A 60,948-nucleotide genomic window follows, 5' to 3' on the forward strand; every position below is an offset into this window, starting at 1 on the left:
TGCTTCCTTCCTGCTCCTCTGTTGGCAAGCATGAAGAAAGAAGAGGAACAGGACAATTAGAAAATATTTTTCATTGTAAACTGGGTAGTCTGAGCCCTGAATGCTGATTGGCTGACAGCAGTTGTATATCAGACAGTATACCACGGGTATGACTAAACACTTATTTTTACTGCTCTAATTACGTTGGTATCCAGTTTATAATAACAATAAGGCACCTCGGGGGTTTGTGGGATATGGCCATTATACCACGGCTAAGGGCTGTATCCAGGCACTCCGCGTTGTGTTGGGCCTAAGAACATCCCTTAGCCGTGGCATATTGGCCATATGCCACACCCCCTCGTGCCTTATTGCTTAATTGTATCAGTCGGCCACAAGCACATATAGTCTGTGTGGTGATGTACTCACCCATTTTGCAGCAGCCCTGTCAATGGAAGACACACATCCAGGCAGCATATGAGGATGAGCAGGAAGAGGCCTACAGCTCCGGCTATCAATGTCGTCATGCTCAACGGATCTGAAGGAGAGGGGACAGAGGGAGAGAGGGATGAAGAAAGGGGAAAGGGGGATGCCTAGTCAGTTGTACAACTGAATGTATTCAAATGAAATGTGTCTTCTGTGTTTAACCCAACCCCTCTGAATCAGAGAGGTGTGGGGGGGCTGCCTTAATCGACATCCCCGTCATCGGCACCCGGGGAACAGTGGGTTAACTGACTTGCTCAGGTGCAGAACGAAAGATTTTTACCTTGTCAGATCGAGGATTCGATCCAGCAACCTTTCGGTGACTGGCCCAATGCTCCTACACGGCAGAGGGGACGGGAGTCAAGAGAGAACAGAGAGAGGCAGAAAAGTAAAGGATGAGGGATGATTGGAGAAGGATGAAGGATGATTGGAGAAGGATGAAGGATGATTGGAGAAGGATGAAGAATGATTGGATAGAAGAGATGAGGAAGAAAAGAAAGAAAGTGTTCCAATTTCCACAAACCCACAAACATTCTAGAGCACACACAGACACACACACACAGACACACACACACAGACACACACACACAGACACAAACACACAGACACACACACACAGACACAAACACACAGACACACACACACAGACACAAACACACAGACACACACACACACAGACACACACACACAGACACACACACAGACACACACAGAGACACACACCCAGACACAAACACAGACACACACACACAGACACAGACACACACACAGACACACACACAGACACACACACAGACACACTGGATTGTACGTACATTCTATGACCTTCATGTGATGGGCCACAGAGCTTTTGGACGCCCCCACCCGATTGGAGACTTCACAGCGGTATTGGCCTGAGTCGGCCTTGGACACACTCTTAATCTTCTGCTCCAGAGACACACAGAGAGAGGAGAGAGGGGGTGAGGACAGATAGAGAAGAGAGGAAGCGAGGACAGACAGAGTAGTGAGGTGGTGAGGACAGACAGAGTAGTGAGGTGGTGAGGGCAGAGAGAGAAGAGAGGGGGTAAGGACAGAGGGAGGAGAGACGGAGTGAGGACAAAGGGAGGAGAGACGGAGTGATGACAGAGGGAGGAGAGACAGGGTGATGACAGAGGGAGGAGAGACAGGGTGATGACAGAGGGAGGAGAGATAGGGTGATGACAAAGGGAGGAGAGACGGGGTGATGACAGAGGGAGGAGAGACAGGGTGATGAGAGAGGGAGGAGAGACAGGGTGATGACAGAGGGAGGAGAGACGGGGTGATGACAGAGGGAGGAGAGACAGGGGGATGACAGAGGGAGAAGAGACAGGGTGATGACAGAGGGAGGAGAGACAGGGTGATGAGAGAGGGAGGAGAGACAGGGTGATGACAGAGAGAGGAGAGACAGGGTGATGACAAAGGGAGGAGAGACGGGGTGATGACAAAGGGAGGAGAGACGGGGTGATGACAAAGGGAGGAGAGACGGAGTGAAGACAGAGGAAGGAGAGACAGGGTGAGGACAGAGGGAGGAGAGACAGGGTGAGGACAGAGGGAGGAGAGACAGGGTGAGGACAGAGGGAGGAGAGACAGGGTGAGGACAGAGGGAGGAGAGGCAGGGTGAGGACAGAGGGAGGACAGAGGGAGGAGAGACAGGGTGAGAACAGAGGGAAGAGAGACAGGGTGAGGACAGAGGGAGGAGAGACAGGGTGAGGACAGAGAGAGGAGAGACAGAGTGAGGACAGAGAGAGGAGAGACAAAGTGAGGACAGAGGGAGGAGAGACAGGGTGAGGACAGAGGGAGGAGTGGAGGGAGGAGAGACAGGGTGAGGACAGAGGGAAGAGAGACAGGGTGAGGATAGAGGGAGGACAGAGGGAGGAGGGACAGGGTGAGGACAGAGTGAGGACAGAGGGAGGACAGAGAAAGGAGAGACAGGGTGATGACAGAGGGAGGAGAGACGAGTGAGGACAGAGGGAGGAGAGACAGGGTGAGGACAGAGGGAGGAGAGACAGGGTGAGGATAGAGGGAGGACAGAGGGAGGAGGGACAGGGTGGGGACAGAGTGAGGACAGAGGGAGGAGAAACAGGGGGATGACAGAGGGAGGAGAGACAGGGTGATGACAGAGGGAGGAGAGACAGGGTGATGAGAGAGGGAGGAGAGACAGGGTGAGGATAGAGGGAGGACAGAGGGAGGAGGGACAGGGTGAGGACAGAGTGAGGACAGAGGGAGGACAGAGAGAGGAGAGACAGGGTGATGACAGAGGGAGGAGAGACGAGTGAGGACAGAGGGAGGAGAGACAGGGTGAGGACAGAGGGAGGAGAGACAGGGTGAGGATAGAGGGAGGACAGAGGGAGGAGGGACAGGGTGGGGACAGAGTGAGGACAGAGGGAGGAGAGACAGGGGGATAACAGAGGGAGGAGAGACAGGGTGATGACAGAGGGAGGAGAGACAGGGTGAGGACAGAGGGAGGAGAGACAGGGTGATGACATAGAGAGGAGAGACAGGGTGAGGACAGAGGGAGGAGAGACAGGGTGAGGACAGAGGGAGGAGAGACAGGGTGAGGACAGAGGGAGGACAGAGGGAGGAGAGACAGGGTGAGGACAGAGGGAGGAGAGACAGGGTGAGAACAGAGGGAGGAGAGACGGAGTGAGGACAGAGAGAGGAGAGATGAAGTGAGGACAGATGGAGGAGAGACAGGGTGAGGACAGAGGGAGGACAGAGGGAGGAGAGACAGGGTGAGGACAGAGGGAGGAGAGACAGGGTGAGGATAGAGGGAGGACAGAGGGAGGAGGGACAGGGTGAGGACAGAGTGAGGACAGAGGGAGGACAGAGAGAGGAGAGACAGGGTGATGACATAGGGAGGAGAGACAGAGTGAGGACAGAGGGAGGAGAGACAGGGTGAGGACAGAGGGAGGAGAGATAGGGTGAGGATAGAGGGAGGACGGAGGGGGAGGGACAGGGTGGGGACAGAGGGAGGACAGAGGGAGGACAGAGGGAGGAGAGACAGGGTGATGACAGAGGGAGGAGAGATGGAGTGAGGACAGAGGGAGGACAGAGGGAGGAGAGACAGGGTGATGACAGAGGGAGGAGAGACATAGTGAGGACAGAGGGAGGAGAGACAGGGTGATGACAGAGGAAGGAGAGACAGAGGGAGGACAGAGGGAGGAGAGACAGAGTGAGGACAGAGGGAGTGAGGACAGAGGGAGGAGAGACAGGGTGATGACAGAGGAAGGAAAGATGAAGTGAGGACAGAGGGAGTAGAGACGGAGTGATGACAGAGGGAGGAGAGACAGGGTGATGACAGAGGGGAGAGACAGGGTGATGACAGAGTGAGGAGAGACAGGGTGATGACAGAGGGAGGAGAGACAGAGTGATGACAGAGGGAGGAGAGACAGAGTGATGACAGAGGGAGGAGAGACAGGGTGATGACAGAGGGAGGAGAGACAGGGTGATGACAGAGGAAGGAAAGATGAAGTGAGGACAGAGGGAGTAGAGACGGAGTGAGGACAGAGGGAGGAGAGACAGGGTGATGACAGAGGGAGGAGAGACAGAGTGATGACAGAGGGAGGAAAGACAGGGTGATGACAGAGGGAGGAGAGACAGGGTGATGACAGAGGGAGGAGAGACAGAGTGATGACAGAGGGAGGAGAGACAGAGTGATGACAGAGGGAGGAGAGACAGGGTGATGACAGAGGGAGGAGAGACAGGGTGATGACAGAGGGAGGAGAGACAGGGTGATGACAGAGGGAGGGTGTATAGTGTGATGTAACATGCCTTTGATCAGGCATCTGAAGCACCTCCGTTAGGTGTTACTCACCAGTGTTCCCGTGTCAGTGTCCATGCTATAGACGATGTCAGGGGTGTGTGTGGCGCTCAGGGCCTTGTTGTCTTTGTACCAGAGGAAGGTAGACGGGGGCACACTGAGTTTGTCCTTACAGTGGAGCTCTACACTTGTCCCAGACAGCACTGAGCTGGGCACCTCACAGAACGGGGTGTGGGGGGGCACTGGGGAAGGAGGACAGGAATGCCAACACACACACGCATGTACACGCACGCACACACACATGTACACACTGTGAGTAACACGTAACGGAGGTGCTTCAGATGCCTGATCAAAGGCATGTTAATGACCTTACATCACACTATACAGCCTCCCTCTGTCATCACCCTGTCTTTCCTCCCTCTGTCATCACTCTGTCTCTCCTCCCTCTGTCATCACTCTGTCTCTCCTCCCTCTGTCATCACCCTGTCTCTCCTCCCTCTGTCATCACTCCGTCTCTCCTCCCTCTCTCATCACCCTGTCTCTCCTCCCTCTGTCATCACTCTGTCTCTCCTCCCTCTCTCCTCACTCCGTCTCTCCTCTCTCTGTCATCACCCTATCTCTCCTCCCTCTGTCCTCACTCTGTCTCTCCTCCCTCTGTCCTCCCTCTGTCCTCACCCTGTCTCTCCTCCCTCTGTCCTCACTCCGTCTCTCCTCCCTCTGTCATCACCCTGTCTCTCCTCCCTCTGTCATCACCATGTCTCTCCTCCCTCTGTCATCACCCTGTCTCTCCTCCCTCTGTCCTCACCCTGTCTCTCCTCCCTCTCCTCCCTCTGTCATCAACATGTCTCTCTTCCCTTAGTCCTCACTCTGGCTCTCCTCCCTCTGTCATCACCCTGTCTCTCCTCCCGCTGTCCTCACTCCGTCTCACCTCCCTCTGTCATCACCCTATCTCTCCTCCTTCTGTCATCACCCTGTCTCTACTCCCTCTGTCGTCACCCTGTCTCTCCTCCCTCTGTCCTCACTCCGTCTCTACTCCCTCTGTCCTGACTTCATCTTTCCTTCCTCTGTCATCACCCTGTCTCTCCTCCCTCTGTCCTCACTCCGTCTCTCATCCCTCTGTCATCACCCTGTCTCTCCTCCCTCTGTCCTCACTCTGTCTCTCCTCCCTCTGTCCTCCCTCTGTCTCTCCTTCCTCTGTCATCACCCTGTCTCTCCTCCCTCTGTCCTCACTATGTCTCTCCTCCCTCTGTCATCACCCTGTCTCTCCTCCCTCTGTCCTCCCTCTGTCCTCACTCTGTCTCTCCTCCCTCTTTCCTCACTCTGTCTCTCCTCCCTCTGTCCTCACCCTGTCTATTCTCCCTCTGTCCTTACTCCGACTCTCCTCCCTCTGTCGTCACCCCATCTGTCCTCCCTCTGTCGTCACCCCATCTGTCCTCCCTCTGTCCTCACCCATCTCTCCTCACCTCACTCTTCTCTCTGTCCTCACTCCTCCCTCCACTCCTTCCTTACCTCCTCACCCTGTCCTCACCTCCTATTTCTGTCCTCTCTCCTCACCTCCTCTCTGTCCTCACTTCTCACTCCTCTTTGTCCTCACCTCCTCACCCTGTCCTCAACTCCTATCTCTGTCCTCACCTCCTATCTCTGTCCTCACCTCATCTCTCTGTCCTCTATTCTCACCTCCTCTCTGTCCTCACTTCTCTCTCCTCTCTCTCCTCACCTCCTCACCCTGTCCTCACCTCCTATCTCTGTCCTCACCTCCTATCTCTGTCCTCTCTCCTCACCTCCTCTCTGTCCTCACCTCCTCACCCTGTCCTCACCCCTCTCTCCTCTCTGTCCTGACCTCCTATCTCTGTCCTCACCCCTCTCTCCTCTCTGTCCTCACCCCTTTCCTCTCTCGGTGACTGTAATAGTCACTTTAGTAATGTTTACACACTATTTTACTCATTTCATATGTATATACTGTATTTTAGTCAATGCCAGTCCAACATTGCGCCGTCTTATTTCTTAATTCCATTCTTTAACTTTTAGATTTGTGTGTTTTGTTGTGAATTGTTAGATACTACTGCACCGTTGGAGCTAGGAACACATTTAGCATTTAGCTGAACCTTAATAACATTTGCTAAATATGTGTATGTGGCCAATTTGATTTGATTTGACAACACACAAGACAACTGTGTGTCTCAGGTAGTAGAGCATGGTGCTCACAACGCCAGGGTTATGGGTTCCAGTCCAACACGGGAACAGTACCATGATAATACAAGTATGAACATATTTGATTTGATTTGATTTGACAACACACAAGACAACTGTGTGTCTCAGGTAGTAGAGCATGGTGCTCACAACGCCAGGGTTATGGGTTCCAGTCCAACACGGGAACAGTACCATGATAATACAAGTATGAAAGTATTTGATTTGATTTGATTTGACAACACACAAGACAACTGTGTGTCTCAGGTAGTAGAGCATGGTGCTCACAACGCCAGGGTTATGGGTTCCAGTCCAACACGGGAACAGTACCATAATAATACAAGTATGAAAATATGTGCACTCACTACTGCAAGTTGCTCTGAATAAGTGTTAAATTACTCAAATGTAAAGGCACAGGATGGGTGGATGACATTGTTACTAACACACAGACACAGCAGCTCACCCAGTACGTTGAGGGTGACATTGACCTCTCCTAGGTTTGTGTGGTCTGCTGGTGCGCTGACCTCACAGCGATACAACCCAGAGTCCTTCTGGGTAACGGCATGCAGTGTCACTGTTGCGCCCTCGATCTTGGCCCGACCTGCAAAGGATCCTGGAATACCACAAGGACCAAAGGGTTGTAGAGAGAGGAGAAACATGTGAAGAGGGGAAGAGATGGAGGAGAGGTAGGGGAAACGAGGTAGAATGAGGTCTAGTAGTCACCGGTGAATTTTCCATTGAAATAAACAAAGTGGATGTCCTTCCCTTTCTTCTTCCACTCAATACGAGGGTTAGTCTCCTTCTCTGTCTTGAACTGACAGGACAGCACAGCATCTGAGAGAGAAAGAGATGTGCAGAAACAGCTCATCAACTGTCACAATTCATCCCTTCTCCTCCTCTCTTACCTGTGTTCTCGTGGACCTCCATTTTGGCCTCACTGGTGCTCACTGTCAAAGAGAGGGAGGCAGGACCTGAGGGAGAGAGAAAGAGAGAGAGAGAGAGAGAGAGAGAGAGAGAGAGAGAGAGAGGTGATTTACAAGTAAATAGTACGCACAGCAGCACTGAATGTTAACTATTTGTAGTGTCATGACGTTGCCCTCTTTGGGTACAGCAGGCACCATCCCCACCATCTCTCTGTCTCCTATAACCAGGCTGCTGTGGTCAGAGAGGTTGTAAATTCCTGGAGGAGATTATCTCCTCATGGCCACAGTATAGAGAGAGAGAGAGTTTTCATAGAGAGAACAAAGGAATTTCTTCCACCTCTCAGAACTTGAGATCTGAACAACATTTATGTTCTGGAGAAGGTATAAAAGATTGGTGAAGAATCCAGCTACGAACTGGTCCGTTTGGCACAATTTTGTGAAACTCGTGGGAGGCAATACAGCCTCATTACCATAACGCTGTTTATACAATAGCCTCAGATATGAGGCTTAAATCTAATTGTTGTATAAGATGAATGAGTGAGGATGATACTGTTTGTGAAATTGTGTAATGTGATTTTGGACTGTTTAATGAAGGAAACTCCAATTCCCTTTGGAGTTGAACTAAATCAGAGGACCGCCCATGAGCACAGTTATGGTCTTGCGTCCTGGGACAGGCCCTTTTCTGCTCTTCTGAATCAAACCCCCACCCGGGTTTTCTATCGCCAGACCATGTTTCTCTCAATTACGAGAGGACTAAGGTTGAGACCAGCTTACCTCAATAACGAGAGGGCCAAGGTTTGAGAGGAGACCATAACCCTAAGGTTTGAGTAGATGGCTGAATCTTTTTACCATACCACGTGGCTAAACTCTTAGACTATTGATACCGACAGAATAAGAACAAGTCTTTGATATTAATTACTAGTCTGCAGCTAGGAATTCGGTATCATTGAACGCGAAGACCGACAACCGCCGAAACATCTATTCCATAATGACATGAATGAATGTCATTCTGAACTATCCATTCTAACAACGACAGAGAGAGGGCGGACAGACTCCAACAGAAACAAACTTTTCAACAGAGATCCCGACGACACACTGAGCGTAAATATGTTAATTGATTGCAATTATTCCCGAATGAGTGAGCGTTCATGTTCATGTTCCTTCTAACTATCTACTGTTTGTTTATGCATTTTTGTGAATTACTTAGTTAGTAAATACATGATTTAAGACTATTGATGTATAGATGACTCATAGTCATCTATATGAATGGAAAGAGGTAAATAATAATATATGGAATGAGACTAACATGAGGTAAATAATAATTAATTCATTCGAAGACTAAGTGATCAGATATTCAAATATCTGAAAGTTATATTAGGAAAATTATAACTTTATAATCTGAATATTTTCCTTGGTGCCACGACTTCCTAGTTAATTGGTGCGTTGTGGTCAGAAATGCATCGTCTCAAACAAACATCCGGTGAAAGTGCAGAGAGCCACATAAAATGACAGAAATACTCATCATAAATATTGATAAACTATACAAGTGTTTTCATGGAAATATAGAGAAACTTCTCCTTAATGCAACCGTTGTGTCAGATTTCAAAAACGCTTTACGGCGAAAGCACACTTTGCGATTATGTTAGCTAGCCACAGAAAAGCATACAGCCATTTTCCAGCGAAGGAGTGTCACAAAAGTCAGAAATAACATTAACATTAATCACATACCTATGATGATCTTCATCTGGTCTAACTCTCAGGTCTCCATATTAGACAATAAATATATGTTTTGTTCGATAATGTCCCTCTTTATGAGCAAAAACCACCTTTTTGTTTGCGCGTTTTGTCCAGTGCAGAAGGCGCGTGCACTAATTCCAGGACAAAAAGGTTTTTTAAAGTACAATAAAAGTTAGTAGAAACATGCCAAACGATGTTTAAAATCCATCCTCCGGTTGTTTTTGTCATAAATAATCAATAATATTTCAACCGGACAAAAGCTTCGTCAATAGGAAAGGAGAAACAAGAAAGGCACGTTCCCGATCAGGGCACATGACTGATGAATGGAGAATTCCACTGGTCACTGACTGAAAGTGCTGTATCTCCCTCATTTTTCAGAGTAAAAGCCTGAAACAATGCCTAAATACTGGTCACATGTAGAGGAAGGCACAGAGCTTGTGAACTGGGTCCTAAGTCTTTGTATGGTGGATAGGCTTTCAATGGAAAAACAGCCTTTCAAAATAATAGTACATCCTGGTTGGATTTTCCTCGGGTTTTCACCTGCCATATCAGGTCTGTTACACTGACAGACATTATCTTAACAGTTTTGGAAACTTTAGAGTGTTTTCTATCAAAATCTACTAATTATATGCATATCCTATATTCTGGGACTGAGTAGCAGTTTAATTTGGGCATGCTTTTCATCCAAAATTCCGAATGCTGCCCCCTACCCTAGTGAAGTTAATGATGCCAAAGACATGACAGTAGCAATGTTTCTAACTTTCTGAAATGCAAAGTTAAACATTGATTCAGCTGATATTTGTGCTACACGGTGCAGATTGGGCTGAGGGGGGTACTTCAGAAGATATTTGTTTGCGAAAGAGCCGACACAAAGCCAGACACAGGCAAACAGCAAGACACACACACACACATTGGAAACACTCATTCACACACCTACTATACACACTCACTAACACGTGTTCATGCTCACTCCCGGCGTTAACACACAGAGAAAGAGAGAGAGAGAGAGTAGAGGTAGAGTAAACCCTCAGAATGTACAGTATATGACCTGGTGCCTGGTGGTACCAGCAGTGTGTAGGAGTGTGTAGGAGATATAGAGGTGATTGATGACAGCCTGTCAGACTACTGCTAGACCTGATTGACCTTCACACACACACACACACACACACACACACACACACACACACACACACACACACACACACACACACACACACACACACACACACACACACACAGTAGCAATGTTTCTAACTTTCTTAAATGCAAAGTTAAACACACACACACACACACAGTAGCAATGTTTCTAACTTTCTTAAATGCAAAGTTAAACACACACACACACACACACACACACACACACACACACAGTAGCAATGTTTCTAACTTTCTTAAATGCAAAGTTAAACACACACACACACACACACACACACACACACACACAGTAGCAATGTTTCTAACTTTCTTAAATGCAAAGTTAAACACACACACACACACACACACACACACACACACACACACACACACACACAGTAGCAATGTTTCTAACTTTCTTAAATGCAAAGTTAAACACACACACACACACACACACACAGTAGCAATGTTTCTAACTTTCTTAAATGCAAAGTTAAACACACACACACACACACACTAACATATGAATACACACTGCTGAAACAACATGTAAATATCAACACAGACGAACACACATCAACTGGCAGATGATTTGTTTTTACACTCTCTCTCTCGCTGATTGATTCAACTAGAAGCATGGTCATGGTAGTGCTATCGACAACATCAAACAGGGAGATCAGCCTGCCTGCGCTGGGCATCAGAGAGGTTGGCTCTCCAGAGCCCTGAAGCCCCTTAGTGGTCTGGTCTTTCATCAGCCTCTGGATCTCTGGAGCTCTGGGTCTCTGGGCTTGAACAGCATCAGAGGGTTTAATGTAAACCAAAGACCTGTATGATTCCAGAACCAGTCCTCCCAATCCCAACGCACGCCCAGCCCCTAAACACATTTACACACTACACACACACTTCACCAAACCTGACTGTTGAAAGTGTGCTCGGAAACGTACAATACATACATAGCCTGCATACACACACATACACACACACACTCACACACACACACACACACACACACGCACACGCACACACGCACGCACACATACATACATGCGCGCGCACACACACACACACACACACAGCTTGAGAGGCGCTGATGCAGTGCATAATGGGTACACTAGAAAAATGATGTTTAACCTGACGTGCAAACTGCCTCTTAACTTACTGTCATTACACAAATTACATCTATTTTACAATGTAAAAATACAACATCTGAAATCATCACACATCAACACTATGGCATGTATGATGCTATTGAATACTCCTCTCCTGCATTAGTATAAAGGCTATAGTTGGTATGATTGTTCATTCACTCCCTTAAAAATGATATTTTTAGACAAAATATCCGTTAGGGATAATTCAGAAAATAAAAGGCTACTCACTCTGTGACAAGAGGAGTAGAAGGGTGAGAGACAAAATCCCCTTGCTGTCCATAGTTCTTGCACACGACTGAGCAGTGAACTGAAATATCCTGGAAATGCTCTTGAGCGTCTGAGAACACGCTCCACACGAGACTGATGAAATTCCAGAGATTTGAGAAGTTCTTGAAGTTTTCCATGTGCGCGCTCCCGATGGAGACCATCTCATCTAGCGGAGGAACTCAGGCGCGCGCTCACCATGAAACACGCGTCTGTGGTTCGTGGTGGGCAAACGTTTTGCTCTCGTAGAGGATTTTACCGCATATGTATCTCTAATGTGTATTTCGGCCAAAGTATGGTAGGCTGTAAACGGCTATATACGATGTTATTAACTGGACAAATTATAAACCGTCACAACACACCACACAGCAAACACACAACCACCACATAACGTCGCATCAAAATTGTGGGTCTCGATGTGCCATTGTTACTATCATAGCCTACAGTAGCCTACATATTGATGATCAATTTGTAATTTACACCCATTTGTAATAAACATTTATTTTGTATCAATTCGTGACAAGGTGCGATTTTACTATTGTGGAGTTAACTATTTCTAAATTGAGGTTTTGTCATGAAGATGTGTGTTGTGCTCGTTGTAAGATCTACATGTCTGCTTTGGAGCATCTATTTGTGATATTTGGATTTGTATACTTTTTGTTGTTGTAATAACTTATAGTTTGATAAGACTTACTTTGATGTTGTTGGTAAGGTGATTTATAAATTCAGAATGGTTGTTTCCAACAGTTTGAACTGTCTTGTTTAGTTCCATACATGTAAGTACGTGACTGGGGCCAAGCTCCCTGCCATCCAGGACCTTTATACCAGGCGGTGTCAGAGGAAGGCCCTAAAAATGGTCAAAGACTCCAGACACCTGTTGTAGACTGTTCTCTCGGCTATCACACGGGCAAGTGATGCCCACGCACCAAGTCTGGAACCAACATGACCCTTAACAGCTTCTACCCCCAAGCCATAAGACTGTAAATAGTTAGTTAAATAATTAACCAAATAGCTACCCGGACCCCCCCCCCCCCCCACACACACACACACACACACACACACACACACACACACACACACACACACACACACACACACACACACACACACACACACACACACACAGTGTTCCTAAGTTACTGTCTGTGTAGCTGCTGTGTTGAGAGAGTCCTGCTGTTACCTCGACACACACATGCACATTGTTTTTTATTTCATTTAAAATGTATTATAACTAGTCAAGTGAGTTAAGAACAAATTCTTTTTGACAATGACAGCCTACCCTGGCCAAACCCTAATGACGATGGGCCAATTGTGCACCGCCCTATGAGAAGTAGGAGCTACATTCACTATTTCATTTAATATTAACTGTAGATTAGACACATGATGGAGGGGTTGTCAAGAAACCCCATTGCCATTACCCACAACCATTCCTTCTGACTACACACTCACGTCACATGACCACACAGGCACCATTCATCAGTATAGTACTATATTTACTACCATTTTTTGTCAGGCCACGAAAATCAATAAGCAGGGATCAAAGTTCACAAAACAAAACGTGAGTGACAGATTAATGACAGGCTGGCTTTCAATGTGTTGTGTATGGAAATACAAACATTTCCTTATTCCACTGTGTCTGACTGTTGACGTTCTTTAGCCCAGTCTAAACTGAAAAACAATCCTCTGATCTAGACTTGTACCTTCCGGATAGGTTGTAGTAATTAGGTGATGGTTCAACCTAACCTTCCAAAGATCTTAGGGGAGTTTCAGCCGGTGCCGTTACACTTATCGACCTATCCCTTTCCTTAGCTCTAGAAACAGACTTTCAGCATCATTTCTTGTTTTTGATAGCAACTGTTTTAAGACGTTTGAGCTGAACTAAACCAATAAACAATGAAGGGGAGGATCTATTGGATTGTTTTAAGACAGATCCTCAGTCTCCTGTCCTGTGTGGATCAGTTGGTAGAGAATGGCGCTTGCAACGTCATTGGTTTGATTCCCGCTGTGGCCACCCATACCAAAAAGTGTATGCACGCATGACTGTAAATTTCTTTGGATGAAAGTGTCTGCTAAATGGCATATAGTAACAATGTAATCCTGTCCTGTCAAACCTCTCTGTTCTGTAGTGACCACTGAATCAGGAGGTCGCCCCCTAGTGGGACAGGAAGATACTATTCAGTCTGAACAAGAACCATACTTTCGACCCCATGTCCCAAACCAGGAAACAAACTGGTTGAATTAATGTTGTTTCCAAGTTATTCAACCAAAGAATTGAGACTTTGAACTGACGTCTGTGTCCAGTGGGTATTCATGACTTAGATTTGCAGTTCAGAAAGCATGACAGGTTTGGGCAAGTCACATTCAAAACGTCCAAAGGAAATGAACCATTGCAGGATTGTTAAAAAAGGTCCACTTTGCAGTAGCCATTCCTTAACCTAATGTTATACATCTGCCCCTGTGAGAAGTAGGAGCTACATTCACTATTTCATTTTATATTCATTGTAGATTAGACACATTCTGCAAGGCCTCACACACGTGACCAAAACATGCTGTAACAAAGTCTGCCAGCGACTGTTGTTGATTATTGCTATATGGTGATTGCATATTGAGATAGGGATATTGTTTTTCTTCTGTAATGGGAAGTTATCAGAGTGTTGTGCACTTTGGGCCCATGTCTGGCGAACGAGGAAGCATAGGGAGAAAAGTAGAGGGCTGCTAAAGAGATACTGAGGTAGAGGAACAGACGTGGTGATGGACTAACCTGCCCGTGATAGGAGTGGAGGGGGTTTTAGGGGAGGGGGGTCATAAAGAGTGAAGGAACAGCTCTTTCTAGGGTCAGGAGAGCTCATAACAAGCTTATAAAGAGACAGACACCACAAAGCAGACAGTTGGAGCCGTTACCTAGACTACATTCACAGGTGAGACAATAACAGAAAAGCGTTTAATTAATTATTTGTTTTTACTCACAAAGAACAAGGTTGGTGATTTATTAGACAGTTGTGTCTTGAGTATTCAGTGTTCTTATCAGTAATTTCTCTCCCTCTCCAGATGAAGATGAAGACTCTGGTCTTTCTGTTGTTGAGCCTGACAGGTAAGTTGTCTCAGTGAGAGCTCTAGAAAGATTTCTAAGTTCTGTCCCAAAGTTCTCTTGTCTTATTTTCCTAAAGAATGATAGGCTGAAGGGTTGTACATAAAGCCTATCACATGATACGGCACCAAAATATATATTTCAAAGATGTGTTTGACCTACTACATTTGTTCACTGGCGTAGCACACACCCCCACAGCCGCAGCAAGGCAGGGAGGACCACAAGCTTTTTATAATCTATTTTTGGGGAGTTCGGGCCCCCTAGATAGCATATGAACCCGTCATAAGCCATAATGTTTGGGGGGAATGACTGGAAAATTTCCTTAAGGCTAATGGCAAAATGTGCAGAATAGCAAGAAATTATCTCAGGGACTCTTGAAAGTCGGGACAATCCTAAAAATGTTGGTATATGTCATTATTTGAGCTTAAAGTTTACATTTAGGGGAATGTTAATATATATAAATGTTATGTTCTAATTGTATAAAAACATGTCACAATGCTATTGAAATTAGCCCTGGAACATTTCATGGCGCTATAAAACAACATAAAAAGACGTTTGGAGATTTGTATTAATACATATTTGAATAACATACTGTTAGATTTAGACAATTAAGGACTTTCAACACTTGGACAGTAATTGCTCAAATGAAATGTATTTTATAGTGTCTGATGGAGTTGACATATATCCAGTTAGTTGGGTGGTTGTTCCTTTACATGGTGTGATAGCTGATACTTTGGTCTATCAAAATATATATTTAAAATGTTGCTAATATTAAAACAAATATTTGAGATTGTCCCATCTTTCAAGAATCCCTAAGCTCAAAAACAACAATATTTTCTCTCATCCTCATGGCAAAATGTCTAAAATAGCATTAGCTTGGACCTTGCGGGGCCGAGCGAAACTGTGCTACGCCACATAGCTCTTCTATTGCTTGGCCCCTCTGTGCTAGTGCGTATTGTTGTGTGTATTTTGTTTGCAATACCAGTACAGTGTATTTTAGGGGCCAGTCAAGCTAATATTCGTTTTTCAGATGTACAGTGCTTTGGGAAAGTATTCAGAGCCCTTGACTTTTTCCACAGTTTGTTACGTTACAACCTTGTTCTCAAATGGATTCAAATGTTTTATTCCTTCATCATTCTACACCCCATAATGACAAAGCAAAAACAGGATATTTTTTAAAAACTGTATTGTCTATAGATTGCTGAGGATTTGTATTTATTTGATCAATTCTCAATAGAATAAGGCTGTAAAGTAACAAAATGTGGAAAAAGTCAAGGGGTCTGAATACTTTCCGAATGCACTGTACAGTACTTGGGGGGCTGAAATGTGATGGTCTTACTAAAAAAAGAACTTAATAATTAATATTCCACTTTTCAAATATATATATATATATGTATTTAAGTCTAAGACTGGCTGAAGTCAAAGTTAGAGTCACTGTGACTTTGTGATCAAACCTCAATCTCTGTTTATGACTCTGTTGTCTAGGCTCATATCAGCATTACATGTGCCCTTATCATTACCTGATTATCCTTTAGTTTATCTCCATGACATGGTTTTATAAAAAATAAAACATTTAACCCAGCAAGTCAGATAAGAACAAGTTCTTATTTATAATGACGGCCTACCCTGGCCAAACCCTGACAGTGCTGGGCCAACTGTGCGCCGCACCCTATGAGATTCCCGATCACAGCCGGATGTGACACAGCCTGGATTCAAACCAGGGACTGTAGTAGTGATGCCTCTTATGAGATACAGTGCCTTAGACCGCTGCGCCACTTTATGACTCAATACTGATATGCACTACTGTATACCTGGGATCAGAGTTACTCAATTCCTGAATCTCAAATCATTCCATTTTTTTTCTACAAAGTGCATTATTTTTGTCCAGGGCCATTTATAAAACACTGCGCCTATTACACAGGTTAAAATGGGTAATGGTCAATTGAAGCACTTCTGATTTGTCTTTATTTCTCAGTGGCTCTGGGGAGAGCACATGGAGTCATGGATGAAAGGATTGATGAATGGAAACCACCTTTGCACCAGAGAGAGATCTACCCAGTCCTGAGAGACCAGGAGAAACCCGCTGGCTGGAACACTGAGGCGATTGTAAAACAAACCCAGCTTAGTTCTGTGGTGGAGGAGAAACCTAATGAACTGAGCCTTCTAGTGCAGGAGAAACCAGAAGAGCTGAGCCCCCTGGTGCCGGAGAATCTAGTGGAACCCAGCCTGGATTTACAGGTGAATCCAGTAAGACATGAAAAACCAGCTGAATGGATGCCAGTGGTTCAGAAGAAACCAGAAACAGAAGACACTGTGGAGCTGGAGAAGAAAGTAGAGCAAGCCCAGGAGAAACCAGTAGAGAAAGCCCAGGAGAAAGCAGTAGAAAAAGCCCAGGAGAAACCAGTAGAGAAAGCCCAGGAGAAAGCAGTAGAAAAAGCCCAGGAGCAACCAGTAGAGAAAGTCCAGGAGAAACCAGTACAAAAATCCCAGGAGAAACCAGTAGAGAAAGCCCAGGAGAAACCAGAAGAACCGAGCCCTCCGGTGCATGTGAAACGAGAAGAACTGAGTCCTCCAGTGCAGGAAAAAACAGAAGAACTGAGCCCTGTCGAGCAAGAGAAACCACGGTTAGATGTGGCCCCTGTGGTTGAAGAGGAGTTGGTGGAGGTGGGCCCAGCAGCAGAGAAGGAAACTCAGCCTGAGCAGGAGATGGAGGCTGAGATGGAGGAGGATCTACTGAGGATGGAAGATCCCGAGATGGGCAAACCAGAGATGGAAGAAGCAGAGATGGGATTAAATATGGAACAACCAGAGATGGAAGGAAAAGAAATGGAAGAACCAGAAATGGAGGAATCAGAAGTACCAAGGGTAAAAATGGAACTTGAAGTAGAAATGGAGACAGAGGTGGAGATGACGCTTGCAATGGGTGAGGGGCTCACCTACCAAGAGGAGGGCCCCCTTATGGAGGGTGAATATGTCATGGCTGAAGAGCCAATCATGGATTTGGAACCACTGCCAGAGGACAATTTGATTGAACAGTATTGGAGAGGAAGCAGTCCTATGGATGGCAACAAGATGGCTCCAGAAATTATGTATAATTTTGATCTGGAAGAGGAGCCAATGACAGAACTGGAGCCGTTGCTAAGGGAGGGGCCTAGCCTGGAGGAAGACGATGAGTATGTCATGGCGGAACAACCAATCATGGAGCTGGAGCCTGAAATGTGGGATGTGCCTTTTGGAGAGAATCCAATCACGATAGATTACGCCATCAAGGGGGAGGAGCCAGTGAGGGAACTGATGGAAGACATAGAGCCTACGATGGAGAGGGAGTACTTCCTGGCTGAGGAACCAATCATGGAGTTGGAACCTGAAATGAGGGATGGGCTATACACTGGGCATTATCCAATGTCAGACTCAGCTGTGATGGTAGAGGAGCCAATGATGGAGTTGGAGCCTCTAGAAGAGAAGAGACATCTTAGGGAAGAGCGTTTGCTATTGGAGGAGGGGGTTCGAGTAAGAGAGAGACCTCTCATGGAGCAGCCAACGATGGGCAAGGGCCCCATGATGGATGGAGAGGCGCGAATGTGGGTGGAACCAGAGAGGGCGAAGCGGTCTTTAAATAGGGAGGATAGGGAGGTGGGGCTAAAGGAGAACATGGCCCAACTTGAACCTACAGGTGAGAGAGATTTTTATTTGTATTTATTTATTTAACCTTCATTTAACCAGGCAAGTCAGTTAAGAACAAATTCTTATTTTCGATGACGGCCTACCAAAAGGCAAAAGGCCTCCTGTGGGGACAGGGGCTGGGATTAAAAATAAAAATAAAAATAATAAATATAGGACAAAACTCACATCACGACAAGAGAGACAACACAACACTACATCAAGAGAGACCTAAGACAACAACATAGCAAGGCAGCAACACATGACAACACAGCATGGTAGCAGCGCAAAACATGGTACAAACATTATTGGGCACAGTCAACAGCACAAAGGGCAAGAAGGTAGAGACAATACATCATACAAGCAGCCACAACTGTCAGTAAGAGAGTCCATGATTGAGTCTTTGAATGAAGAGATTGAGATAAAACTGTCCAGGTTGAGTGTTTGTTGCAGCTCGTTCCAGTCGCTAGCTGCAGCGAACTGAAAAGACCAGCGACCCAGGGATGTGTGTGCTTTGGGGACCTTTAACAGAATGTGACTGGCAGAACGGGTGTTGAATGTGGAGGATAAGGGCTGCAGTAGATATCTCAGATAGGGGGGAGTGAGGCCTAAGAGGGTTTTATAAATAAGCATCAACAAGTGAGATGGAGGGAGGTCCACATATTCCAACAATCACACACACATCTCACAGGAGGTTTGTGGCACGTTAATTGGGGAGGACGGGCTCGTGATAAAGACTGGAGTGGAATCAGTGGAATGGTATCAAAGACGTGCTTTCCATTCCATTTGCTCCGTTCCAGCCATTATTATGAGCCGTCCTGCCCTCAGCGGCCTCCTGTGACTCACACACACACACACTTACACAAACGTGTTCAATATGGAATGACATTGCAATGCTAATTTCTACCACAGGGAGGAGCTCCTGCAGTGGTGTGGTCCTGGAGGGGAAATGCTACCAGTTCTTCAGAGGCCCAAAGACAGCCTCAGATGCTGAGGTGAGTGGGAACTAATAGCTTATTTTCTTCATGTTTTAATGTTTTCTCTGTTCCTTCTCTGTTTTGTCTCTCAGTGAATCGTTCCACATCTCTAATTCAACAAACATGTAAACATTTAATCCGTATTTTCTCTGCTCCTTTGCAGTTCTACTGCCAGGCTAACGTCCCTCGTGGCCACCTGGCATCCATCACCAGTCAGACCATCCACATTCAGGTCATGGGCCTCATGAAGCAACAGATCGGAGAATACACACGCACCTGGGTTGGAGGACTACGCTACCTGGACGTGAGTGTGTGAATGTGTGTACGTGTGTGTGTGTGTGTGTGTGTGTCACTATCCTGTTTATTTGTTTACACATTTTCTCCTCTTTACACTGTCAGACTGGTCGCTTCATCTGGTTGGACGGTGCCCACTGGCACTATGAGGATTGGCTGCCTGGTGAGCCCAATTACACGGCAGGGGTGGAGAACTGTCTGGAGCTGCTGGCACTTGGTACGTACGACTGAAAGCTAACTAATCGTGCGTGTCATGTATTCTTGAGCGTACATCCATACTGCCATTGAGAGTATGGAAGGATAGCTATGGATAATATAATGACTGATGAATTACACAATTGAATAACACTTTGTTGTTCTGTTATATGGGCTGTTATTGATGTTAGTTTTCTGCTTTTCAGGAAATGGGAAGTTTAATGATATGCCGTGCTGGGATCTGCGAGCATTTGTCTGCTCTCACCCTGTCTAGGAAACAGTAGGATTAAGATGACCCTAGACCAGTGGAGACTGCTGAGGGGAGAACGGCTCATAATAATGGCTGGAATGGATTATAATGGATGGAATGTAATAGTGCCAAACCCATTAAAACCATGATTTTGATACCACTCCATTAACTCTGTTCCAGCCATTATATTGAGCTGTCCTCCACCGCCCTAGACACTGATCTAAAGTCAGATTACATTCTTCACCCCAGTGTGGAACATTTTTTTTTAGGAAACTGATCCTAGAGCTGTACATATTAGTGCATCCTCTATCCAGAGCTCTATGAACACAGCGGTGTCAGATTTTATGACCCTTGCACTTTGAACCTCAAGGGGGTTTCCAGTTTGAGTCACGGGGGATTCAAGTACCTGGCTTCAGTGGTGAAAGAGATTCTTAAACATTTAACTGCATTTACACTGTAAGATATTATTTCTCAATGATAAACAATCTATTTTAGAGCCATAGGAAAGCACTTTTTATATTTGAAGATATAACTATGTTCATATGTTTGTGTAAAAGTTATATAAATGACTGTAATCATTTCTATAAAGGGACATTTTTGCTAGAAACATTCTTGGTCCTGTGTTTCAGTATTACTAACCAGTCTTTGTGTGTGCATGTTTGCTCACTGGTCTCATATTTGAGATGACTCCATTTTTATGGCACCCAGTTATAGCTAAGCTTTAGAGTCATAGCAAAGAGCTATCTGGGGGGCTTTGGCTCAGCACTGTTAACCCAGCAAGAAAACTGCTGTGGGTCTATGACTCATATACAGCCCACATTAGACCCATATATGACTTACATACAGCCCACATTAGACCCATACATTAGACCCATACATTAGACCCATACATTAGAACCATACATTAGACCCATACATTAGACCCATACATTAGAACCATACATTAGACCCATACATTAGACCCATACATTAGAACCATACATTAGACCCATACATTAGACCCATACATTAGACCCATACATTAGGCCCATACATTAGAACCATACATTAGACCCATACATTAGAACCATACATTAAACCCATACATTAGACCCATACATTAGAACCATACATTAGAACCATACATTAGACCCATACATTAGAACCATACATCAGGTCGTTCCACCAATAAGGTGGCTTTTGAGCAGTGGTAGAAAAGGTACCCAAAAGTCAAAACAGAAAATGACTCAAGTAAAAGTGAAAGTCACCCATTAAAATACTACTTGAGTAAAAGTATAAAAGTATTTGGTTTTAAATATACTTCGGTATCAAAAGTAAATGTACTTGCTAAAATGTACATAAGTATCAAAAGTCCACATTTCCAGAAATGTGTCTACAAATGGTATAAAAATGTGTCTTTTATCCGTCCACTGCATCTGCATTGTGACCAGACTTCCTGGTTCCTTACTTTATGCAAATTATTTCAGAGCTATACTTTAAAAATTATATTTATTTTATTTATTGTAAGACACATATTGATGTAATCAGTTAATGGTGCAACCTGTAAATGATTTTAGAGGGTGGAATAATGATGATTTAAGTTGTTTCTTTCTCCAGCTCTGTCTACACTTTGACACTGTGCTAACTAACCTCCAAATGAGCTTCAATGCCATACAACACACCTTCCGTGGCCTCCAACTGCTCTTAAATGCTAGTAAAATCAAATGCATGCTTTTCAACTGTTTGCTGCCCGCACCCGCCCGCCCGACTAGCATCACTACTCTGGATGGTTCTGACCTAGAATATGTGGAACACATACATACAAATACCTAGGTGTCTGGTTAGACTGTAAACTCTCCTTCCAGACTCATATTAAACATCTCCAATCCAAAATCAAATCTAGAATCGGCTTTCTATTACACAACAAACCCTCCTTCACTCATGCCGCCAAACTTACCCTAGTAAAAGTGACTATCCTACCGATCCTCGACTTCGGGGATGTCGTCTACAAAATAGCTTCCAATACTCTACTCAGCAAACTGGGTGCAGTCTATCACAGTGCCATCCGTTTTGTTACCAAAGCCCCTTATACCACCCACCACTTCGACCTGTATGCTCTAGTTGGCTGGCCCTCGCTACATATTCGTCGCCAGACCTACTGGCTCCAGGTCATCTATAAGTCTATGCAAGGTGAAGCTCCGCCTTATCTCAGCTCACTGGTCACGATAACAACACCCACACGTAGCACGCGCTCCAGCAGGTATATCTCACTGATCATCCCCAAAGCCAACACCTCCTTTGGCCACCTTTCCTTCCAGTTCTCTGCTGCCAGTGACTGGAACGAAATGCAAAAATTGCTGATGATAAGGAGACTTATATTTCCCTCACTAACTTTAAACATCAGCTATCTGAGCAGCTAACCGATCGCTGCAGCTGTACATAGTCCATCGGTAAATAGCCCACCCAATCTACCTACCGCAACCCCATATTGTTTTTATTTACTTTTCTGCTCTTTTGCACACCAGTATCTCTATTTGCACATCATCATCTGCTCATTTATCACTCCAGTGTTAATCTACTGAATTGTAATTACTTCGCTACTATGGCCTATTCATTGCCTACCTCCTCACGCCATTTGCACACACTGTATAGACTTTCTTTTTTTCTATTGTGTTATTGACTGTACACTTCTTTATTCCATGTGTTGTTGTATGTTCACACTGCTATGCTTTATCTTGGCCAGGTCGCAGTTGTAAATGAGAACTTGTTCTCAACTAGCCTACCTGGTTAAATAAAGGTGAACTAAAAATAAAAATAAATAGAAAATAGAAACAAATTGTAGGATATAAATAGAATTAAAAAAGATAATCAAATTATTACACCTTTGCTAACAAAAAACACACAAATAAAACTAAATTGCACAAATCATATAACACAAATAGAATAACAGACTTATAAAGGAGATAACCTGATTATTGCATTTCAAACAAGAAACACACACACTAAATTACACAACTAATTGCATTAGTAATTGCATTAGTACTGTACAAAGTTAGAGGTGCACTATTTGATAGATTCCCCTGCTCCCCCTACCTCAGGCTTCCAGTGGTGAGACCTGAGGCCAACCTACAACCCGCCCCCTCTCGTACTTCTGAGCGGGAGACATTCCCAGGCAGTAGCCTGCCCAGCTCACAAACTAGAATCAGGGCGCCCACTCCAATAAAGTTAATTGGAGTGTGAAATGATATCATTCAAGTGACGTACAAATGAGCGATAGAAAACCGATAGCGCAAATGTTGCCATTTGTGACATTGCAAGCCAAAGAACACGATCCCAACCGTGAAGCACGAGGGTGGCATCATCATGTTGTGGAGGTGCTTTGCTGCAGGAGGGACTGGTGCACTTCACAAAATAGATGGCATCAAGGAACAGCAATTGTGTCAGTCGGTATCAGTCAAAGCTTGGTTGCAAATGGGTCTTCCAAATGGACAATGACCCCAAGCATACTTCCAAAGTTGTGGCAAAATGGCATAAGGACAACAAAGTCAATGTATCGGAGTGGCCATCACAAAGCCCTGACCTCAACCCTATAGAACATTTCTGGACAGAACTGAAAAAGCATGTGCGAGCAAGGAGGGCTACAAGCAAGACTCAGTTACGCCAGCTCTGCCAGGAGGAATGGGCTAAAATTCACCCAACTTATTGTGGGAAGCTTGTGGAAGGCTACCTGAAACATTTGACCCAAGTTAAACAATTCAAAGACAATGCTACCAAACACTAATTGAGTGTATGTACACTTCTGACCCACTGGGAATGTGATGAAAGAGATAAAAGCTGAAATAAATAATTCTCTCTACTATTATTCTGACGTTTCACATTCTTAAAATAAAGTGGTGATCCTAACTGACCTAAAACAGGGAATTTGTACTAGGATTAAATGTCAGGAATTGTAAAAAAAAAATAAAAAATAAAAACAATGAGTTTAAGTGTATTTGGTAAATGTGTATGTAAACTTCTGACTTCAACTGTGTGTACCAAATGTCACCATTCGGAATATATATATAGTATATATCTATATATATACTCCGAATAGTGACATTTGCGCCGGTCTCACCAGGTCTCACCAGGTCTCACCACTGGAAGCCCGAGGTAGGGGGAGTGGGGGATTCTATCACATAGTGCACCTCTAACTTTGTACAGTACTAATGCAATCAGTAAGGTCTCAACCTTTAAGTCCTTACTGAAGACTCATCTCTTCAGTGGGTCATATGATTGAGTGTAGTCTGGCCCAGGAGTGGGAAGGTGAACGGAAAGGCTCTGGAGCAACAAACCGCCCTTGCTGTCTCTGCCTGGCTGGTTCCCCTCTTTCCACTGGGATTCTCTGCCTCTAACCCTATTACAGGGGCTGAGTCACTGGCTTACTGGGGCTCTCTCATACCGTCCCTGGAGGGGGTGCGTCACCTGAGTGGGTTGATTCACTGATGTGGTCATCCTGTCTGGGTTGGTGCCCCCCCTTGGGTTGTGCCGTGGCGGAGATCTTTGTGGGCTATACTCAGCCTTGTCTCAGGATGGTAAGTTGGTGGTTGAAGATATCCCTCTAGTGGTGTGGGGGCTGTGCTTTGGAAAAGTGGGTGGGGTTATATCCTTCCTGTTTGGCCCTGTCCGTGGGTGTCCTCGGATGGGGCCACAGTGTCTCCTGACCCCTCCTGTCTCAGCCTCCAGTATTTATTCTGCAGTAGTTTATGTGTCGGGGGGCTAGGGTCAGTTTGTTATATCTGGAGTACTTCTCCTGTCCTATTCGGTGTCCTGTGTGAATTTAAGTGTGCTCTCTCTAATTCTCTCTTTCTCTCTCTCGGAGGACCTGAGCCCTAGGACCATGCCTCAGGACTACCTGACATGATGACTCCTTGCTGCCCCCAGTCCACCTGGCCGTGCTGATGCTCCAGTTTCAACTGTTCTGCCTTATTATTATTTGACCATGCTGGTCATTTATGAACATTTGATCATCTTGGCCATGTTCTGTTATAATCTCCACCCGGCACAGCCAGAAGAGGACTGGCCACCCCACATAGCCTGGTTCCTCTCTAGGTTTCTTCCTAGGTTTTGGCCTTTCTAGGGAGTTTTTCCTAGCCACCGTGCTTCTACACCTGCATTGCTTGCTGTTTGGGGTTTTAGGCTGGGTTTCTGTACAGCACTTTGAGATATCAGCTGATGTACGAAGGGCTGTATAAATAAATTTGATTTGATTTGATTAATGCAATTAGTTGTGCAATTTAGTTTGTGTGTTTTTTGTTTAATTTGTGCTGGTGCCCCATGCCGCCCTGGGCAGCTGCACATGTTGCCTACGCCTAAATCTGCCACTGTAGCTGCGCATGTTATCCAAAATATGATTCCAGCATCCAAACTGTGCAGATTATGGTGCTGAAAACTCAAACAACGAAGTTGAAGCTTCTGCAGTCGGTATGCTTTGCTTATTGGCTGTGGTGCATTGGCACAGAAACCTGCTGGTGGAAAATGGGCAGACCCAGACGACACTGGGGCAATTGTGCACCGCCCTATGGGACTCCCAATCACAGCCGGTTGTGATACAGCCTGGATAATATCAATTATAAATATAGCATAAAAATGTTGAAAATGTCATTTCCACCTATCTGATCATTGTCTGCAGCCGGCTCTGATCTTTATGTAATGCAACAGGCAGGGAGAGTTAGCTGTCGGTGGTGGTCAGCGAAACCTCAACCTTCTCGCCCATAGCCCTGCGTAGCATCAGCTGTGCCTCAAAAGAACGCTGAAGTGGCAAAGTCGATTTCCACGTCTATTAACACAGGGTCAACACACTGACACTGACTCAACTCCAGCCACTTTAATAATAGGAATTGATGGGAAATGATGTAAATATATCACTAGCCACTTTAAACAATGCTACCTTATGTAAATGTTACTTACCCTACATTATTCATCTCATATGCATACGTATATACTGTACTCTATATCATCGACGGTATCCTTATGTAATACATGTATCACTAGCCACTTTATACTATACTATGCCACTTTGTTTACATACTCATCTCATTTGTACATACTGTACCCGATACCATCTACTGTATCTTGCCTATGCTGCTCTGTACCATCACTCATTCATATATCCTTATGTACATATTCTTTATCCCCTTACACTGTGTACAAGACAGTAGTTTTGGAATTGTTAGTTAGATTACTTGTTATTACTGCATTGTCGGAACTAGAAGCACAAGCATTTCGCTACACTCGCATTAACATCTGCTAACCATGTGTATGTGACAAATAAAATTTGATTTGATTTATTTGATTTGGTCCTGACAATTATTTTTATTTGTGGTCGTAAACATTATTTGGAGTTAATTCTATGAGGGGGGAGGGTGTGCAATTGTTTTCCAGAACCAGGAGAGGGTGATATGAAAAACGTTGGGGAGGGGGATCCCTAAGAGCGTCTGCTAAATGACCAAAATGTAAATGTAACCAACTCACCGGATTTTACACTATCATTTGACTAATTTATGTAAAAAAAATACAAAATAAAAAAAGAATAAGAAGAATTTCACCATATTAAAATGAAAGTTCAGTTCACGTAACAGGTTGACCTTAAAATGATGAATCACTAATAAATAATCATCTTCAGACATTGACTCTGTCAAATCAACAAAATACAATGAAGGTGAAATGTTGGAGAAATGTTGGGATTAAGTCAGTTAAAGTCTTCCTAGAAGTCACAGAGGGACACTTTAGAAAGTATTCATTCGTATTAACAATCTGATTTATAAAAGTTTCCATGCAGTCTATATTAAAGGGCACTTCATATAACAGGCCCTTAATATAACAGGCTTTTAAAATTCTATATTTGTGCACAATTTCTATTTTCAATGTCAAAGGGACACAAAAGGCACTCATTTTGTGGAACGACCCAATAGCTACATGGCCCATATACAACCCACACATGGCTTTTCTCTCTTCATCTGCCTCACAATTCCAAACGTTCCAGTGTTTTCTGCATGTCGTCTGTAGGATCAGGGAAGAGCCACTCTGTCCAAGCAAGCGTTAGTTCCCGAGCCAACAGCCTCCCATGGCTGCTCACATCCAGCTCTTATATTACAACTCTCAGTCTCTCGTTGCCCACAGGGATGACAGTGTGTATGCATCGGTTTGCGAATATGTGCCAGTTTGTATGAGCAGTTGAGAGAATAGACAGAACAACAGTACGCCCATCCACACCCATCCCCCAGGAGCTTAGCAGCCTTTGACACACACACAGTATGAAGCATGTTGGGACTCACATAGCTGTGTATGAGTGTGATTACAGAGGCTATTTATGGGCTACTGAGACAGAGGCAGGATTATCAGCTCTCAGGTGACAATCAACCCTGTCTAATCTTTCTATTTTCATCAATATTTACCACACACACAGACATAACACACACGTCATTACACAAATTCTCCCTATTTCCCTCCCAGTGGTTGAGAAAGGCAACCTTAAAGGGATGCCTGTTTGGATGATCCGAAACAGGTTCATTGTTCATTTCTAGAGAACCGGGCCACTTTGAACAGCCCCCACAATGCAACTCCCATCAACACAACTCTTGTGGTGTTGAACTCTAGATCAGCTTCACAATGCATTATGTGAATATGACGACCTTATCCAATCATATCTGGAGATTCAACTCATTCAAGCCGTGTTAGTCACAGTCACTAAACAGAGAGTGTTGTCCTCTGAAGGTTATTATAACACCATAGTACCCTCCAAACTCATCATCAAGCTCGAGACCCTTGGTCTCGACCCCGCCCTGTGCAACTGGGTACTGGACTTCCTGACGGGGCGCCCCCAGGTGGTGAGGGTAGGGAACAACATCTCCACCCCGCTGATCCTCAACACTGGGGCCCCACAAGGGTGCGTTCTGAGCCCTCTCCTGTACTCCCTATTCACCCACGACTGCGTGGCCATGCACGCCTCCAACTCAATCATCAAGTTTGCGGACGACACAACAGTGGTAGGCTTGATTACCAACAACGACGAGACGGCCTACAGGGAGGAGGTGAGGTCCCTCGGAGTGTGGTGTCAGGAAAATAACCTCACTCAACGTCAACAAAACAAAGGAGATGATTGTGGACTTCAGGAAACAGCAGAGGGAGCACCCTCCTATCCACATCGACGGGACAGTAGTGGAGAGGGTCGTAAGTTTTAAGTTCCTCGGCGTACACATCACGGACAAACTGAATTGGTCCACCCACACAGACAGCGTTGTGAAGAAGGCGCAGCAGCACCTCTTCAACCTCAGGAGGCTGAAGAAATTCGGCTTGTCACCAAAAGCACTCACAAACTTCTACAGATGCACGATCGAGAGCATCCTGTCGGGCTGTATCACCGCCTGGTACAGCAACTGCTCCGCCCACAACCGTAAGGCTCTCCAGAGGGTAGTGAGGTTTGCACAACACATCACAGGGGGCAAACTGCCTGCCCACCAGGACACCTACACCACCCGATGTCACAGGAAGACCATAAAGATCATCAAGGACAACAACCACCCGAGCCACTGCCTGTTCACCCCGCTATCATCCAGAAGGCGAGGTCAGTACAGGTGCATCAAAGCAGGGACCGAGAGACTAAAAAACAGCTTCCATCTCAAGGCCATCAGACTGTTAAACAGCCACCACTAACATTGAGTGGCTGCTGCCAACATACTGACTCAACTCCAGCCACTTTAATAATGGAAATGGATGGGAATTGATTGTAAAAATGTATCACTAGCCACTTTAAACAATGCCACTTAATATAATGTTTACATACCCTACATTACTCATCTCATATGTGTATGTATATACTGTATTCTATATCATCTACTGCATCTTGCCATCTTTATGTAATACATGTATCACTAGCCACTTTAAACTATGCCACTTTATGTTTATATACCCTACATTTCTCATCTCATATGTATATACTGTACTCGATACCATCTACTGCATCTTGCCTATGCCGTTCTGTACCATCACTCATTCATATATCTTTATGTACATATTCTTTATCCCTTTACACTTGTGTGTATAAGGTAGTAGTTGTGGAATTGTTAGGTTAGATGACTCGTTGGTTATTACTGCATTGTCGGAACTAGAAGCACAAGCATTTCGCTACACTTGCATTAGCATCTGCTAACCATGCGTATGTGACAAATAAAATTGGATTTGATTTTATTATACTGTTGAAGCCTTTCACCACTTGATGACAGTTATTTTGTAGTTTGCAGACATGGATTAAAGGAACACCTATGTGAGAATCCTGTTCATTGACTACAGCTCAGAGTTCAACACCATAGTGTCCACGAAGCTCATCACTAAGCTAAGGACCCTGGGACTAAACACCTCCCTCTGCAACTGGATCCTGGACTTCCTGACAGGCCGCCGCCAGGTGTAAGGCTAGGCAATAACACGTCTGCCACCCTGATCCTCACCACTGGGGCCCCTCAGGGGTGCGTGCTTAGTCCCCTCCTGTACTCCCTGTTCACCCACAACTGCTTGGTCAAACACGACTCCAACCCCATCATTCAGGTTGCTGACGACACAACAATGGTAGGCCTATAGGGGGGAGGTCAGATACCTGGCAGTGTGGTGCCACGACAACATCCTCTCCCTAAATGTGAGCAAGACAAAGGAGCTGATCGTGGACTACAGGAAAAGGCGGGCCGAACAGGCCCCCATTGACGGGGCTGTAGTGGAGCGGGTCAAGATCTTCAAGTTCCTTGGTGTCCACATCACCAACAAACTATCATGGTCCAACACACCAAGACAGTCATGAAGAGGGCAAGACAACACTTTTTCCCCCTCAGGAGACTGAAAATATTTGGCATGGGTCCCCAGATCTTCAAAATGTTTTGCAGCTGCACCATTGAGAGCATCCTGACCGGTTGCATCACCGCCTGGTACGGCAAATACTCGGCATCTGACCGTAAGGCGCTACAAAGGGTCGTGCATACGGCCCAGAACATCACTGGGGCCAAGCTTCCTGTCATCCAGGAACTATATATACACTCCGGTACCGCTACCGCATGACAAGCGGTACCGGAGTGCCAAGTCTAGGACCAAAAGGCTCCTTAACAGCTTCTACCTCCAAGCCACAAGACTGCTGAACAAATAAACTAATCAAATGGCCACCCGGACTATTTACATTGACCCCCCCCCCCCCCCCCCCCTTTGTTTTTACACTGCTGCTACTCGCTGTTTATTATATATGCATTGTCACTTTACCCCTAACTACTTGTACAAATTACCTCGACTAACCTGTACCGACGCACATCAACTCACTACCAGTACCCCGTGTACAGTTGAAAGCGGGAGTCATTAAAACTCGTTTTTCAACCTCTCCACAAATTTCTTGTTAACAAACTATAGTTTTGGCAGGTCGGTTAGGACATCTACTTTGTACATGACACAAGTCATTTTTCCAACAATTGTTTACAGACAGATTATTTCACTTATAATTCACTGTATCACAATTCCAGTGGGTCAGAAGTTTACATACACTAAGTTGACTGTGCCTTTAAAAACAGCTTGGAAAATTCCAGAAAATTATTTCATGGCTTTAGAAGCTTCTGATAGACAAATTGACATCATTTGAGTCAATTGGAGGTGTACCTGTGGATGTATTTCAAGGCCTACCTTCAAACTCAGTGTCTCCTTGCTTGACATCATGGGAAAATCAACAGAAATCAGCCAAGACCTCAGAAAACAAATTGGAGACCTCCACAAGTCTGGTTCATCCTTGGGAGCAATTTCTAAATGCCTGAAGGTACCACGTTCATCTGTACAAACAATAGTACGTAAGTATAAACACCATGGGACCACGCAGCCATCTTACCGCTCAGGAAGGAGACGCGTTCTGTCTCCTAGAGATGAACGTACTTTGGCGCGAAAAGTGCAAATCAATCCCAGAACAACAGCAAAGGACCTTGTGAAGATGCCTGAGGAAACAGGTACAAAAGTATCCATATCCACAGTAAAACGAGTCCTATATCGACATAACCTAAAAGGCCGCTCAGCAAGGAAGAAGCAACTGCTCCAAAACCGCCATAAAAAAGCCAGACTACGGTTTGCAACTGCACATGGGGACAAAGATCATACTTTTTGGAGTAATGTCCTCTGGTCTGATGAAACAAAAATATAACTATTTGGCCATAATGACCATCGTTATGTTTGGAGGAAAAAGGAGGAGGCTTGTAAGCTGAAGAACACCAATCCAACCGTGAAGCACGGGGGTGGCAGCATCATGTTGGGGAGGTGCTTTGCTGCAGGAGGGACTGGTGCACTTCACAAAATAGATGGCATCATGAGGAAAGACAATTATGTGGATATATTGAAGCAACATCTCAAGACATCAGTCAGGAAGTTAAAGCTTGGTCACAAATGGGTCTTCCAAATGGACAATAACCCCAAGCATACTTCCAAAGTTGTGGCAAAATGGCTTAAGGACAAAAAAGTCAAGGATTTGGAGTGGTCATCACAAAGCCCTGACCTCAATCCTATAGAACATTTGTGGGCAGAACTGAAAAAGCATGTGCGATTAAGGAGGCCTACAAACCTGACTCAGTTACACCAGCTCTGTCAGGAGGAACGGGCCAAAATTCACCCAACCTATTGTGGGAAGCTTGTAGAAGGCTACCTGAAACACTTGACCCAAGTTAAACAATTCAAAGACAATGCTACCAAACACTAATTGAGTGTATGTACACTTCTGACCCACTGGGAATGTTAGTTAAGGAAATAAAAGCTGAATTAAATAATTCTCTCTACTATTATTCTGACATTTCACATTCTTAAAATAAAAAGTGGTGATCCTAACTGACCTAAGACAGGAATTTTTACTCCGATTGAATGTCAGGAATTGTGAAAAACTGAGTTTAAATGTACTTGGCTAAGGTGTATGTAAACTTCCGACTTCAACTATATATAGCCCCGTTATTGTTATTTTATTACTTTAATTTAGTTAGTAAATATTTTCTTAGCTATATTTTCTTAAGACCGCATTGTTGGTTAAGGGCTTTGGGTTTGTGATGATCACACTTCTCCAGCTTGCCAGTGGCCATCAAAGGTAAGCATTTTCCCACCGACCCTGGTGAGAACGACAAGCACGCAGATATGCTTCCCTGAGACAATTTTTGATAGTTTGTGTCGGAATTCTTCAGTTGTGCAAACCCACAGTTTAATCAACTGTCCAGGTGGCTGGTCCCAGATGATCCCACGGGTGAAGAAGCCGGGTGTAGAGGGCACATCAACAGATTATTTTGTACCTTTTATCAGGGAATCGAACCAGCGACCTTTCGTTTCCTGGCCCTAGAGAGGAACCAGGCTCTGAGGCTTGGCCAGTCCTCTTCTGGCTGTGCCAGTGGAGACTATAAGACTACATGGTAGGGGTGTGCTATACATTTTAAATAGTGCCTTAAGTAAGTGTACAAGCCTGTAAATTATGATGTGTGCCAACATGGCCATACACGTATGTGTAAATTTACAGTTGATAGTCAGATTCGATGATACTCTTGATAGGGAAAAAAACAGAAGTGTTTTAATATACCTGTACCTAAATAGATGTTGTCAAATAACTCCCTGCATATTGTCACTGCAAAAAAAACTGCAGATTAGGAGCAGCGCGAGGATGGATGTTTGTGTGTCTGTCCTAACTGCAGGGGGCAGCCAAGTTGGCTGTTACTCAGTCAAATCAAAAATCAAATGAAATCAAATTGTATTTGTCACATGCACCGAACACAACAGGTGTATTTCACTGTAGGGTCATTGTAGGTTTTGGAGGAGAGAAGGCTGCCGAGGTATGGGAAGTGTTCCACATTTTCAAGGGTGTTGAAGGATTTGAGTCTCCTTTAAATCCAAGCCTGTAGGCCTTGGCAAAGGCATCCATGACACACTGGAGGTCTGCTTCGGAGTGTGCTGCAAAGGCATTGTTGTCAGGACACCGAAGCACCATGATGGTGATGGTGAAGACGTTGTTTTTTGACCTTGAACCTGTTGAGGTTGTACTGCCTGCCATTTGTTCGGAACATGATTTTAATTCCCTGGGACAGGTCTTGTGGTGGAAGATGGCAGCAATGAAGACAGCAAACAGGGTGGGCGCGATGATACTGCTCCGTTTGACCCATGTCTCCCCAGTGAAGGGCTCTGACTCAGAGCCGCTATTGCTGAGCACTATGGCAGATGTGTCACATCACGCAGAAGCCTCAGTCTAACACACACGTCTCTGAAAATGTGGACTTTACTTGGCTCCATGTGAGTGGGATCAAAGAGGGAGTTTCACTTTAGGCAGTATTTCATTTGCTCTCACTCTGTCTGTCGGTCTGTCACTATCATACTAGCTTAGTCTATCTGACTTTCTGCCTCTCTCTCTCTCTCTCTATTATAGCTCAGTGATTTTGGGGGCGTGTTTTGAAGGGATGCTGCCCAGGTATAAACAGGATGCAGTAGGACAGTCACAAAGACAGAGAGAGACAGAGACAGAGACAACCACCTCATACAGGTCTGTATCACATACAACATCCTCCTGTTTATTCTGTTCAGTTCCATGGAACTTTATTTATCTCTCTGGAGCATGAGTCTGCAAGCCCCCGTGAACATCAATATGTGTCTATTCATGTGTTTGCATCAGTGTCTTCTGCTGTTTTTTTTACTGTAGCACCAGTGTTACACTAGCGTATACACACCCTTGTGTTGTGTTTCCATAGCTAGGGCTGACAGTGAAGACTTGTGAAGAGCAGAATCAACAATTTCTGCATAATCAGAACAGTTGCTTTGTGAGAAGGTCTTGAAGTTTACGGTTAACAAGTGTTATGTAAATGCAAACTGAAAAGTACCAGTGGCCTGGCTTTATCTCCAAGTGAGAGCTGGTCTGCCGGAGCCATGGCCCAGTGAGACACGGGTGCCGGCCCGCGTAGATGGAAACAGAAAAGTCCTAGCCTTTGGGGTAAAACACTGGGGTAAATTCCTGTATGGAAATGCATAATTTGAGTCTGTAAAAACCTTGGTACTAATGCTGCTCCATTTCTAATACTAACACCATCTTAGCTAACAATGTTTGATGTGATGTCTGGTGATTGTGTGTGGAGAAGAGAAACTAAGTGCATGGAACTGAGGACGTTCAGTGGTTTGGGTCCTAAGCTATGGCAGGTATTTCCCTCCAGAGTCCGAGTGGTCTGCTGATGGTTGGTTATAAATAAGTATTTCTCTGGGCCCGAACCCAGACAACCAGACCCAGGGGAGATAAGGGAAAAGAGCCCAGTTCATCATAGCCCAGTCCAAGATTCCTTGGCTGGATTTACACACATGTAACATGTAGCCTAACCAATACAGTATTTACACACACATGTACGGATGGACGCACACACAAGGTCAACTAAAGTTTTGTCTGATGTCGACAGTGTTCTGTGGCGATGGAGATCCCCTCTACAGTCAAACAGCCAGACCAAGAGGATCCCAGGAAGGAGAGGACAGACGGAGAGCCGGGTGAGAACGAGGAAGAAGAAGAGAGACCACAGGTGATGGAAAATGGAACACAAGATGAACGCAAGCAGTGGTTTCCTAACCCTAACGGTAAGGAATGGTGAATGAGTTCTAGTGGTCACGGTCAATTATATCAGCAGTCCAGTGTGGTTGTGTTGTGGTTCTGATGCTGTTGTGTGTAACAGTCAGTCTTAGTTATGTTGTAACCGTGTGTAGTACTGGTTATTAACAGTTGGCCGTCCAGTGTGGTGTGTAGTGTACCTGGTTATGTTGTGGTCCTGTCCTCTACAGTGGTGTCCGACTGTAAGCAGATGGCCAGGGAGTCCAGTGTTTCCTACACCCTGGGGAAGGAGTTTTTCCTTATCGCTGGTCATGAAATCTGCATTAGAGAGTCTCTGGACTCCTATGGCGCCCTTGTCTGGCCAGGGGTGAGTTCAAAAGACACTCAGTAACATGATGATTGAACTTAAAGGCACTGCAGCAGGGGGTGCTAAGAAGTATTTCTGTCTGTAATAAAATAAAATTCTGATTGGCTGGGCCTGGCTCCCCGTGGGTCGGCCTAGCTCCCAAGTGGGTGGGGTGGGCCTATGCCCTCCCAGACCCACCCATGGCTGTGCCCCTGCCCAGTCATGTCAAATCCATAGCTTAGGGCCTACATTTTTTATAGTCCCATACCCCTTCAAACATTCAACCTCCAGCTGCGTACCACCTCTAGCTCCAGGGTCAGCGCACTCTCAAATGTTGAAACTCTGAGCACAGCTCTATCCAGAAATCTGACAGCGGCTTCTAAATTAAATTCAATTTTCACAGAACCGCTTGTTGCAATTTCGATTAGGCTCTCTTGTTCAGATATCGGTAAGTGGACTGGAGGCAGGGCATGAAAGGGATAACGAGAATCCAGTTGTTTGTGTCGTCCGTTTCTGGAAAGTACCTGCGTAATTGCGCACCCAACTCACTGAGGTGCTTCACTATATCACATTTGACATTGTCCGTAAGCTTGAGTTCACTTGCACACAAACAATCATAAAATGTCCTTGTTAATACAGAAAGAGAAGAGCTCCAACTTCTTATTCATAGCCTCAATTTTGTCCCGCACATTGAATACAGTTGCGGAGAGTCCCTGTAATCCTAGATTCAGATCATTCAGGCGAGAAAAAACATCACCCAGATAGGCCAGTCGTGTGTGAAACTCGTCGTCATGCCAGTGGTCAGACAAGTGGAAATGATGGTCAGTAAAGAAAACTTTAAGCTCGTCTCTCAATTTTAAAAAAAGTGTCAATATTTTGCCCCTTGATAACCAGCGCACTTCTGTATGTTGTAAAAGCGTTACATGGTCGCTGCCCATATCATTGCATAATGCAGAAAATACACGAGGGTTCAGGGGCCTTGCTTTAACAAAGTTAACCATTTTCACTGTAGTGTCCAAAACACATTTCAAGCTGTTAGGCATTCCCTTGGCAGCAAGAGCCTCTCGGTGGATGCTGCAGTGTACCCAAGTGGCGTCGGGAGCAACTGCTTGCACGCGCGTTACCACTCCACTATGTCTCACTGTCTTGGCTTTTGCGCCATCAGTACAGATACCAACACATCCATCAGTACAGATACCAACACATCCATCAGTACAGATACCAACACATCTATCAGTACAGACACCAACACATCCATCAGTACAGACACCAACACATCCATCAGTACAGACACCAACACATCCATCAGTACAGATACCAACACATCCATCAGTACAGATACCAACACATCCATCAGTATAGATACCAACACATCCATCAGTACAGATACCAACACATCCATCAGTACAGATACCAACACATCCATCAGTACAGATACCAACACATCCATCAGTACAGACACCAACACATCCATCAGTACAGACACCAACACATCCATCAGTACAGATACCAACACATCCATCAGTATAGATACCAACACATCCATCAGTACAGATACCAACACATCCATCAGTACAGATACCAACACATCCATCAGTATAGATACCAACACATCCATCAGTACAGATACCAACACATCCATCAGTACAGATACCAACACATCCATCAGTATAGATACCAACACATCCATCAGTATAGATACCAACACATCCATCAGTACAGATACCAACACATCCACCAGTACAGACACCAACACATCCATCAGTACAGATACCAACACATCCATCAGTACAGATACCAACACATCCATCAGTACAGACACCAACACATCCATCAGTACAGACACCAACACATCCATCAGTACAGACACCAACACATCCATCAGTACAGATACCAACACATCCATCAGTACAGACACCAACACATCCATCAGTACAGATACCAACACATCCATCAGTACAGATACCAACACATCCATCAGTACAGACACCAACACATCCATCAGTACAGATACCAACACATCCATCAGTACAGACACCAACACATCCATCAGTACAGACACCAACACATCCATCAGTACAGATACCAACACATCCATCAGTACAGATACCAACACATCCATCAGTACAGATACCAACACATCCATCAGTACAGACACCAACACATCCATCAGTACAGACACCAACACATCCATCAGTACAGATACCAACACATCCATCAGTACAGATACCAACACATCTTGATACCAAAGTCCATTTGATGTCACAAATCTGTCCAGTAGTTTCAAATATTCTCTCCTGTTGTCCTGGTTTCCAGTGGTTTGTAGAAGAGGATGTCTTCCTTAATTGACCCCCCATAAACGTAACGAACATATACCAGGAGCTGTGCCAGGCCCTCCACGTCTGTTGGCTCACCCAGCTGTAACACATATAATTCACTGGCTTGTATGCAAAGCAGTAATTGTTTTAAAACATCCCCTGCCATGTCACTGATGCATCGTGAAACAGTGTTGTTTGATGGAGGCATTGTCTTTATAGTTTTTTTGGCCTTTTCCACCAGCATTGTCTCAGCAATATCCGGGGCAGCAGGAAGAATTAAGTCCTCCGAAATAGTATGGGGCTTGCCTGTCCTAGCCACTCGGTAGCTCACCATATAAGACGCTTCTAGCCCCTTCTTATTAATGGTATCTGTTGCTTTTATACATGTCTTACTTCTCAAAAGTCACCTTTATTCTCACTCAAAAAAACTCCTGTGGCTTATTTTTCAAATTGTCATGTTTCTAAATGTCTGCGCAAGAGTGAAGGTTTCCTGCGAGAGAGTAACAGTTAATGTGGTTGTGTGTTAATTATATTTGACTAGGCTACCTGTATTTGACATTGTGTTATTTTTTACTACATTTGCACACACTGTATATAGATTTTTCTCGTGTTATTGACTGTACGTTTGTTTATTCCATGTTTAACTCTGTGTTGTTTTTGTTGTCACACTGCTTTGCTCGCAGTGATGATGATAATAATGTGGTTGCTGCTGGTGATGATGTGTTTGTGCGTGTGTATGGGTAGGCGGTGGCTCTAAGTCAGTTCCTGGAGAATAACCGGCAGCAGGTGAATCTCCTGGATAAAGCGGTACTGGAGATTGGAGCAGGGACAGGCTTACTGTCTATTGTGGCTAGTCTACTGGGTGAGTCTGTCCATCTGTCTCTTTTTCAGTCTGGCTAACTGTATAATGGCCATTGGCCAGTCTACTAGATGAGTCTGTCAGTTGGTGATATGGTTTGACAGACTGATTCCATTTCCCTGACTGTTCCCCTTGTGTCCTGTTTTACAGGTGCCTGGGTAACGGCCACCGACCTACCCGAAATCCTTCCCAACCTGACCTTTAACCTCTCTTGGAACTCTAAGGGCCGCTGCCGCTACACGCCCCAGGTGACTGCCCTCACCTGGGGTCACGACCTTGAGAAAGACTTCCCCAGCACTTCCTGTCACTATGACTACGTGCTGGCAGCCGATGTAGTGTATCACCACAACTACCTGGAGGAGCTGCTGGCGACCATGCACCACTTCTGCAAACCAGGAAGTGGCACCACGCTGATGTGGGCCAATAAGGTGAGGTTCCAGTCAGACCTGAAGTTCACAGAGAGATTTAAGAGTTGTTTTGATACAACATTGATGACAGAGCAAAAGGAGGGGGACGTGATGATCTTCAAGGCCACGGCACGAGAGTGAAGAGGGGATAGAATGGAGATACCAGGGAGTAGAGGAGACTCAGAGGAAAAGTGTTGAGAAAGAGAAATAAGAGAGATTGTTCTCCACTGTGGGATGGATGAAACAGGAGCTCACTACAGACTGCCTGGAGCCCATTGTGTGGGTACATTCTTATTAGACAGATAACAAAAGCAGATTCTGGGTTTCAAGGACATTGCTGTGAGCTACATTATATTTACAACACGTGTCCTGCAAAAAACCCAGAAACCAAAATGAATCTAAACCATGTGACTTTTCAAAATGCAATTTTATCTACCAATGTTTTTTCATACATTTGATACATTGACAAATGTTTTGTAAATAAAATGTGCTTTGCACTACAGTGTGAAAAATGTGTTCATTTCTCGCTACTTACGCATAGTCTGCATTGGCATCAACACAGATATTCTGAAAGTTACTATATATACACATAGACATCTACTAGAGACAGTATCACCTGCATTTATGACAATAGTAACCAAATCCTTTTCCACTATACATGAAAACAGACTAGTTCAAGAAGGTAAGCTCTTACACTGAGTACACAAAACATTAACTAGTGCTCTTTCCCTTTTCGATGTCACTTGTTAAATCCACTTCAAATCAGTGTAGAGGAAGGGGAGGAGACAGGTTAAAGAAGGATTTTTACGCCTAGAGACAACTGAGACAAGGATTGTGTATGTGTGCCATTCAGAGGGTGAATGGGCAAGACAAAAAATTGAAGTGCCTTTGAACAGGGTATGGTAGTATGTGCCAGGCGCACCAGTTGGTGTCAAGAACCGCAAAGCTGCTGGGTTTTTCACGCTCAGCATTTTCCCTTATGTAACAAGAATGGTCCTCCACCCAAAGGACATCCAGCCAACTTGACACAAATGTGAGAAGCATTGGAGTCAACATGGGCCAGCATCCCTGTGGATCCCTGTGACACCTTGTAGAGTTCATGCCCAATCAATTGGGGCTGTTCTGAGGGCAAGGGGGGTGCAACTAAATATTGGGAAGGTGTTCCTGATGTTTGGTAGATTCAGTGTATATTGACATATTTCGAGAACTGCAAGATTTCATGTTTCTTAGCACATTTCACTAGTGTTATAGTGAGCAGAATCAGAAAGCATCTCGTTTTCTCTCACTCACACACACGTATATATTGATGCTGCTAAATTATCTGTCAGTATGCTTTGAGAATACAGAATATCTATTGCTGGGCGCAACTGAAGTACAAAGGTCCAAAGTCCATCTAACAGTTTCACTCTAAGAGCAGCGAAACACTCTCTCAATCTCAACCAATGAACAGTCAGAATGCCATGCCACTCAGGAGTTCCATCTCCATGGCAACGTTATTGTGTAGAACCTGATTTGCTGTTCTGGACTGTCTTGAGTGTTTGTCTGGGTCCAGGTGTTTTCCCATCAATGCCCTTTGAGGTGTATGTTTGTTTCTTCTTTTTTACAGTTTCTCTCATTGTTCTACTCTAAACGTAAAGCGCTCAAAAAAATATTCAGTTGGCAGCACTTCCGCGTGTACTAAACACAACCTCAAAGAGCTACGGTTGGTCTGATCCGGAACGTCTGAGCTCCCTTCTTCGTCCTCCGTTTCCAAAGAGACAATCACGCCAAGCAGCAGGTGGATGACTTGGGCTGTTCCAAGATGGACTCCCTGCGCAGGTCGTTGGGTATGGTGCCTGCGGGTCCCCACACGTTGAGCTCACCATAGATCCCCGTCTCAATCATCTCCTCCTGCCAGGGGATGGCAATGTTCCCAGAGGAGAACTCGTCAAAGAACACGCGGTCGGGGTCGTCCAGCCCCACTCCCTTCACCGAGGAGAACTCCCCCACGTCATCCAGGTCCTTGGCGTAGACCACCTTGGAGTCAGGGACAAACGGGGGGGGCAGGATGCCTGTAGGAGAGAGGGAGGGGGTTAGAGAGACTCTTACTGAGTGAACTTCAGAAGAAGGGATGGTGTGCTTCTGATTGGGAGTCTGTCTTTGTGGCAGCTGTAGAGTGTGACAAAGCAAAATTATCATGGCCCAAATCCAGCCCACAAACACAACTTAACATTTGGTTCAGTTAGCACTTAGAAATAGCAGTTGGTACCTGCATCCAGTCTCGTCCAGTGGATGGCGCTGAAGAAGGGGTGTGTCCTGATCTCGTCACAGGTCCCGTCCTTGAAACCTAGTCTCTTGTCCACCTGTTTCTCCAGCAGCGCAGAGCAGATGGACTTGGCGTTCTCACTGAATGTCTCTGGGTAGACCACTGTCCCGGTCATGATGCGCTCCTTTAGTGCCTCCTTCTCAACCTGACCAGAAGATGACCACAGGTTAGCAACAGTACATCAAAGCCATAAACCAACTGGGTGTGCAGGCTTTTGTTCCAACCCTGCACAGACACACCCTTGATTCAAATAATGATGGCTTTTGAAGGAAGAATCAAAGACGAGTGTGTAAATGCTGGGATGGAACGAAAGCCTTCAGATTCCAGTGGCTCTACACGACCAGAATTGACGACCTACACTGTTATCCGGTGTGCACATTCAGTGTGAAGGGATGAAAGGGAGGAGGGATAGAGCAGGTTACCTTCTCTCCGCGTTCCCTGAAGGGGTTCTTGGCGGCCATAAACTCAAACAATGTGACCCCTAGGGTGAAATAGTCCACTGAGGTGTCATACTTCTCCCCCTTCAGGAGCTCTGGGGCCATAAACCCTGGGGGCAGATATCAAAAGGACAGTCACAAGAGCCAATACGGAACCTCTTGGAGACACTAAACGTGAAACCCCATTGTGAGATGAGGTCGGAGCGCTGCAGCCCGAGACTGACCTGGAGTTCCGGCATAGCCTTTGATCTTTGTCTGGTTTTCCTTCAGCTCCACTGCCAGACCCAGGTCAGAGATACGCACGTTACCTAAGGACATACGGACAGCGTCACATCACACAAGCATCACATGCGTGTGGGTGTGTTTGTCTGTACATGCACACCTCTCATTGTGTACCTTCATTGTCCAGCAGCACGTTCTCAGGTTTGAGGTCTCTGTAGATGATTCTCTTCTGGTGCAGGTGCTCCATGCCCTGGATGATCTGAGCTGCGTAGAAACAGGCTCTGGGCTCCTCAAACCCTGGGTTGTTCTCATCCACCAGATAGATGTGGTACCTGGGGTGGCAGGTAGCCTAGTGGTTAAGAGCGTTGGGACAGAAACCGAAAGGTCGCTGGTTCGAATCCCCAAGCTGACTAGGTGAAACTTAACCCTAATTGCTCCTGTAAGTCACTCTGGATAAGTGTGTCTGCTAAATTACTCAAATGTGAAGTATGGGAACAAACATGTTACAAATCTATCATAAGGTGTGTGTGTGTGTGTGTGTGTGTACTTCAGGTCTCCTCCATTCATGATGGTCATAACCAGGCAAAGCTCATCCTTGGTCTGGAAAGCGTAGGCCAGTGACACGATGAAGCGACTATGAACCCTGGCAAGAATCCTCTTCTCCACCATTGCCCCCTAGAGTAGAGGGACAAACATGACAATAGCAACTCACAAATTCATACCGGTAGGCAGCGAGGACGAGTCAAAATCTTTCCACTGAGGGAATACAGCGATAAGCTCCCAAGACTCCCATTGTTAGGGAGACAATCTGGTCGTTATATACAGTATCTCAGCAGTAGGCCCTGCTCAATTATCCTTGAAGTAATCACTGACCAAACACCTGAATAGGTGAAAGATATGTGGAATCCTTGCTATCTAATCATATCAGCGATTGACCTTAGTAAGGGGGAATCTCACATTTTAACAGGGCATTGTACTAGCTGTAAAGGACATGGACTAACCTTCCCCAGCAGTTCCATTGAGAACAGCTTTTCCCTAATCCCTCTATCCCTGTATTGTGTTTAACACAGAGCTAAGACGGAGGCAAATGTTTCACTCAAGATTACAGGGGTTCTAACACAGTCACAGAGGGTATGACACCTGGCCACACACTGTAGCACTACCCTGCCATGTCAATAGTCATTGTGACTCAGCTTGATCTAGCGTTAATAGGCTACAGAAGCGACCTGTATTGTAATTAACTGATTTCCTCTTGGGATATCATCGGATATCATACAGGAAGTATCACATGACTAGAGATGATGGACCACACCAAAGACCCTCAGAAACTACCTCCTTCCCACCCCGTCTATTCACCTCATAGCCTTTCCTCTTCTTCAGCCTCTTCTTGTTGAGCTTCTTGCAGGCGTACAGTTTCCCCGTGGCCTTCATCTGGCAGGCAGACACCTCTCCGAAACCCCCCTTCCCAAGCACACGGAAGTCCTGGAACCAGTCTTGGTCCATGGGCTGCATCTCCAGCCACTTCCACTGCAGGAACCTCTTCAGGTACATGCTCTCCAGGAAGAAGGTGTAGGGAACTTCCTGGAGGTAGCCCAGCACCGAGACCAGTGTCTGGGAAAAGAGGGTGTCCCCAGCCCCCTGCTGTGCCTCCTTCACCTGGGTCACGGTCTCCGGGGTCAGGAAGGGGCAGTAGAGCTTAGCAGAGGATTCCAGGTAACGCTGGACAATCCTAGATGCCTTCTGGGCCCGGTCTGTGTCTTCGGCTAAGTCGTACTCTTCGATGTCCCGCCACAAGTGGCAAGGACCGTGGTATTCGGGCGCCGTCTCCAGGAACTCGCGGAACAGACGTTTGCCGATGGGCTGCTCCACGCAGACTGACTGAAAGGTTAGGTCCAGGGTTTCCTGGAGGCCCTCACACACGGTGATATGGGGCAGCTTGAGGCGGGCGTGGTACTTCTTGTCACGCGAGGCTGCCGGGTTGGAGCCATCGAAGCTTCCGCGGGCGCTTATGTAGGCAGAGTTGGCAACCACTGTGGTCAGGCTGCCCAAATCCATGGCAACGGAGGGAGAGAGGCTGTCGCCGACAGCGAGGACACTCAGAGGGAGAGCATGGTGAAGACGAGCGGGGGGCAAGGAGGGATAGTGTGAGATAAAGAGATTACGAAGAATATGTTGAAGTGTGAATAAAAGGTGATAGAGGAGACAGAGGGAGTGAAACAGTAAAAGGGGAGGATTAGAGAGGAATGATGAGAGGAAAGATGAACAGCGGGAGAGAAAGGAAAAGGAGAGCCGTGCCAGCAGCAGGACAGAGGACACAAGATCCTCCTCCTGACCCGAGCGCTTTACCCGTATCTCTCACACACACCTGGCTCAGCACCTTTCAGACAGTAATGCCTTTATCCACTAACTCCCTAATACCTCAGGCTGAGAGTGAGAGCCCAATCTGTGACTGGTGTATTCAGACTGTGTCATGGAGGCCAGAGCAGCACCTGTTATCTAAAGAACAAGACACAAGGGAGCAGCACAGTAGAAAAGGGAGGGAGGGAGTAAGGCGCAGAGTCTAAAATTGACACCTCTCGAAACATCCGAATGGCCCCTGGCCTTCATAGATATGGAAGGATCAGAAAGGTGAAAGCAAAATGTTTATATCTCCCTCTAGCCTTCAGCACATTCCCTAATTTGATTGTAAACAATTAACAAGCTAGTTAACTAACACATGTTCTTGTCAAAATTGTCAACAGAGTAGCTAGCAAGCAACAAGATATGCCAAAACTGTCTAAAAACCAACAAAGGTGGTTTTAAATGTGGCATGAAATATCTGATCCCATGTGCTTTTTGGCTGTTGACTGCAGGAAAAAGGATTTGAGTCACATCAAAATACCAAATGTGAACAAGGCTTTTGAGAGCGCAAGTCAACACATCAGATTTCCCAGAGGAAAATGCCCAAAGGATGTCATATGTTTGACCTATTTGAGGTTATTACGGTGCTATTTCAGCTGTTGAAGCCAATTGAGTAGTGCAAAATACCATAATCTTTTCAGATTATAACACCGCACAAAACCACTAACTGAAGTAAACTTGTTAAAACATTCTCTATATTTAATTGACAAAATTATATTAGATTACAGAAAAGGTATTTTGGAAGAGTCAGTACATGTTGTTCAGTTAAAAAAAAAGAGGAGATCTTCGAAGGGGGTCCATGGAGACAGACCTATACAACCCACATCTTAGATACATCAATAATGTCCAGGTCTTCCTTCCGCCACTGACCTGTAAAGGATGTTATAAACTACAATCTTCATAGGATCAGTTTACATCATTCAAACACAAAGCTTAACATTTTCCTATAGGGGAGCGTGGGTAGGAGTTATTTTCCTCGCTCGTGCCCGTCACTTGTAAACACTACCATGGTGTGGAAGGGCGCTCTCCAAAACTTAAACAAATAAGGACCAGAAAAGCATCTGCCTACAGAATGAGAGGAAGCTAGCCCAACACACCAGCCCATTGATATCAATGCCACAAAAGAGGGCGATAACAGAACAGTGTCCACACTTTCGAAATGCAGTCCCAAACTTTCTTAGGGCGTTGTGGCGACTAAACAGGACATTTTGGATCCAGTGAGTGTCTCTGAGCCAGCGGTCTGGGGGCAGTTGCACTGGCAGCCATCTTGAAACAGTGGTTCACCATTGAGTCTGTCCAAAGAAATCAAAACATAACAAAGCTAACTATTTCACACACAAGGAACACTATACATTCTCCAACAGCAGTGGGTTGTCTGGAAGATGTTTCTTTTCCCTTTATTCTCCAGCAGGTGGCTGGCCAAGAAGAGGGTGATAATAGACAGAGAAATGCTGCAGCACAGTGCCAAAGCCATAGACTACACTTCCCAGAGAGCCAATGTGCAGCATGTGATTCAGGACCACCCCCTCTGAGGAGAAGAGGTCTGCACACTCTTCATACCCAGAAAAACATTCTTCAACGCCCCTTACAGAGAGAGAGAGAAAGATACTCGGAGGGGGAGAAATACTCAGGGAGAGAGAGATACTCAGAGAGAGAGAGATAGAGATACTCAGGGAGAGAGAGAGACAGACTGCTTGTTCGAGAGGCTTGGCGCGGCAGAAAGTTAATCTTCATCGTCGTTCTCGTCGTAATCGTCCTCCTCGTCGTCATCCCCCATGTACGACACGGGGGTCTCAACACGGGAGCTGCTGTAGTGAGAGTCATTAGAGCTGGAGGCCAGGGGACCATCTGCACCGCTGTCACTACAGAGAGATACAGAGGGGGAAGAAGAGAGTAGTAGAGTTAGTAGGGATGTGCATCTTTCCCTTTCAGGACAATTCTATACCTACAGTGGCTTCGTAAAGTATTCAGACCCCTTAACTATTTGTTAGGTTACAGCCTTGTTCTTATCACCTCCCTTATTCTATGAATGTTTTTTCCCCTCATCAATCTCCACACAATACCCCCATAACGACAAAGAAAAAAACAGGTTTACACATTTTTACTAAGTTATAATTAAAATAAATAACTGAAATATTACATTTACATAAGTATTCAGACCCTTTACTCAGTACTTTGTTGAAGCACCTTTGGCAACGATTGCAGCCTCAAGGCTTCTTGGGTATGGTGCTGCAAGCTTGGCACACCTGCATTTGAGAAGTTTCTCACATTCCTCTCTGCAGATCCTCTCAAGCGCTGTCAGCTTAGACGGGGAGCGTTGGTACACAGCTATTTTCAGGTCTCTCCAGAGATGTTCGATCAGGTTCAAGTCCGGGCTCTGGCTGGGTTACTCACGGATATTCAGAGACTTGTCCCAAAGCCACTGCAGCGTTGTCTTGGCTGTGTGTTTAGGGTCATTGTCCTGTTGGAAGGTGAACCTTCGCCCCAGTCTGAGACCCAGAGCGCTCTGGAGCAGGTTTTCATCAAGGATCTCTCTGTACTTTGCTCTGGAAAACGCCAAGCGGGCTACATGATGAACAGAGGAGTGGCTTCCATCTGGCCACTCTACCATAAAGGCCTGATTGGTGGAGTGCTGCAGAGATGGCAGTCCTTCTGGAAGGTTCTCCCATCTCCACAGAGGAAGTCTGTCAGAATGACCATCAGGTTCTTGGTCATCTCCCTGACCAAGGTCGTTCTCCCCCGATTTCTCAGTTTGGCCGGGTGGCCAATTCTAGGTAGAGTCTTGGTGGTTCCAAACTTCTTCCATTTAAGAATGATGGAGGCCACTGTGTTCTTGGGGACCTTCAATGCTGCAGACATTTTTTGCTACCTTTCCCCAGATCTGTGCCTTGACAAAATCCTGTCTCTGAGCTCTACGGACAATTCCTTCAACCTCATGGTTTTTGCTCTGACATGCACTGTCAACTGTGGGACGTTATAGACAGGTGTGCACCTTTCCAAATCATGTCTAATCAATTGAATTTACCACAAGTGGACTCCAATCAAGTTGTAGAAACATCTCAAGGATGATCAATGGAAACAGGATGCACCTGAGCTCAATTTTGAGTCTCATATCAAAGGGTCTGAATACTTATGTAAATTAGGTATTTTTGTTTTGTATTTTTAATACATTTGCAAAAATGTCTAAAAACCTTTTTTTTTTTTCACTTTCTCATGATGGGGTATCATGTGTAGATTACAGAGATTTTTTAATTTAATTTAGATACAGGCTGTAATGTAACAAAATGTGGAAAAAGTCAAGGGGGTCTGAATACTTTCCAAAGGCACTATACACATGGGCTCCGATACCATACAGGAACTAAACGTTTTAGTTTGATTAGAGAACGAATCGCACAAACATTTGCTGTATAAACACATTCATTTTCCATTCTAAATGAAAATCTGCTGCTGATGGAGCTCGTGAGTTGGATTTGTCTGAGCCGACTACTATGGTGTTACGTACTATGTAGGCACCTGAGCTGAGCCGACTACTATGGTGTACGTACTATGTAGGCACCTGAGCTGAGCCGACCACTATGGTGTTACGTACTATGTAGGCACCTGAGCTGAGCCGACTACTATGGTGTTACGTACTATGTAGGCACCTGAGCTGAGCCGACTACTATGGTGTTACGTACTATGTAGGCACCTGAGCTGAGCCGACCACTATGGTGTTACGTACTATGTAGGCACCTGAGCTGAGCCGACTACTATGGTGTTACGTACTATGTAGGCACCTGAGCTGAGCCGACCACTATGGTGTACGTACTATGTAGGCACCTGAGCTGAGCCGACTACTATGGTGTACGTACTATGTAGGCACCTGAGCTGAGCCGACCACTGTGGTGTACGTACTATGTAGGCACCTGAGCTGAGCCGACCACTATGGTGTACGTACTATGTAGGCACCTGAGCTGAGCCGACTACTATGGTGTACGTACTATGTAGGCACCTGAGCTGAGCCGACCACTATGGTGTACGTACTATGTAGGCACCTGAGCTGAGCCATAAGGGAGACTAAGCATTAACCACTCACTACCACTATCAGATTAGGTGTGGCAATGTAGCCCATTTTGTCCCCACACTCTGGTTCTGAAATCACCCACTAATTAACTTGTCATTTTTGCAGATTGTGTTTGAGCTAGTAACATATCAATATTTATTATTTACAAATGAGTTATGACATAGCCAATGAATATGTATTATTTACCAATGAGTTATGACATAGCCAATGAATATGTATTATTTACCAATGAGTTATGACATAGCCAATGAATATGTATTATTTACCAATGAGTTACGACATAGCCAATGAATATTTAGCACAACTTTGGATTTCCCACCCCCCCCCCCCCCCCCCATCTCAAAATCAAATGGTTTGGAAATTTTTTAGAGAGTGGTGATCTCTTCTCCTCTCGCTTCAGCCATGCAGTGCGCCTCGCAAAAGTGATTGCTGTCCTCGTTATGAAATGATCAACTTAACCCTGTATGTATATCTGGAAAAACTACCAAAACAATTGCTGATGGTGAACCTGAACAATCAAACTAAAATATATTGTAATGTTCAGCAGGTCTAGCCAGATGACTTGTCTCCGGGTAGATTACTTTTTATTTCTGGTAAAACACCATTTTCAACAACGCATAGATAAACAATCAACTAATTACACAGGTTGTCACTCAACTAATAAAGCCTAATATCACGCAAGTCATTTTAGCATTTGAATGCTTAAGCTGCTGCGCAATGTGCAAGATCGGGAACAGGCCTTTTACCTCCCGTTGGTCAGTGTGCAAAGCTGGGCACGGTGCGCAGTTTGACTAGCCTACCAATATTCCCTGAGGTTGTTCAGCATGCAAAATTACAGCTACATGCAGTTCCACACTGAAGGAGAGGAGGCATCAGTTGTCACAAGAGATGATGTAATATGGCGCATGTAATATGAGCTAAAGAAATGTGTGAACTGCTGATTCGTAACGTTTGTACCGATTTTCTGACCGCTACATTTGAATCGGGGACCGATGCGTATTGGTGAATTGTTACCTCCCTAAGAGTTACCATATATTTCTATGTGAAAGTGCAGATGGCGCCTGACTAAGAGGAGAGAGACTCACCTGCCCTGGCCGTGATGCGCCTGACTAAGAGGAGAGAGACTCACCTGCCCTGGCCGTGATGCGCCTGACTAAGAGGAGAGAGACTCACCTGCCCTGGCCGTGATGGCGCCTGACTAAGAGGAGAGAGACTCACCTGCCCTGGCCGTGATGCGCCTGACTAAGAGGAGAGAGACTCACCTGCCCTGGCCGTGATGCGCCTGACTAAGAGGAGAGAGACTCACCTGCCCTGGCCGTGATGCGCCTGACTAAGAGGAGAGAGACTCACCTGCCCTGGCCGTGATGCGCCTGACTAAGAGGAGAGAGACTCACCTGCCCTGGCCGTGATGCGCCTGACTAAGAGGAGAGAGACTCGCCTGCCCTGGCCGTGATGCGCCTGACTAAGAGGAGAGAGACTCACCTGCCCTGGCCGTGATGGCGCCTGACTAAGAGGAGAGAGACTCACCTGCCCTGGCCGTGATGCGCCTGACTAAGAGGAGAGAGACTCACCTGCCCTGGCCGTGATGCGCCTGACTAAGAGGAGAGAGACTCACCTGCCCTGGCCGTGATGGCGCCTGACTAAGAGGAGAGAGACTCACCTGCCCTGGCCGTGATGCGCCTGACTAAGAGGAGAGAGACTCGCCTGCCCTGGCCGTGATGCGCCTGACTAAGAGTAGAGAGACTCACCTGCCCTGGCCGTGATGCGCCTGACTAAGAGGAGAGAGACTCACCTGCCCTGGCCGTGATGCGCCTGACTAAGAGGAGAGAGACTCACCTGCCCTGGCCGTGATGCGCCTGACTAAGAGGAGAGAGACTCACCTGCCCTGGCCGTGATGCGCCTGACTAAGAGGAGAGAGACTCACCTGCCCTGGCCGTGATGCGCCTGACTAAGAGGAGAGAGACTCACCTGCCCTGGCCGTGATGCGCCTGACTAAGAGGAGAGAGACTCACCTGCCCTGGCCGTGATGCGCCTGACTAAGAGGAGAGAGACTCACCTGCCCTGGCCGTGATGGCGCCGCCCGTTGGTGGAGGATCCTCCAGTGATGTAGACGTTACTGATGGGGCCCTGGGCCATCTCTGTGACAGACAGTAGTACACACATTCACATATAGACCTTAGAGAGAACCACACAGGCCCTTGTTTCTCATAGCCAATGTACCCCGAATTATCAACGTCTTACAATGCCCAATTCGCTTACTTTAATAGAGATTGTGTGTTGCTCGATGGCTCAAGCTATGACAGATGATTTGGGCATGAAGTTTAAGTATGCGCTATGACCCCTGACCTGTGACGTAGGGCTCCAGGGCTTTGGGCACCAGGCTGCGTGCCACCTTCAGGTCCTCCGGGGAACATTTGCCCACCTCCAGGCCACAGGCCATGCCCATGCGCTTCAGCACCTCAATATCGTCGTGGATCTCAAACATGTTGTCGAAGTTAAACAGGTACTCAAACCTGAACACAGCAGAATGGGAGAGGAAGAAATTAAGACTATAATAGCATGGATATAACACGAATAAATTCATTAAAAACAGTCAACCATGAAAAACTCAATCGGTGTGTTGCCATGGCCTCGATGTTGGGTAAAATAAAATGTCTTTACATTACTTAAATTGATGATCAATTTACACTGGAATATACCAACACACACACAGTCACTCACTTGTCGTTTGAGATGCTACAGTCGATGACTGTCTTCTTGCTGGTGTTGATGATGATGAAGGGGAGGTGGATGAGAGAGTTGGGGGGCGGAGGTCTGTTGGCCTGCTGTTCCGTCTGTCGGTTTCGCTGCACCAGGTTCTTAAAGGCTATTTGCTGCAGGAGAGGAACATCATGGAGAGAACGTTAGAATAACGTTAAGTCAACCCGTGGTCTTGTATTTTATGCTTCCCTTAATCATTGATTGTATTGTCATCTATGAGGCAGGCTTATCCTATGATCACCTGTAATATGAGTTCTTGGAGTTGTGACTGCTTCTGCTTGATTCTCTCCAGTCGCCTTTGTCTCTCCACCTACAAAGGAAGAACAGAACGCAGACAGGGTGTCAGAGCATAAGAGAAAAGGGGGAGTGAGGAGAGTTCATAGTTGGCCAGGTGTGTGTGTGTGTGCGCATAGACTTACCTCTAGGTTCTGGCACTCCTGGGCTGAGTTGGTAGGCAGACCAATCCACTTGATCTCTTTCTTCTCTTTAGAGATGATGTTCATGGCCATGAGCACGTTGAGCGCGTCATACACACGCCGTCGGATGTTCTTCTGGTCGTACACATGCTACAAGGAGAGGGGGAAGAGGTTAATCTCTGACTTTGATTCCTGTGTGTATGCAGAGAGCTTACAATGGATTTGTGAGGTGATTTCGTAAGAAAACCAGTGTCCTAAAGCCTAATTTACAACTTCCGTGCCGTCTACCTCCTGGAATGTCCGCACATGGATTTCAAAATCACAGCAGAAGTTTTCGAGGAGGTGAATGTGGATGCAAAACCCTGTGTGGACGAGAGAGGACGTTTGATGTCCAAACACTGAAGTGGTAGTAGCGCAAGTAAATTAGGCTTGAGGAAGACCATGTCAGAGAATCTTTATTCCCTAAACAGGTTTGTTGTGTCTGTGAAATTGTGACGTCATAAAGAGGTTTGTTTTGTCTGAGCGATGCCACACTGATGTGTTCTGTTTGAGAGAAAGTGATAGTAAAGTTCTGTCAGAGAGAGGGGTGTCATAATGAGGTCTGTAAGAGAGTGATGCCATAATGAGGTGTTGTCAGAGAGAGGGGTGTCATAATGAGGTCTGTAAGAGAGTGATGCCATAATGAGGTGTTCTGTCAGAGAGAGGAGTGTCATAATGAGGAGTTCTGTAAGAGAGTGATGCCATAATGAGGTGTTCTGTCAGAGAGAGGGGTGTCATAATGAGGAGTTCTGTAAGAGAGTGATGCCATAATGAGGTGTTCTGTCAGAGAGAGGGGTGTCATAATGAGGTGTTCTGTAAGAGAGTGATGCCATAATGAGGTGTTGTCAGAGAGAGGGGTGTCATAATGAGGTCTGTAAGAGAGTGATGCCATAATGAGGTGTTCTGTCAGAGAGAGGGGTGTCATAATGAGGAGTTCTGTAAGAGAGTGATGCCATAATGAGGTGGTCAGAGAGAGGGGTGTCATAATGAGGTCTATAAGAGAGTGATGCCATAATGAGGTGTTCTGTCAGAGAGGTGTGTATTTCTCTGTGTTTAATCACGATTGCTGTTGACAGACTAGTTTGATTGATAGCTAGCTAGCCAATTTGACGTTGGCCAACAACAGATCACATCAATATAGCTACCGGTAGTTAACAAGCAAACTTTCAGGGGATGAACTAGATGGCTATATTTGCTTGCTATCTATAGTGGAGACGACAGTAGTCCGACTGACAACTTTACCATGACAAGGACTTGCCAATGTCAAGCTCTTTCCAAAAGCCTATTCTCTGATGAAGCAAGCTAAATGACACGTTATTTGCTTAGCTACCTAGCTACGATGCCAACTGGATAGGCTACCCTCACATATCTGAAAACACATGAACAACTGATGTTTACTGATCATGAAAAGCATGCAGTTACTTGCTGTATAACTGATGTTAAAGATAAATGCGGAATAACCGGAAATGTGTAGTTCAGACTATGCTTTTCAAATCAATTCAAATTGTATTAGTCACATGCGCCGAATACAACAGGTATTTCACGTTACAGTGAAATGCTTACTTACGAGCCCCTAAACAACAACGCAATTAAAAAATATGAATAATAATAAAATAATAATAATAATAAAAGTAACAAGTAATTAAAAGAGCAGCAGAAAAACAACAATAGCGAGACTATATACAGGGGGGTACTGGTACAGAGTCAATTGTGTGGGGGCACTGGTTAGTTGAGGTAATATGTACATGTAGGTAGACTATGCATAGATGATAACAGAGAGCAGCAGCGGTGTAAAATGGGGGGGGGGGGGCAATGCAAATAGTCTGGGTAGCCATCTGATTAGATGTTCAGGAGTCTTATGGCTTGGGGGCAGAAGCTGTTCAGAAGCCTCTTGGACCAAGACTTGGCAGTCCGGTACAGTCTATGACTTGGGTGGCTGGAGTCTGACAATTTTTAGGGCCTTCCTCTGACACCGCCTGGTATAGAGGTCCTGGACGGCAGGAAGCTTGGCTCCAGTGATGTACTGGACCGTACGCACGACCCTCTGTAGTGCCTTGTGGTCGGAGGCCGAGCAGTTGCCTGGCAGTTGCCATACCAGGCAATGATGCAACCAGTCAGGATGCTCTCAATGGTGCAAATGTAGAACATTTTGAGGATCTGAGGACCCATGCCAAATATTTTCAGTTTCCTGAGGGGGAATAGGTTTTTTCATGTCCTTTTCACGACTGTCTTGGTGTGCTTGGACCATGTTTGTTGGTGATGTGGACAGCAAGGAACTTGGTGCTCTCAACCTGCTCCACTGCAGCCCCGTCGATGAGAATGGGGGTGCGCTCGGTCCTCTTTTTCCTGTAGTCCACAATCATCTCGTTGATCACGTTGAGGGAGAGGTTGTTGTCCTGGCACTACACAGCCAGGTCTCTGACCTCCTCCCTATAGGCTGTCTAGTCATTGTTGGTGATCAGCCCTACCACTGTTGTGTCATCGACAAACTTAATGATGGTGTTGGAGTCGTGCCTGGCCGTGCAGTCACGAGTGAACAGGGAGTACAGGAGGGGATTGAACACGCACCCCTGAGGGGCCCTTGTGTTGAGGATCAACGTGGCGGATGTGTTGTTACCTACCCTTACCACCTGGGGGTTGCCCATCAGGAAGTCTAGAATCCAGTTGCAGAGGGAGGTGTTTAGTCCCAGGGTCCTTAGCTTATTGATGAGCTTTGAGGGCACTATGGTGTTGAACGCTGAGCTGTAGTCAAAGAATAGCATTCTCACATAGGTGTTCCTTTTGTCAAGGTGGGAAAGGGCAGTGTGGAGTGCAATAGAGATTGCATCGTCTGTGAATCTGTTGGGGCAATATGCAAATTGGAGTGGGTCTACTCTAGGGTTTCTGGGATAATAGTGTTGATGTGAGCCATGACCAGCCTTTCAAAGCACTTCATGGCTACAGAAGTGAGTGCTACAGGTCAGTAGTTATTTAGGCAGGTTACCTTAGTGTTCTTGGGCACAGGCACTATGGTGGTCTGCTTAAAACGTGTTGGTATTACTGACTCGGGCAGGGAGAGGTTGAAAATGTCAGTGAAGACACTTGCCAGCTGGTCAGCGCATGCTCGCAGTACACGTCCTGGTAATCCATCTGGCCTTGTGAATATTGACCTGTTTAAAGGTCTTACTCACATCGGCTAGGGAGAGCTTGATCACAGTCTTCCGGAACAGCTGGTGCTCTCATGCATGTTTCAGAATTATTTGCCTAGAAGCGAGCATAAAATTAGTTTAACTCGTATGGTAGGCCCGTGTCACTGGGCAGCTCTCAGCTGTGCTTCCCTTTGTAGTCTGTAATGGTTTGCAAGCCCTGCCACATCCGATTAGCATCAGAGCCGGTGTAGTACAATTCGATCGTTGTCCTGTATTGACGCTTTGCCTGTTTGATGGTTTGTCAGAGGGCATAGCGGGATTTCTTATAAGCTTCCGGGTTAGAGTTCCGCACCTTGAAAGCGACAGCTCTAGCCTTTAGCTCAGTGCGGATGTTGCCTGTAATCCATGGCTTCTGGTTGGAGTATGTACGTACGGTCACTGTGGGGACGACGTCATTGATGCACTTATTGATGAAGCCAATGACTGTTGAGGTGTACTCCTCAATGCCATCGGAGGAATCGCGGAACATATTCCAGTCTGTGCTAGCAAAACAGTCCTGTAGTTTAGCATCTGCTTTATCTGACCACGTTTTTATTGATAGATATTCAATAGATGATATTAAAACCAAATAGTTATTACATTTATTTAACAATCCCTTGAAAATGGCACGTAGTTGTCAATGGTTTTAATAGAGCTAGGGGTCTTCTTGACCCCCAGCAGCAAAATCGAACACTCTGCACTGTATTGTCACGTTTTATTGATGAGGACCTATTCAGTCAGACAGAATGTGCGATGTCATAATGGAGAATTCTACCTGAGAAAAAGGGATGTCATAAATATCTCCCCTGCCTGCTCTGAGGTATAGCCCTATGCAGTGTGTGCATACAGCTTCAGTACTCACTGAGTCGTTGGGGGAGATGTGGTTGTCTGCAGCGCTGAACTCCGCCACCAGCTCGTCTGCCACCTCGTTGTAGGTGGTTACACCTTTCTTCTGCACCTTCTCACACACCTTCATGGAGAAATGTCTCAGGCCCTTGCCATTCTTCTCCCCCTTCTTACCACGCTTCCTGTGGACAATGAAGTGATCAAAAAGCTGTTTACTTCTAGATTCCACTGGTATATCGCACCAGAAGCACACAATACCTAAACACCTAAAACCAGCTAGGTGCTCAAATAGCTTCTCTATCAATGAACAGAGAGGAGGGGGTGCATCTTAAGTGACCTGCCAGGATGTGGGGTAGAATTTTTCTTTTTGGGGGGGGGGGTAGTGACTCACCCCGAGGACCATGGCGACGCGTCGGCTGGCTGGCTCTGTGTGAGGAACTGGGAGTTGGGTGTTTGAGGGCTGTTCACAAGTATGGCACTGGAAACACTGGGCCTCTGGGGCGTACCAATCACCTACAGGGAGTGGGGGGTGGGAAGAGAGGGCCCAACCATTTTAGTTTTAGAGTAAAATAGAACATCTTTATTATTCCCATAGAGCAACTTGCTTTGCACCAAGCAGTCATCATACAGTACATATACCTACAACAGAGCAATCTGAACTGACTCTCGACATCATGGTGTGACAAGTGTGTCTCCCTCAAGACCAGCAGGAAAGATGGAAAGAGCATTATGCAGCTGACTCATAATGTACCAAGTGCCTGTGGTGGAGTGAACCTACTCTGGGGTGATAAGGTGAAGAGAACTTCCTGCTTATAGTTGTTATGGGAGGCAGGCCAGGTAGGTGATGTATTCCACTGTCTACGGGCTGGTCATCGGGTGAAGCATAAGCTGTTCCCCATTATATATTATATATTACCATGTATGTAATGGGATGATGGGAGTAATCCTGCTGACTGCAGAGGTTGATCAGCTTAGGCTCACCCCCCGGTCACGTCACAATGATAATGGATGGGGCTTAGACACCATGGATTCTGTGTGTGGTTTAAACTGTGTAGAGATTTCAGCAAGTGTATTTAAGTGGTGAGCTTGCAGTTAAGAAGGTTGTGCTTGCAATGTCTGAGAGCAAATAACAACCTGCACTCTACCACACTGTGTCAAAATAAAATACGTTGTCATCAAGTCTGTGGTTGAGATATTTCTGTGGTAGATGCAATAGGGGGCCTGGGAAAAGGACACACTCACCATGTGTGGAGCAATGTTGACATTGGATGGCCCCAGGGTTTTAGGCAGTAGTTGTTTAGCCATGGGGATTGACACAGGATGGACAGCAACCAGAGACAGGACACCTGAGAGGGGACAGAGTCAACACTAGGGTTACCTGGAACCACTGTCCACAAAATGGCTGCCTCTTTTCATATCCAGTTCTCAGGTAGATAGATGGCTTCAGGGGACAGGAGGCCCTATAGGATGCAAGCTTACTGACCCAAAGGAAATTCTGAGTGTACCCAGAATCTATAGAACACCTGTCTGATAATGGAGCCTATGATTAGATGAGCAGAATGTTTTCAAAGGAGTAAAACGAGATGAGCTACATCTGTGCAGTCTCATTGCCCCCTGCTGTTGAGTTGAGACATATCTGACAGAGACCGGTATTGAATGAAACCGATCTGGAACACAACACACTGTTTTGCTCACCTTTACTAGGACTCCGATTCTGGTCAATGAAAACCTTCAATTCTCCATTGGTTTCCATCAGACCAACCTGTGGGAAAGACCATCATCAACATCTATTCCAGTAAAATCTCAACTGCTGGTCTCTGTATTGAATCAGGACCAGCATGGAAAAACACTGCACCTGGTTGTCTCTGATCAGACTCACATCTTTGGCCATTATCCTCCTCTGATTAATCACCAATTACTTTCCTGAAACAGAGAGCAACCATGATGGACCCGGATGTCTAAAGAAATGATCCACTCACACAGTGTGGTGAAGAAGGTGCAACAGTGACTCTTCAACCTCAGCAGGCTGAATAAATTTGGCTTGTCACATAAAACCCTCACAAACTTTTACAGATGCACAATTGAGAGAATCCTGTCCGGCTGTACCACCGCCTGGTACGGCAACTGCACCGCCCTCAACCGCAAGGCTCTCCAGAGGGTGGTGCGGTCTGGTCTGCACAACGCATCACCAAACTACCTGCCCTCCAGGACACCTATAGCACCCGATGTCACAGGAAGGCCATAAAGTTAATCAATGACAACAACCACCCGAGCCACTGACTGTTCACCCCGCTACCATCCAAAAGGCGAGGTCAGTACAGGTGCATCAAAACTGGGACTGAGAGACTGAAAAACAGCCATCACCAACACAGAGAGGCTGCTACCTACTTACAGACTTGAATCATTGCCCACTTTAATAAATGGATCACAAGTCACATTAAATAATGCGACTTTAATAATGTTTACATATCTTACATTACTCATCTCATATGTATATACTATTTTATACCATCTTGCCTATGCCGCTCAGTCATCACTCATCCATATATCTATATGTACATATTCTTATTCCTTCCCTTTAGATGTGTGTATTAGGTAGTTGTTGCGGAATCACTTGTTCGATATTACTGCACTGTCAGAACTAAAAGCACAAACATATGTGACCAATAAAATGAACATTTGATTTGGTTAGAGCTCTGGAATTGTAGCCGTCTGGGTGTATAGAAGTATACACTGCTGGAAAAGAATCTATTTTATATGGGGGTTAAACTGCTTAAAATTCCATCAGGTCAGGGTGGCATTGGATGGAGAAAGGAGACTGCCTTTGGTATGGAGAGCAAAAAAATAAAATCGTGATTTGCATAAAAATAAAATAATCCCTCACCGTGTGTGACAGTTGTATAGGCCTATGGGTGTTATGGGACAGTTCACAATCCCTGATAAAACCATTTTCTTCACAGGCAAACTATTGCACATTTATACGAACTGCATATTATACATTAATTAAAATGTTTGCAAAAGTAGGCAGCAGATTGCGTTATTGATCAAGAAGCAAAGGCTGCCTGTTTATAAGCAACATAGCTATTGCACAAAAGCACCACTAGCTGGCTACAGCCTCGCTATTGCCAGAACAAAAACATTACTAGTCGACTAAATTATCTTTGCAAGTCAACTTCGATTGCATATTCCAAAGTGCTGAGACTTGTCAGCTGTGATGAGTATCAGACATTCATGTTTTAATATTTATGATATCTGATCATAACTTTCATAATTTCATCAAACTGTAAGGCCTAACGTTAGTAGGTGTTGACCACGTCCTAGACCCGAAATTCCCCACGAAGTTTACAAGCAGAGCAGAAATTGCTAGCCAGCTACAACAATAAAAGGTGCCTGGATGGCTGATTACTTGTCGTAATGAGAATTTGTTTCCATTTAACACCCTGCGATGACTAGCTAGCTTGCACAAGGGACTAACTGATGCTAGCTATCTACCTAACATTAGTGATATTACAGGCTAGCTAACATTAGCTAATTCATTGAGGCACGTTTTGAGACGATTCCGAGTGCAAAACGATTGTGTATAAGAAAACTGATCCAATTTGATATTATGTGGTTATACTAATAGAAGCTAACATGCATTTGCAAGCAGGAATGACCGATCAATTAAAAGGTTTAACTTGAAGTGCACTTACAAGTGCACTCTTTTCTTCTGCTTCTTCGGCGGCTGTTTTTGTTGGCATCGAGGGCAGAGGAAGAGGAGGTCTAAATCCCTATCGCCAAACAGGAAACAAAACTAGACGCCAAATTATCGTGATTCTGAAATAATAGCTAGCTAATACATTTAGGTTTCTAAGCAACCCAATAATCCACGCATCAGACAGATAGATGTATGTTTTATTGCGGCGCATACATGGACCTTTAGGAATTACAGTTAGTCAGCTTTCTGGTCAATCATGTCTCAATCTCAAAATGGATGCTTTTCAAAGTAACCTCGCTAGTCACCTAGCTTGCTAATAACTATGAATAATATTACTCGCGCTTGAAGGCCACGGGCGATGAAATAAAAAGTAAATGTATAGCTAGTTATAATAAAGCTTAAATAAAACGTGCCATTAATAAGTGGTCGAAAAGCGAAGACTGGAAGAGTAAGCGTAGCCAGCACACACCACTGCCTGAGGATATTATAACGGTAACGTTATTTAGAGAATATGTCTGCAAACATAACTAATATAAAACGGCATAAATGTTAGCTAGCTACATTTGCAATTCTTAACACAAACATGCGAGCGAAATATATACAGTTATATAACTGGCTAGTTACAAGAGCACGACTAATATTTTGATGATCAGTTGATGGATAAATTAGTTGGTATAAACAACGGGAAGTAGCTACAATAGTAGCATGCTAGACAACTCGGTCAATGCACTAAATTAGCAGTAGCAAATAGTTAGCTTACTTGCTAACATAACAAGCTACCTCCAACTTTTAAAGCAGGTAGGCTATTATATCGATCGCTAGATAGACAAATCCTCCTTTCAATCGACAACGACCAAAAGTCTATTGACTTTGTTAGTAGTAAACTCGAAATTCCTCTTAAGCAGTTTACCATCCTTTCTCTCAAACCAATCTTGGCGGTGTCTAATATCTGATGTTTCGGATTGGATAGTTTCAAGATGACGCAAGCAATCCGTGCTACTAAAGCCACGCCCTTAGGGCAGGACCTCCTTTCCCGCGTTCTTCCATTGGTCTCCAGGTGTTCGGCGTTTTAAGACCCTTTTCCGGGATTTGAAACTGACACACAAAATACAATTTTTAACTGCTGAAATTGCAAAGAAACAGCTTATGATCGTAAGGATCCATTTGAAATCATCACAAATCAGAGGTCAGTGTCATAATGAGTCACCTGTTCAGTGATATAGCTGGTATACAAGCTCAGCCATCTCTATATATATACACACTGACTTAGGAACAGCTCGTCTTCACTGGATCTTTACCTTAACATTTGGATGTAGTTGCAGCATTGACTTCAGATCAGTGGTCAGAGGAAACATCACCGTGTGTGTTATACCCCAATCCTTTAATTTATTGTGATTGATGAACTCAGATTGTGGAATCAACCGTAAATTATTACAATACATGCATGTAGTGGAGAGTGTACCGGAGCGCCAAGTCTAGGTCCAAAAGGCTTCTTAACAGCTTCTACCCTCAAGCCATAAGACTCCTGAACCGCTAATCAAAGGGCTACCCAGACCCCTCTTTTACGCTGCTGCTACTCTCTGTTTATTATCTATGCATAGTCACTCTAACTCTACCTGTACCCCCTGTATATAGCCTCGCTATTGTTATTTTACTGCTGCTCTTTAATTATTATTTACTTTTATTTCTAGGTATTTTCTTAACTGTATTGTTGGCAAAGGGCTTGTAAATAAGCATTTCTACTACACCTGCTGTATTAGGCGCATGTGACAAATACATTTTGATTTGCACTGTTTAGAGAAAGACTTTAAAAATAAGAATGTGGTGTTTGTGCATTCCCGAATGAGATGATAATTAATATGTACCTCTGTCTAGTTTTTGGAAAAGTGTCTTATTTTAAATACATTTTACATTTGACTAAATTTAGTCAATTTTCACACCAAATTCTCCTTCTCAGGTCATTTTATTAAAAAAAAAATATTTAGAAAGAAAACGTATTTCATGTT

General features: G+C 45.3%; 5 protein-coding genes across 8 annotated transcripts in view; 2 read left to right on the forward strand and 3 right to left on the reverse strand.

Moving 5' to 3' along the window:
- Positions 1 to 11,851, reverse strand: part of LOC110505436 (junctional adhesion molecule B-like) — a 17,225-nt gene extending 5,374 nt beyond the window's left edge. The window contains exons 1-7 of the mRNA XM_021584646.3: positions 11,595 to 11,851; positions 7,330 to 7,395; positions 7,148 to 7,258; positions 6,888 to 7,037; positions 4,292 to 4,479; positions 1,275 to 1,383; positions 406 to 514 (exon numbers count right to left, since the gene is read on the reverse strand). Of these exons, the coding sequence (XP_021440321.3) occupies positions 406 to 514; positions 1,275 to 1,383; positions 4,292 to 4,479; positions 6,888 to 7,037; positions 7,148 to 7,258; positions 7,330 to 7,395; positions 11,595 to 11,799 (938 nt within the window). The 5' untranslated portion in view covers positions 11,800 to 11,851. The remainder of the gene's footprint in view (positions 1 to 405; positions 515 to 1,274; positions 1,384 to 4,291; positions 4,480 to 6,887; positions 7,038 to 7,147; positions 7,259 to 7,329; positions 7,396 to 11,594) is intronic.
- Positions 11,852 to 14,279: 2,428 nt separating this feature from the next.
- LOC110520553 (uncharacterized) lies at positions 14,280 to 20,701 on the forward strand. Its single transcript, XM_021597941.3, has 7 exons — positions 14,280 to 14,548; positions 14,679 to 14,721; positions 16,694 to 18,391; positions 19,291 to 19,373; positions 19,519 to 19,659; positions 19,755 to 19,866; positions 20,051 to 20,701. The coding sequence occupies exons 2-7, from the start codon at positions 14,679 to 14,681 to the stop codon at positions 20,116 to 20,118; spliced, it is 2,145 nt and encodes a 714-aa protein (XP_021453616.3). The 5' UTR covers positions 14,280 to 14,548; the 3' UTR covers positions 20,119 to 20,701.
- A 13,828-nt stretch (positions 20,702 to 34,529) lies between these two features.
- LOC110504720 (methyltransferase-like protein 21E) lies at positions 34,530 to 38,807 on the forward strand. Its single transcript, XM_021583512.3, has 4 exons — positions 34,530 to 34,689; positions 34,891 to 35,027; positions 38,069 to 38,186; positions 38,334 to 38,807. Exons 1-4 carry the CDS (start codon positions 34,530 to 34,532, stop codon positions 38,729 to 38,731), a joined length of 813 nt encoding a protein of 270 aa, XP_021439187.2. The 3' UTR covers positions 38,732 to 38,807.
- Positions 38,808 to 38,998: 191 nt separating this feature from the next.
- Positions 38,999 to 44,493, reverse strand: LOC110520554 (G protein-coupled receptor kinase 1 a). The gene is made up of 7 exons (XM_021597942.3): positions 42,911 to 44,493; positions 42,102 to 42,229; positions 41,729 to 41,886; positions 41,557 to 41,640; positions 41,318 to 41,442; positions 40,839 to 41,040; positions 38,999 to 40,641 (listed from the first exon to the last, which is right to left on the reverse strand). Exons 1-7 carry the CDS (start codon positions 43,607 to 43,609, stop codon positions 40,352 to 40,354), a joined length of 1,686 nt encoding a protein of 561 aa, XP_021453617.1. The 5' UTR covers positions 43,610 to 44,493; the 3' UTR covers positions 38,999 to 40,351.
- A 134-nt stretch (positions 44,494 to 44,627) lies between these two features.
- LOC110520555 (transcription factor Dp-1) lies at positions 44,628 to 59,908 on the reverse strand. 4 transcript variants are annotated; one of them, XM_036975121.2, is made up of 12 exons: positions 59,703 to 59,906; positions 57,125 to 57,168; positions 56,941 to 57,007; positions 56,488 to 56,591; positions 55,637 to 55,758; positions 55,262 to 55,427; positions 51,197 to 51,343; positions 51,019 to 51,087; positions 50,739 to 50,890; positions 50,364 to 50,530; positions 50,074 to 50,155; positions 44,628 to 45,816 (listed from the first exon to the last, which is right to left on the reverse strand). In XM_036975121.2, the coding sequence occupies exons 2-12, from the start codon at positions 57,134 to 57,136 to the stop codon at positions 45,678 to 45,680; spliced, it is 1,227 nt and encodes a 408-aa protein (XP_036831016.1). In that variant the 5' UTR covers positions 57,137 to 57,168; positions 59,703 to 59,906; the 3' UTR covers positions 44,628 to 45,677. The 4 variants fall into 4 exon arrangements, with proteins under 4 accessions (XP_036831016.1, XP_036831014.1, XP_036831015.1 ...); XM_036975119.2 differs by having other exon boundaries at positions 58,938 to 59,906; XM_036975120.2 differs by having other exon boundaries at positions 59,853 to 59,903.
- Between the last annotated feature and the right edge of the window lie 1,040 nt (positions 59,909 to 60,948).

The sequence above is a fragment of the Oncorhynchus mykiss genome, chromosome 3, assembly GCF_057628025.1.
Source record: "Oncorhynchus mykiss isolate SJ-2025 chromosome 3, ASM5762802v1, whole genome shotgun sequence".
Classification (NCBI taxonomy): Eukaryota; Metazoa; Chordata; class Actinopteri; order Salmoniformes; family Salmonidae; genus Oncorhynchus; species Oncorhynchus mykiss.

Bases quoted from the DNA above. Each gene is read 5' to 3' on its own strand.
- LOC110520553 (XM_021597941.3), top strand. From the start codon at position 14,679: ATGAAGATGAAGACTCTGGTCTTTCTGTTGTTGAGCCTGACAG. The intron at 18,392-19,290 runs GTGAGAGAGATT...TTTCTACCACAG, and splicing joins GGCCCAACTTGAACCTACAG to GGAGGAGCTCCTGCAGTGGT. The intron at 19,374-19,518 runs GTGAGTGGGAAC...GCTCCTTTGCAG, and splicing joins AGACAGCCTCAGATGCTGAG to TTCTACTGCCAGGCTAACGT.
- LOC110504720 (XM_021583512.3), top strand. From the start codon at position 34,530: ATGGAGATCCCCTCTACAGTCAAACAGCCAGACCAAGAGGATCCCAGG. The intron at 35,028-38,068 runs GTGAGTTCAAAA...GTGTATGGGTAG, and splicing joins GCGCCCTTGTCTGGCCAGGG to GCGGTGGCTCTAAGTCAGTT. The intron at 38,187-38,333 runs GTGAGTCTGTCC...CCTGTTTTACAG, and splicing joins TATTGTGGCTAGTCTACTGG to GTGCCTGGGTAACGGCCACC.
- LOC110520554 (XM_021597942.3), bottom strand. From the start codon at position 43,609: ATGGATTTGGGCAGCCTGACCACAGTGGTTGCCAACTCTGCCTACATA. The intron at 42,230-42,910 runs GTGAATAGACGG...CCTCTACTCTAG, and splicing joins AGAAGAGGAAAGGCTATGAG to GGGGCAATGGTGGAGAAGAG. The intron at 41,887-42,101 runs GTACACACACAC...CTGCCACCCCAG, and splicing joins ATGAATGGAGGAGACCTGAA to GTACCACATCTATCTGGTGG.
- LOC110520555 (XM_036975118.2), bottom strand. From the start codon at position 58,985: ATGCCAACAAAAACAGCCGCCGAAGAAGCAGAAGAAAAGAGTGCACTT. The intron at 57,008-58,937 runs GTAAGTGCACTT...TCTTTCCCACAG, and splicing joins CAGAAGAAAAGAGTGCACTT to GTTGGTCTGATGGAAACCAA. The intron at 50,891-51,018 runs GTGATCATAGGA...CCTCTCCTGCAG, and splicing joins TCCAAGAACTCATATTACAG to CAAATAGCCTTTAAGAACCT.